This window comes from Quercus lobata, chromosome 11 (genome assembly GCF_001633185.2).
Source record: "Quercus lobata isolate SW786 chromosome 11, ValleyOak3.0 Primary Assembly, whole genome shotgun sequence".
Classification (NCBI taxonomy): domain Eukaryota; kingdom Viridiplantae; phylum Streptophyta; class Magnoliopsida; order Fagales; family Fagaceae; genus Quercus; species Quercus lobata.
Genome location: NC_044914.1, coordinates 38,560,097 through 38,631,130, shown reverse-complemented (window position 1 = coordinate 38,631,130; position 71,034 = coordinate 38,560,097). Strand labels below are relative to the sequence as shown.

General features: G+C 33.6%; 5 protein-coding genes and 1 long non-coding RNA gene across 8 annotated transcripts in view; 5 read left to right on the top strand and 1 right to left on the bottom strand.

Annotated features, from left to right (window-relative positions):
* LOC115969111 (kinesin-like protein KIN-12D) overlaps positions 1–7,506 on the top strand; it is a 16,255-nt gene extending 8,749 nt beyond the window's left edge. The window contains exons 22-37 of the mRNA XM_031088680.1: positions 1–292; positions 1,116–3,878; positions 3,961–4,068; positions 4,157–4,278; positions 4,354–4,441; positions 4,605–4,679; positions 4,860–5,102; positions 5,227–5,325; positions 5,532–5,606; positions 5,712–5,770; positions 5,868–5,979; positions 6,121–6,231; positions 6,397–6,567; positions 6,654–6,719; positions 6,824–6,943; positions 7,152–7,506. The exon at positions 1–292 is cut by the window's left edge and continues 161 nt beyond it. Of these exons, the coding sequence (XP_030944540.1) occupies positions 1–292; positions 1,116–3,878; positions 3,961–4,068; positions 4,157–4,278; positions 4,354–4,441; positions 4,605–4,679; positions 4,860–5,102; positions 5,227–5,325; positions 5,532–5,606; positions 5,712–5,770; positions 5,868–5,979; positions 6,121–6,231; positions 6,397–6,567; positions 6,654–6,719; positions 6,824–6,943; positions 7,152–7,289 (4,642 nt within the window). The 3' untranslated portion in view covers positions 7,290–7,506. The remainder of the gene's footprint in view (positions 293–1,115; positions 3,879–3,960; positions 4,069–4,156; positions 4,279–4,353; positions 4,442–4,604; positions 4,680–4,859; positions 5,103–5,226; positions 5,326–5,531; positions 5,607–5,711; positions 5,771–5,867; positions 5,980–6,120; positions 6,232–6,396; positions 6,568–6,653; positions 6,720–6,823; positions 6,944–7,151) is intronic.
* Positions 7,507–9,224: 1,718 nt separating this feature from the next.
* Positions 9,225–15,667, top strand: LOC115969110 (probable N-acetyl-gamma-glutamyl-phosphate reductase, chloroplastic). The gene is made up of 15 exons (XM_031088679.1): positions 9,225–9,586; positions 9,693–9,750; positions 10,143–10,283; positions 10,865–10,972; positions 11,147–11,233; positions 11,373–11,423; positions 11,551–11,622; positions 12,466–12,585; positions 13,194–13,254; positions 13,351–13,431; positions 14,359–14,438; positions 14,533–14,622; positions 14,942–15,070; positions 15,175–15,321; positions 15,453–15,667. The coding sequence occupies exons 2-14, from the start codon at positions 9,697–9,699 to the stop codon at positions 15,280–15,282; spliced, it is 1,182 nt and encodes a 393-aa protein (XP_030944539.1). The 5' UTR covers positions 9,225–9,586; positions 9,693–9,696; the 3' UTR covers positions 15,283–15,321; positions 15,453–15,667.
* A 4,126-nt stretch (positions 15,668–19,793) lies between these two features.
* Positions 19,794–24,244, top strand: LOC115967266. 2 transcript variants are annotated; one of them, XM_031086342.1, is made up of 4 exons: positions 19,794–20,088; positions 21,847–22,278; positions 22,917–23,175; positions 23,891–24,244. In XM_031086342.1, the coding sequence occupies exons 1-3, from the start codon at positions 19,987–19,989 to the stop codon at positions 23,142–23,144; spliced, it is 762 nt and encodes a 253-aa protein (XP_030942202.1). In that variant the 5' UTR covers positions 19,794–19,986; the 3' UTR covers positions 23,145–23,175; positions 23,891–24,244. The 2 variants fall into 2 exon arrangements, with proteins under 2 accessions (XP_030942202.1, XP_030942203.1); XM_031086343.1 differs by having other exon boundaries at positions 19,795–20,088; positions 21,850–22,278.
* A 1,702-nt stretch (positions 24,245–25,946) lies between these two features.
* On the top strand, positions 25,947–32,319 carry LOC115968355 (far upstream element-binding protein 2-like). The gene is made up of 7 exons (XM_031087736.1): positions 25,947–26,461; positions 28,809–28,885; positions 28,968–29,153; positions 29,249–29,344; positions 29,422–29,493; positions 30,360–30,476; positions 31,217–32,319. The coding sequence occupies exons 1-7, from the start codon at positions 26,245–26,247 to the stop codon at positions 32,105–32,107; spliced, it is 1,656 nt and encodes a 551-aa protein (XP_030943596.1). The 5' UTR covers positions 25,947–26,244; the 3' UTR covers positions 32,108–32,319.
* Positions 32,320–51,175: 18,856 nt separating this feature from the next.
* Positions 51,176–55,845, top strand: LOC115967652. Its single transcript, XR_004086503.1, has 2 exons — positions 51,176–52,722; positions 55,397–55,845. It is a non-coding gene; the product is annotated as an uncharacterized LOC115967652 (long non-coding RNA).
* A 7,830-nt stretch (positions 55,846–63,675) lies between these two features.
* On the bottom strand, positions 63,676–69,924 carry LOC115968284 (serine/threonine-protein kinase SRK2E). Of its 2 annotated transcripts, none has more exons than XM_031087630.1 (9): positions 69,183–69,924; positions 67,784–67,858; positions 67,598–67,699; positions 67,465–67,518; positions 67,282–67,374; positions 66,880–66,972; positions 65,427–65,531; positions 65,248–65,346; positions 63,676–64,316 (listed from the first exon to the last, which is right to left on the bottom strand). In XM_031087630.1, exons 1-9 carry the CDS (start codon positions 69,357–69,359, stop codon positions 64,023–64,025), a joined length of 1,092 nt encoding a protein of 363 aa, XP_030943490.1. In that variant the 5' UTR covers positions 69,360–69,924; the 3' UTR covers positions 63,676–64,022. The 2 variants fall into 2 exon arrangements, with proteins under 2 accessions (XP_030943490.1, XP_030943491.1); XM_031087631.1 differs by having other exon boundaries at positions 69,191–69,317.
* Positions 69,925–71,034: the final 1,110 nt, after the last annotated feature.

The window sequence follows — 71,034 nt, the reverse complement described above, 5'->3', positions numbered from 1 at the left end:
AGATGTTACCATTATACTTCTGAAAAAGGAAATCGAATCTGCCCTTTTAAGCTTGAAGGAGGTGCAAGCTGAGATGGTAAAACTCCATGACGAGAAAAAACAGATGTGGATGTCTGAGAAACAAAGTCAGGAAAGCATGAAAAGTCTTACGACTCAGGTACTGACACTGGAAGCAGCTATGAGTAACTATGAAAAGCAATCTCGACTCAAGATGGAAGCTTTCAGTCATAGGCTAAATGGATTTGAAAAAACTGTGGAAGAAGCTGGTTCTCAATGGTGTCAGACTAAAGAGGTAATCTGTTATGTCTTTCTAAATCTATTGTCTCACATTCTCTTGACACAGGACGTTTTTGCAAAAATAAGAGAAATAAAAGAAAAGAAAAAAAGATCGGGACAAATCCTAGTTTTCACCACCTAGAATGTACCTGAAATCCCCAGCTTCACTACCTAAGGGTTCTTGGAATCTCCACCAAACTTAGATAAACATCTCAATTCATAATTTTTTTTTTTTTCAAATTGCATTGCTTCAAAGCTATTCATAGAGCCTCTTCTTAATAGTTTCAAGTAGTACATCAAGCCCCAATTACATTCCATAAATATTTAACAACATTAAAGCCTAAATTCAAAATTCAAAAATAAAATCTGAATTCAAAGTGAAAATCTGGGATTTCAAATAAGAAAAATTACGAAATAATTCTGGTTGTGCTCCCTGCATCATCTTTTGTATAATTGTGCTCGGTTCTGTTTTCATTCATGGGTTTGGATACATTGAAACAAATGTAACTTTTTACACACCTCTATCAACTTGTTCTTTTGATCTTTCTTTTTATTTTTATTTTGTTGGGGAGGGGGTGGTTCTCTAGATAAAAATAAACCTTTTTTGATATGGATAATAAACCGTATATAATCTGGATTCACATGATTTCATAAATCTGCTCCTGTCTCTCTATCTCTCTCAAACTTCATGCTTTTGAACATAGTAAACAAATCGTCCATTAATTCCCCTCTCTTTTCGAAATTTCATGCCATTGGGGGGACATATTTAATGTCCATTAATCTCTGTATTTATCAGCATTCAACACATTAATCGACTTTATTCTAATATCTTGTTACAGTTGCTTGAGCTTGAAGTTGGTGATGCAATGATAATTGCAGTTCAAAAAGCCTCAGAGGCTTCTTGTATCATTGCCAAATTTGAAGAGGCCCAAGATACTATGAAAGATGCAGATATTATTATCAATAAACTGGTGGTAGCAAATGAAGAAATGAAGTTGGATGTAGAAAGAATGAAGGAAAGGGAAATCGAATTAGTCAATGACAAGAGTCTATTAATGGATGAGGTCCAGAGCTTGCAGGCCATCAATGATGTGAAGCACCAGCAGTTTGAAAGCCTTGAAAAGCAGCTTTGCACCCATTTGACAGAAACAAGGGATCTGGTAATGGAATTTGAGGGGATCATCAAAGAGGTTCACACTACATGTTACCAAAACTTCATGTCTTTAGGCTGTGACTTCCACTGCATGAAGTCTCTGCTTTTAAACTCTACAAAGTTGGTGCACTCATGGCTTGAGGATGTCTGGTCCCAAATAATTGTGAAGGACTGTGCTGTGTCAGTGCTTCACCTCTGTCACATGGGAATTTTGTTGGAAACAGTCACTGGGCTGAATGCAGAAAATGGTTTGCTTCAGAATGGTGTGTGTGTATCAAACTCTGTTATAGCTGATTTGAGAGAACATAATATTAAGTCAAGAAAAGAACTTGAGATGTGTAGAATCCTCAAGGGGAAACTACTGGCTGACATCAAGAATAGTTTTGATAGAATCTCACAGAAGGAAGAGGAAACTGGGGAGCTCAGTGTCCAGCTAAACACTTTCGAGAAAAAAATATCAGACCTGCAGCTCCAAGAGGAGTTGATGTTGCAAAGGTCTAATTATATGGGATCTCAGCTTGCAATTTTAATAAAGGAGTTGGACCTGAGTAAAACAGATGTCTTGTCATACCTTCTGGATCAGGAGAAAACGCTCAAATATAAAGAGGAGGTTCTTGAATCTCAAGCTGATCTTTTTGTGGTAGACTGGTGCTCCAAAGACCTTGAGTCACTTATCTTGGCTTCAGCATTAGAAGAGATGGCTCTCCAGAAAGCTGAAGCAGAAAGAGAGCAAATCAAATGTTGTTCAGTCCTTGAGAATTTGAAGAAAGAATTAATTCTTTTCAAGGTTGACTCAGAGTTGAAAGAAAAAATTTTACTGGACCAGGAATTTGAGGTCTTACTTCTACAAAAAGAAATTCAAGAAACAAAAATGGAGAGGAAGGACCTGTTGTTAGAGCTGAACCTCAGCAGTTCAAGAATTTCTCAGATGGAGGAAGTGAACAAGACTCTTGAAGAAGATATTCAGTTGCTGAAGGATGTTAATTGTTCAAATGATGCATTGAAAGGTGAACTTGGTGAAGTCAATGAGACAAAGGTGAGGCTGTTGAATGAAGTTCAATCACTAGAAACTGAATATGGAAAACTACAAAAAGATCTCAAAACAAAGGAAACTGCATTAGAATTTTCCTCCAGTCAAATTTCTGCCCTTGATCAAGAAAACCAAGAGTTGCAGAAGAATATTTGTGTGCTGGAAAACTTGTCAGACAAGCTTCAAATTGAGCTGGACATGAAAAATGCAGAGCTAATCAAAATGAGTGACTTTGTGGATGAGAATGAATCATTGAAAAATGAGATAATGAAGTTGAAGGCTGAAAACACCTTGGTTCTTCAAGACTTAGAGAAGAGAAGTTCTGATTTTGAATCATCTTTGAGCCGCATAGATGTCTTTGATAAGGACAAACACAGGTTGCAAAATGAAATATTCTCATTAGAGAGTGACATTGTCAGTCTACAGACTAATCTCGAAATGAAAAATGCTGAACTGAAAGATCTTCAACATTCTCAATCTGTCATTGTTGAGGAGTTATGTTTGAAAAGCAAGGATTTGGAAAACTATATTAACAATGTAAATTCACTGAAGGAAGAGAATGCTTTCTTAAGAAATGAACTTTGCTCTCACAAGAAAATTGAGCATGAATTCCTCTCCATTTCAAGCTTAAACATTATGAAATGTGTTGATACAGTGGGAACTGTTGATTTGATAGATAGCAGATTACTGACCATACTGAATGAAAAAAGCTCTTTTATTTCAGATAAATTGTTCCAAGAGATATCTGAAAACACAGAGAGGATATCGAAGTTCATGGCAGAGTTTGACTGCTTGGAGTGCCATGCTAAGGCACTTGTAGAAGAAAATTCAACTCTTCATGCTGAGTTATTAAGAAAGGAAGACATTTTAAAAGGACTGTTATTTGATCTGAGCATGTTGCAAGAATCTGCATCTAATACGAAAGATCAAAAAGATGAAATTGAGGAAATAATGGTTTCTTTGGAGGCATTAGAAGATGAGCTTGCGGTAAAAACAGGCGAGCTTGATCAGGCTCTTTCTAATAGTCAAATGCTTGAAGCTCAGTTGCAGGATAAAATACACATAATATCTGTGCTTGAGTTGGATCTCTCAAAAGAACGCGAATCTTTAAAGTTGCTTTCCAGTGAAAATCTTGAGATGGGAGCTTGCTTTAAAGAATCCTTGGTAGAAAAAAGTTCTCTAGAGGAGGAATTAACAGAGAAAAGCAAGATAAATGAGTGTTTAGAGATAGAGCTGTCAGAAATGAGTAATGCACTTGGCCAAATGAATGATTCAATTGAATCCCTTATGAGCAATTTGAATGAACTTGGTAGTGAGAGGGATCTTCTCCAGGTTGAGGTGCATAATTGGAAGGGAAAACTTGAAAGGGCACAGGCACTGGCTGATGAAAATGAAGCAATTGCTATGGAAGCTCAACAGGTACAAGCTAGTTTAACTATCAAACTTTGTGAAATATTTGATTGTTTTCATCTCTAATTTTAATTTATTACATCAACATCAGATAGCTGAATCAAGAAAGATATATGCTGAAGAGAAGGAGGCAGAGGTTAAACTATTAGAGAGATCTGTTGAAGAGCTAGAATGTACTATAAATGTATTGGAAAGCAAGGTAAGCTTTGAAAGAGAACTGAGTCATATTATGCACATTCCACCTGTACTTGTATTGTTATCATGCCTCACTGATTCCCACTTGCTAGGTTGACATGCTTAAAGACGAAGCTGAACGGCAACAGTTGCAAAGAGAAGAGCTAGAAACAGAGCTTCATGCTGTAAAAGATCAGATGCTGAATGTTAAAAATGCTGATGCTGACATGAAAAGGTTAGAAATTATTTTGGATCTGTAAATAAGAATGTTTAGGTTATGCATGGTTGCTGAATTATTGATTAACTATAGGTATTTGGATGAGAAAGAAAAAAACCTTCAAGAAGCCTTAAAGCATTCACAAGTTCTTGAAAGGGATATAGCAGAAAAGGACGCAGAGGTGAATTTTTTTTTTTTTTGGTTGTTGCACCTTCCGTAAAATTATCTAACTTTGTTTTAAGCCTGTGTTGGTCAAACCAAATTTTCTAAACTGACTTTGAACTCAATTGTTTTTAATGTGTTTTTTTGCATTAGAAGTTTATACTTTTGTTATTATCTAACAGATTGCTCAACTCAAGGCACATATCTCTGAACTTAATTTGCATGCTGAGGCACAGGCTAGTGAATATAAGCAAAAGGTAAGCCAGAAATTTTAAGATTGGTTAGATTTTGTTGTTTGCTGTAAAGGGGTTGGTTGGCATGTATAGAACTAGATTTGTTCTGCTATAAAGAGGTGTGGCATCCATAGGACTAGACCCTAGTAATTTATCTCTCTCATTTTTTTGTTCACAATAATGTAAATTTGAAAATTTTAACAGTTCAAGACATTGGAAGCCATGGCTGAACAAGTTAGGCCTGAAGGACATTCCACCCAAGTCACGAATTCTTCATCAATCAAGTCAGAGAAGTACGCCACAAAGTCTAGGGGTTCTGGTTCCCCTTTTAAATGCATTGGATTGGGCTTGGCACAGCAAGTAAAATCTGAGAGGGATGAGGAGCTTAGTGCTGCAAAATTGCATATTGAGGAGCTTGAATATTTGGCAGTAAGCCGACAGAAAGAGGTAGCCTTTGACTTACCAATGTGGATTTTACAAATTCTAACAGTTTGGAGATATGTATTAGTCTTTTGCCCGTATATTTTATGTTCCTTTTCTGGATAGTCACCTTTTGTTCTGGGCAATGCAGATATTTGCATTGAATGCCAGATTAGCTGCTGCTGAGAGCATGACCCATGATGTAATCAGAGACCTACTGGGAGTAAAGTTGGATATGACCAATTATGCGGTAAATTTGTGAATCCTTTGTTTTCTTTACTCTGTTGTGTCTTTTGTTACATACTGCCACTCAGAATATATGTGGTATCAGAATTTATATATTACCATCCTTTTCAGGAATTCCTTCTTGTGGATGATGAGATCAACTTCCAAATAGATTTTATTCTTAGTTTTCATAATTATGCTTATCTCAAATTTCGAATTTTGTATTGCTAGTCACTGTTGGATAATCAGCAAGTGCATAAGATAACAGAGAAGGCTCGACTTCATAGTTTGGAATCTCAAGAGAAGGTATTCTCATCTTTAGAACTACCAAAACTAGGTTCAATTGCTACTAGTTTTTGTGTGTGTGTGTGTGTTTTTTTTTTTTTTCCTGAAATTGCATCCTTCATTCAGGAGCAGGAAGTAGTTAACCTACAGAAGAAGCTTAATGAATTTATTGAGGAGAGGCGAGGGTGGGCAACTGTTACTTCAAAAATACTGAATGTATAATTATTTATCAGTTCTTTTGTTATCTTTACTTGTCTAACTTTGTTGAGCCTTATCTTCCAGATGGCTTGAGGAAATTGATCGAAAGCAAGCTGAATTGGTATCTGCACAAATTGCCTTGGAAAAGCTTAGGCAGCGAGATCAGTTATTTAAGACAGAAAACGAAATGTTGAAGGTTGAGAAGTTTGTATTTATTATTTTTTATTATTATTTCTTTTGGGGGGAGGGGGGATGGTCCTTGTACAAAGTGGTATTACATTTTCTTTTTCTTTATTTTTCATCAGGTTTTTGGCCTTACTTCCTTTCATTTGTGTAGATGGAGAATGTAAATCATAAGCAGAAGGTAATGGAACTTGAAGAGGAAGTAAGAAAGCTGTCTGGTCAGCAAAACATTCATCAGCGCATTCATCACCATGCAAAAATCAAGGTAAGATATTGTCAATATCATTACTTTGATTTAGTTTTATCAACTCTCATTTTCAGAACCTTCTGTGCCAAGTCTTTTATTGAACATCTTGGAAATATTTGTGGTTCAAAATGTTCCCCTTTCGCTCCAAATTAATGTTATAATGGGATTTCAATAACGCAACAGGAAGAAAACAACATCCTAAAAATTCAGAACGAAGATCTTAGCACTAAGCTGAGGCGAACGGAGGTTATGCTTTCACGTGTCAAGGAGGAGCTTGCTCGCTTGCGTGCTTCCATTGGAAGGAATCCCTATATTGATTATGATGAGGAGCAACGTTTGAGTATGAAACTGAAGGTTAGTAAACACACATAGCACACAGGTGGGTATGCCCAATCAATAATTAGAGTTGAAGGCTAAACAGCCAACCAAATTTGTTACAGGAAACTGAGGAGGAGAAGGTGCAGTTAGCACAGCAATTATTGGGCTTATGTACTAGTATCCTAAAGGTATGTGAAAATTAATTGCTAATTCCTTCTCAATGCAAACCTCAACTAAATATTTTTGCCAGCACATATGGAAAATTATCTTTTAATTTGATCTAAACTCTCAGGCAGCTGGAATAACAAAGCCAGTATCCAATATAAGTCCCTCTGATGCCGAAGAGGCCCTGGAGCAGCTCAAGAATAGTGTTACTACACTGGAAAGAGAATTGCAAGATTTGAAGTATAAGGTAATCAGAGCATAAACATCCCATTCCCTAGTGCAAGTGGTTTCTTGTTAAAAAAAACATATATATCTTATGCTCTACCTGAGTGGTTAAGCAGCCTGTTCTGTTTTGTATGTGTGTAACTTACCAATAAAGTTAAAAAAACAAAAATTGACATGATACGGAAACTAGTAAAAATGGCTAATCATCACATATGTTTTTCTTTCAACAGAACAAAATTGCCAATGAAAGACTTCGATTGAGTGATCTTATTCCACAATCTTCACCAATAAACTCAAGGATAGATGAGACTTGTCAAAATCCAAGAAGGGTATCCCAAGCTACATTTCTTTCTGCCTTGGATCGATAAAGCACGCATGGGGTGATAGGGGATAGGGGTGATAGGGGATCTTTGCTTAGCATTTTGCTAACAATTGTATTTTTTAGTTCTGCGTGTATATAATTAATCTTCATTTGATTGGCCTAGTTGAGCTGTATATCAATTCTTTTTGTTTTTTGTGTAAATATTCCCATATGATCATAATTCAATGAAAATCAGTATTAATTTGGTCGGTTGAACTGTTTAATGAAATGATTTCAAATTCTTTTGTACTTGTGCAGGTCTGTGTCCCACATGTTAACATAATTATCTATACCAGGAAATTAAGAAGATAAATCTAGTAGTCCAAACAAGATGTCCAAATTGAACATCCACACCCAAACTGATAAACTATTCATACCAAATTGATGTTTGCATAATGTAGTTGCGAACATGAGTTCAACAAACTATACTCTAGATTGGTCTTTAACTTGCAAATATCTATTGCCTCCATGGAAAAAGTTGATAAGTTCTGCAGGAAAGAGAATTGAGTTGTGGGTCATCACTCAACATATTATCATAGTATAGATAGTCTATAATGGTATACTCCTTGGAATATGGATCTCCCATGTTGAGCAGTGAGTCTAGAGATAATGAGAGTGAAGGTCTAAAGTAGCTAAAACTTGTTAAATTGGTTGACACTTGTTAGTGTTTTTAACAAAAACATTTAAGGTTCAAATTCTCTACCCTAACTAAGGATGGCCATGGACCGGGTTTGGTTTGGGAATACCCAAACCTAACCTAAACTATTTACCTATGGATACCCAGATCTTAATATCTAATTATTATCCGGATTTTTTGATATCCAAACCCGATTTGAACTCAAAATTTTTTCTTAATAAATTTTTAAATAAATAAGATAAAGATGTGATTTTGCATCCAAATTTCTTTAAACTAAAAACTAATTCTTCTCAAATTTTGATAAACCATATACTACGCTTACTATATGATTTTTTTGAGAGATACGCTTACTATATGATATGACAATGAATTAAAGTCCCAATAGTATACTATCTTTTTTTTTTGATAAACTAGTAGTATACTATCTTATCTGACATTCTTACTAGTACATAAACAAACAGCTTTTGCTTCCTTTTATGATCCAAATTTGTAATCTCACACACACACAGAAACAGAGATGGGTTCGGTGCATGAGAGATTGCTCTTGGAAGATGGCTTATAATACAGGTCTTTTCTCTTTCTCTCTCTTTGATTGCTTCTCCTGTATATTAAAAAATTTATCAACTTTGACGAATTTATGTATAAATGACATCATATGTTCATTGACTATCCACTTTCAATTCTGCGTCTTTACCCACGATACCAACTTTTGCGTTGGATTGGGTACCCGTTACCCCAAATGGGCATGACCATCCCAAAACCAAGAGGGTAAACAAAATGCTTATTATTGGACATCAGCTTTTATACGTTTTTATGTTGGCAAATAAGGTAGGCGCAGAGTGCCAAACGGAGACAAAATTCAACAAAAAAGTGCAATACAACACAAGCACAACAAATATAATTTGGTCTGAGTCAGATATCTGAACTGATTACACAATTCATCCAATGGCGGCACAGATTTCTCTTTTTGAACCCACATGGGTCCTGTGACTGTCCTGTTCTGTCCACCAACTCAAACAATTCTTTGGTGGTATTTTTTTGAGAAACAAACATACACGGGAGAGCGCTGAGCACTATTTCGAAACTAAAGTTTTACTTTCGTTTTTTCCAACTATTTTCCAACTTTAAGACCGTACAACCATCTTACGTGATAGATGGAGACTTTGAGGGTGATAAAGAAAAAACAATGGGTTTAATTAATATATTGATTGACAGTCGATTACATTTAGCAACATAAGACAATTATGGAATGCATTTGTTGTATTTTTATTTTATTTTATTAGAAGACAATATGGTAACTGCAACTAAAGAAAGAAAGAAAGAGACTTTCTTAGAAAGAAAAAAAAGAGAAGAAAGAGAAAAAGAAAAAGCCTCTTTCCACAACTCTTCAAAGCTCACTGCTCGCCCTCTGTTTTCTCTCTGTGTTTCGTATTTTGACCACATTCTCACAGTTTTACCTTAAACCCCTTTTACCACTTTCAGGTTTTCTCTTCAAGGATTTTGCCATTTATATTCTCTTCTCTGCCTCTGCTTAGACACCCAAAACCAAAAGAAAAGCCTTTTTCCATTGTCACTATTACAAAAGCATATAGTTTCTTATTCTTTCCCAGAGCAAAAGCTACCTCCTTCAAATTATTAAGCATCAATTTCCAAGAACACCCATAAAGTTAAAAATCTCTTTATACCCACATATTTATAATTATTACATATATGCACGTGTGAGAGCTTATTCTCTGATTTTAAAACTCTCTTGCATATTTTTTTCTCTGACAGAAAAATGAGCACTGCAAGCTTCACTTCGAACTTCTTTGGTACTGGGTGCTTTTGGAAGGTTTGTATTTGTATAGCTTTCTGTATGCTTCTTGAGAAAATGTATTAAAAAAGAAACAAAACTTAAATTTCTGAGTTTTGAACATTGAAGTACAATGAAGTCAGCCTGATACAAGTATATGGCTTAATTGAGTTGATTTTTATTTTCAGAGCCCAGAAAAGAGAAAAAGAAACTGGGAATTTTCGTTCTTTTTCTTTTGTCAATTTTCTTAGCCACCAAACTGGGAGGAAAAAAAAAAAACGTAGTTATGTTTTTTACTTTCTGGGTTTTTGCATGGTATTTGGAAAGCTCATATGTTTGACCAAGTATGGAGTTTGAACGTTGGGAATTACTGGGGGTTTTGACTTTGCTTGAATTTGTGTTCTTTTTAAAGTTATGTAACTAAAATGCAGGACGAATCAAGGATTTCAACGGTTAAGAAGCAAAATGAAGGCAAGGTGTTTGTTAAATGTGCTGTGAATACCAAAACCCAGAAGACAGAAAAGGCAGTTCGGATTGGTGTTCTTGGAGCTAGTGGTTACACTGGTTCTGAGGTATAGTTCCTCACTTACAACCTCTTTCTAAACAAGTATATGCTGTTTCTTTTGGTCTGTTTCGGGTGTGTGTATATGTGTGGGTTGGCAGGTAGAAGCTATTTGAAGCTAAAACAGTTAACTTTGAAATTTTGCTATTGGAGTAGGTGAGAACATCACCTGAGAACTAGCTCTTACTTTTTATTTTTTATTTCAATTGGTCTTGAATATTTTTTACTAATGTATGCTAGGCAAGTACATAGTAGCTCTAGGAAGAAGACATTCATTTATGCCGAAATAAATTAATAAACCACAATCTTTTGTGCTAACACAAAAAGTTGCCATGAACGCACTTTTGAGTTTTTTAAGAAAGATCTTACATAAGTTTGAGAGGATTTTGGTTTTTTTTTTTCCCAAAGTTCTCAACTTCACCCAATCATTTGGATGTCTGTGTTTGGGATGGGTTAAACAATTTAATGCTGTAAATTTAGCCATCTCCTTTATTTTGTTTTCTGATAAGTTACTGTAAATTTATCCATATTCAATTTTTTTTTTTTTTTTTTTCCCACTTGACAAAAGTATTGGATGATCTTTTTTGGCAGATTGTCCGTTTACTGGCAAACCATCCCCACTTTGGCATTACTCTGATGACTGCTGATAGAAAAGCTGGCCAATCAATTGGATCAGTGTTTCCTCATTTGGTCACTCAAGTATGATAAATTTCTCTTAAATATCTCCTATGGTATCATTGCACTTGGTAGTTTTGAAGGCCTCGATTTAACAATTGAGGTTCAACATAATTTGATGATAGTGTGTGCTTTTACAGCATGGTTTTCAATACTTCGTTACGAAGGTATAATGCTTGACTTCCTCCATATATGCAGGATTTGCCAGATATGGTTGCAATCAAGGATGCAAACTTTTCTGATGTGGATGCTGTATTTTGTTGTTTGCCGCATGGAACCACTCAGGTTTTTATTATTCCCTTCTTCATAGGTTGATCTGTGACCTGCATTTTCAAGGCCTGCTGAATGTTTTTTGTATTGAGATGCAATTTTAGTTTCCCTCTCTTTTTACTAACAACTTGTATGATTATCTGTTAAATCACAGGAAATCATCAAAGCCCTTCCCAGGAGTTTGAAGATTGTTGATCTTTCTGCAGTAAGCTTTTGCATAAGCACTATTTTGTTCAGTGTTTGTTTGTTAGGGTTGTGTTTAGATGCATCTTGTGGTAATTTCAAAACTTTCTGTTTTGCTTATGTCAAAGTTTTATGTTATGTTGCCACAGGATTTCCGGCTGCGAGATATATCTGAATATGAAGAATGGTATGGTCAGGCACACAGAGCACCAGATTTGCAGGTAGGTAACAGTGTTCTTCTGGGTACCTAAACCTGTCTTTCACATCAAGTGTTGAGAATTTTCTTATCCCAAGATATATTTCCTTCTCATTGAATGGGGTGCAAATGAAGCTATTTGGTAATGGGAGAATGTGAATTTATTCTGTCTTTATCTCTGTCTCTGTCTCTCTCAGTTCTCTCACTATCTATCTTCAATTGTACATGGAAGCCCAAATCTTAGGGGTCAAAATTAAACTCGTGACCATATGAAATTTTTTTTCTTAAATTCAGAGGTACTTGCCTGTGAATTTCTTGTTTTTTATGTTTGATATTGAATTTTGGTCAAAAAGTTTGGCTGGTGGTTCAGATCCTCAAGCTTTATATAAATTGCATTACAGCCACTAGTGTTTCAATCTCAGTTTTTGTGTATGTACTTGATTCTGAGGTGTTGTTTGCAATTAAAAAGGACATATTCATGAAAATAATTTTTTGATTACCCTCAATTGGAACTGTTTTCTTGAGACGAAGTTTGCACTTCCTTGTCCTCAATCTTTTTAGATAGAAGTTGAGCATGCTTAGAGTTCCACTTGACAGGAAGGCATCCATTTTCTACTGGCACAATTAGTATTTTGTCATTAAGTCCATTCTGTTGTGGGGCAAGGATACTAAAGCATGAAACTCTGGCATCCTATTCTTGAACTTTTTATTTTTATTTTTTATGGGTAACTTACTTCATAGATTTCATGTGTACTAGGGTTGCACCCTTTTTCTTGCTTGATTTTAATTACACTTATTTGCAAATTATTTTGTAAACTCATGGTTTTTTTTCTTTCATGTAAATGAGTATTTCATTACCTGGATGCAGAAAGAAGTTGTATATGGTTTGACAGAGGTTTTGAGAGAGGAAATTAAAAGTGCACGCCTAGTTGCTAATCCTGGTTGTTATCCAACATCCATTCAACTTCCTCTTGTTCCTTTGATAAAGGTGTGCATACACTATCCTGTGTTTACTCTATATTGCATGTTGGATGGGTCATTAAGTCCTTAGAGGCAGCTGGGTAAATTACTTGGCAGTGTCTTCGAAAGTTTATGCTGAGGTCATTTTAAATTGCTAAATACATCTATGAAAGCAATGTATGAGAGTTGTGCTTGTGATTAGTTGACTGAAAATTTAATGATTTAACTATTTAAGAATGAATCTCGGAGACAAACTCAATAAATACACAGGATAACAAGCAGAGAGGAAATATGTATACTTAGGAGGTCCTCCCTGAAGCTCTATAATCCAAAAAAAGAAAAAGAAAAAGGAAGAAATAAATCAACAAGTAATGTAAAAAGACCAAGTGAATTTGTTGGAACCTTAGCTGCCCTAACTACTTTTTTATTCTAATGTAAAATAAATCTTCAGAGTTTAACTTGTTTGACTGGCCTTCGACTTATCAAAAGAAAAGAGAGACTGGACTTCCAGGATATGGCGATATGCAGGCTTGAAATATTTGAAACGTGCGTGGCCTCTAGATTTAGGACTCCCATTGATCACTTCTATGCCTTACAGTTTTGATGATGTTTTTCTGCTTGCTATTTGGCTTGCAGGCTAATCTCATTGAATATAGAAATATCATTATCGATGCAAAATCTGGTGTGAGTGGTGCAGGTTAGCATTTTCTCACCTCCTTTTTTTTTTTAAAATCTTAGGTCAATATTCTTGGTGCATTGTTTCATGGCTTTTGATTCCTGGTTCACCATGCAGGGCGTGGTGCCAAAGAGGCAAATTTGTACACTGAAATAGCTGAAGGAATTTATTCTTATGGAATTACCAAGCATCGCCATGGTAAGATTTTATTCTTTTAAAAATTGAAATATGTGTTGATGCTTCATGGAAGGACTAGCCACGGATTGTAAATAATAATGTTATTAATAAGCTTAGTGAAATATGTTAAACATATGTAGCTAAAAAAAAAATTTAAAGAAATGTTACCTAGGCAATGACAAAAGACATCCCCGATGGAGAAAATGGCCAGCCTTTTGACCATTATGTTCAAGGATGAACTGACGATTAGGGGCATTATGTTAAATGACTAGGAAAATGCCACTCATGGGTCTAAGCAGTCTGCAGTGTGCAAGAACTATCCACTGATAAACTGCACTGATTTATGTTTCAGTCATGAATACCAGTTCTTTTGCAAAGTTGAATACTGCATTATTTCCCTTATTGCAGGGGAGTCTAATTTGAGGCTAACTTTTGACATACACTATTGGAAGAGGATATATAGGGTGGGGGAAAATTTTGGTATGACATGCTGTTTTAATTGGTAGATTCTATATAGAAATTCCCCAATCAGAGAAAAATTAGGATTACTTTAATGGAAAAGAGACTAGCGTGTTCTTGATTGGCACTGTAGATAGAAGTTTTTTTTTTTTAGGTAAACTGTAGATAGAAGTTACTTATCATGTCTTCTTGTTTCTGGAGCAAGTTTATGTTGCTTGAATAAAACAAATCCTCATGTATGACTGGGTTTAGGTGGCCAGACATGATAGGTGGAATTTGCTGATGAATTTCAGTCTTCAGTTGGGTGCTTTATGGTTTTGAATTGGCTGTCTTGGTCTTCCCTTTTTATTTCTTTTGTCTAATTTAGAACTATTTAATTGGTCAATAGTTTTTGTGCTTATTTGAGGAGGTAATTAGTGACTTTGAGCACTATATTTGTATTCATTAGATGACATGAAACACTAACTTGGTTATATGTGTTAAATGCAGTTCCAGAAATTGAACAGGGACTCTCTGATGCTGCAAATTCAAAAATAACTGTCAGTTTTACTCCACACCTAATGCCAATGGTAATAATTAATATCCTGTTAAATTCTTATGTTTCTTTATCTTCAGTAACTCTTTCAAAGTACTAAAGTATTTTATTCGTTTTCTGTCTTCTAGATCCGTGGTATGCAATCAACGATATATTTGGAAATGGCTCCAGGTGTAACAATTGAGGACTTATATCAACAATTGAAGATCTCTTATGAGGTATACCATTTCATTGTAGTTCAGTGGGTGAGCTACTTGTCAGATCCATCATTGATCATCATAAGGAGTTAAAGTGATTGAATTGAGCATAAAATAGAATGATTATGGTGTATGCACACAACAGGCACACATAAATTTTAAGACATCAATTATAGATAACTTGCATCTCCTTGGGCATACCTTTGGTCTCAGTTTCAACCTTCACCTGATAATAGCATGCACATGGATTGATGTATATACTGCGTCTTGGCTTTTATTTTCTAGTCTGCTTTCTTAGGTAATGAGTGGGATTTCCATATTTATTTATTTTTTGTTGCAGGATGAAGAATTTGTAGTTCTGTTGGAGAGAGGAGTTGTCCCTCGCACTCATAATGTTCGAGGATCTAATTACTGTTTTATAAATGTCTTTCCTGATCGAATTCCAGGAAGGGCAATAATTACTTCAGTTGTATGTATATGTTCATCCACTTCTATGTTCAAATTTATCCATTTCTATTATAAAATGTTATCTTCAGGATCATCATTGGCTAAGCTCTTAGAAACTTTCTGCAGATTGATAATCTTGTGAAGGGAGCTTCAGGTCAAGCTTTACAGAATCTCAATGTGATGATGGGATATCCAGAAAATACAGGGCTTCTGTACCAGCCCTTGTTTCCTTAATAAACTCATTATTTCCATTTTCAGGAAGAGTTAAAGCATGTAAGTCTACATTCAACTGTGCAGTCTCTTTGGTTAAGCAATCTCTTTTTAACTGTTGTCAAGGATTGACACTTTGTTCTGATTAAACTCTATCAAGGTTGTTGCAAGTGACATTTCATTGTTTGTTGCAGGAAATGATGTCGCGGAATCTCTCTTGGCGTAAGTTTAATAATGTTTTGTTCTGTAATACTCATTAGTGAAAGAGTATTGTTAGAATAGTGTCTTCTATTAGAAATTATGTATGACTGATTTGATAGTGTTTGATCATGAATAATAGTCACATTTGGGAATTAATGCTTATTTAAATGTAGCACCCTGATTCAGTGCACAGAAATTTGCAAAATAATCACAATTCTGCTTTCCATAATTTCTTTTCAGTTCCTCATCAGATTAATAACATTGATTGGATGCAAATTTTATCCATGAGATTGATGAGTGAGAATCAAAGGAAAATCTCAGTAGATTGTGAGAATAACTTGTGGGCAAGCGGAGGGAAATAAGTTTGTAACTATTTATGTTGTCATATAAAACAACTAGATGGAAATTACTACAATAATAGGATGGTAAAATGAATGATGCTTGAAAAATCAAACAGATTGATGGCAGGATTTATTCATAAATATGGGTTTAAGCATATATGTAAATGGTGGAAAAGAATCTGCGCCCACGTTAACTTGATGTCAATCTCCCTTCCATCCCCAAGAAGAATATTTACTTACAGGCAGAAAAATGTACTTTTCATTTAGCCATGTTATATATAATTTTAAATGACGTGATACTTTGTACACCTTTAAGTTGTTTGATTTGTTTTAAGTTGTTTGATTTGTTTCAAATGGAGACGATCTTTTTCCAACTAGAAATGAGTATGCACAATTCTTTTGATTATGATCTCAACTGTATGTATAATTTACTGCCCATTAGAATCTAAGTCATTGAGGTCCGATCATAAGTCAGGGAATGTTTTTGGACTTTGGTAGTATTTGAAGGGGAAAAAATCACTTTCCAGTGAATTTTTAAAAATGGTTGAACTCCTAAGCATTGTCCTATAATGCAAAACATGAGTCCAAAAACAATTTTGTATTTTGGGTTCCTTTTCTCCTAAATTTTTTTCAAGAGACCCTCTTTAACGGTTTGTTTCAGCATTAATTTTTCAAGAATCAAGATGCTAGTTGAGCTTTAAGCTGAAAAATAATATAAAAAAAATCATAGGTTAAAAAATGAGGGTGTCTGGCTTCTCATTAAAAAGGTGCTTTAAGGAGTACTTAAAGTTACTATAAAATTGAAAATTGGAGATTTTAGTGAGGCAAAAAGAAAAAAGTAAAAAAAAAAAAAAAAAAACACAATTCACTGTTCAAGCTTTGTAAATCCAGAAATTTAAAGCACTGTTCACTATATTTGCCAAATACTCAAAAACACTAAATAACTATATGGTTAAAACTCTATATTGTAAAAGCTCTCATACTAAAACTCTATAATTAAAACTCTACCTCCTATAGCAATGCGAAACGCACATTGCTAATTGATAACTCTTATACCGATATATCCAATAAAAAAAAACTCTTATACCAATATATATATATATATATATGTGTGTGTGTGTGTATATATATATATATATATATATATATGTATGTGTGTGTATATATATGTGTGTGTCATATGTATTGACTATTTAAAAAATAACAATAATTGGGGGCCAGCCCGCTCAACTTCAACTTGGTTCCGTCACTGATTTGCTGATCAATGATAAAAAGTTTTTAAATGTGAGAAATGACAATAGAAGACAGATAAAAGTGCTTTGTAATTTATAACTCTTTGGTATAAAAAAATGCTACCAATCGTTGCTATTTAGTTCATAAATACTGATTTTTATTTTAAATTGCATCAAAATAATTCAATAAAGGCCAATATATATTTAATTATTATTGAGTGAAATGACATAAAACTCCAAACATTTGACCTAGGTAATTAAACCACAAATTTCTATTTTAATTCATCAAAATTTTATTAATTGAAAAGGCCAACTCTTAAAAAAAAAAAAAAAAAACCTTTCCACACCATATTTTATGTATTTATTTAAGATAGATAGATAGCGGGGCAGGGGAGGTAGGGTTTGAACTAGGGATGGTAATTTTTCTCTGCCCCACTTAACCCGCCCCTCCCTACTTTGCCGCGCGCGGGTTTTTCCCACCCCACAAAGGCAGTGGGGTGGGGATGGGGCAAGATTTTAGCCTCGCACCACGGGGCGGGGCGGGGATGAGTTTAGACTTTTTAGACCCGTCTCGTCCCGCCCCTCCCCGTCCTCGCCACGCCCCGCATTATTAAATAAAGGCCAATATATATTTAATTATTATTGAGTGAAATGACATAAAACTCCAAACATTTGACCCAGGTAATTAAACCACAAATTTCTATTTTAATTCATCAAAATTTTATTAATTGAAAAGGCCAACTCTTTAAAAAAAAATTAAAAAAAAAAAAAACCTTTCCACACCATATTTTATGTATTTATTTAAGATAGATAGATAGTGGGGCAGGGGAGGTAGGGTTTGAATTAGGGATGACAATTTTTCCCTGCCCCGCTTAACCCGCCCCTCCCTACTTCGCCCCGCGCGGGTTTTCCCCGCCCCACAAAGGCAGTGGGGTGGGGATGTGGCAAGATTTTAGCCCCGCACCATGGGGCGGGGCGGAGATGGGTTTAGACTTTTTAGACCCGCCTTGTCCTGCCCCTCCTTGTCCTCGCCCCGCCCCGCATTATTAAGGGTTATAATTATAAATTTTTTATACTCTAAAACCCTACTATTTAAACAAACATATTAATATTATCATATTTTATTCTACCCAATGTGATTTTCTGTCTTTATTTTGTTATGTGTTATAATATGAGATTTTTATTTTATTTTTATGATTGTCTTGTTAAACACCTGGATATATTATTCAATTTTTTCTAAAAATTTGATTTGATTTGATGGGATAAATTTGTAATTTCAAGTATATTTTTATTAATGAAATAAGTTTCATTAAACAAATTGTACTAGTTGTAGGGCAAATTAACAAAAAGTAGAGTTTTATGTGGCGGGGCGGGGCAGGGCGGGGCTTCGCGGGACCCCAAGGGGCTGGATGGGGTGAGAAAGTATTCCCCGTCATGCGGGGCGGGGCAGGGACGGGGACGGGGACGGGGCAAGACAAATCATGCAGGGCGGGGACGAAGACCCCATCCTTCGGCTCTGCCCCATTGCCATCCCTAGTTTGAACTTTGAAATAGGGTTTTACAAATGATGTTATTGCTTATTAGTTATTACAGTAGGCTATCACTTAAAGGTCCAACTTCTTACTTTGTTGGTGGATTTTTTTTGAGAAAATTGTTGGTGGAGTTAATTACTTAATTATGCAACATTTTATAATTTTTTTTAAATCCTTATATTAAACTAGCATTCAAAATTCAAGTATGTTTGTACATAAGCAATTTTTCTAAGTATGGATGCTGTATTTGTTAATTGCGAGTGATTTGAGACCTTTTTTCAAGTTTCAAAAGGGTGATTCAATGGATGATCTGATTTCGTGGATTAGGGATGAAGTTTGGAAATGTATCGTTCAATGGGACTTTTTGTAAAGGAAAAGTGAAAGTAAGTAAATGAAATTCTAAGTTATTCAGTATTAAGATTGAATTCAAAGTCATCTTTAATGCCATTGGATTCCAAGGAAATATGTTGGATTGCAAACAGATTAATTCAGAGTCTAATTTATCTAACAGTTACTAATTTGAAGGTTCACAATAAAGATATCAAAGTCTAGATTATCACACTAACATCAAGTAGATTCGAAGTAAACATATTTAAGATAAAATGAATAACAACTAAGTACTTGAATTAAAATAAATTCAATATAATTTAAACTAAATTACAAAGTTACAAAGAAACACTCAAAAGCATATATTCTTCCCTAAGGCCTATGAAGTATGAACTATGAGATATTCTCTTAAGAAACTAGATTACAATAATATCAATTTTTTTTGGATTGTTTGTAATATCTATTTCGGAACAGAATATTTATTTTGCAATTTGTCTTCATCGCAAACGATACTTTTATTTTAAAAACTATTACAAGAATTGCCACATAAACTTAATTTTTACAACGGTACACTTCCTATTGCACCACTTGTCATGTTCTTAATAAACCATGAAAATTTTTAATTAATATCAATCAGCTATGTTAATATGTTATACATTCCATGCTTTTGTTATAGGGACAACAACATTCCTTCAACTAGCCCCAAAGTGTCACTCCTTTCCATCATTGATTTTCTACTAATCTATATACAATAATTTTATAAATATATAAAAATTTACTATATCAATAAATAAGTGACGTAGTTACAAGTTAAGATGAGAACCAATCAAGACTTGTCTAGCTCGTTAAAATGATGTGAAAATTAAGATAAAATGCGGCTACACAAGTGTTTACACTATGCCTTACTAGTACCCAATTATGTCTCCTCCCACCTTAAACCCTCCAACTCCAACACCTCCACAGTTATTCCACTTTGAACTCTTCAGTCTTCACTCAGAAATCCAAGGGCTTCAAGATCTTATCCTCCAACACAGAACTATTGCGCTTTAGAAATAACACAATTTCTAAACAAAAAGTGTTTTCACAATTTCAGAAATGACAACCCCATATCCCTCTCATTTGTTATCTGCTCCCACCTTCCACGCTTCCAACAAAATGGCTCTCAGAATTCATTCGCCTCCGTTTCAGAGGTTCAAGGTGAGCTTTTTCGATCACTTTCAATAAGTGTTGAGAATTTTTGTATCCATAGAAGTGTTCCCTTATTGAATGTGGTGCATTTGGGGCTCTAATTGGTAATGGGAAAATGTGAAATTTTTCTGTGTCTTTTTGTGCGGATTTTTTTCTCCCTATTTTATATGTAGTAATTGGATTACTGTGTACAATTCTTACCTGGGTGTTTTAGCTTATTGGTTTTTAATATGTTTAGAGGTCTATTTCTTTATGTTTCTTCCAGTTTATATGCTTGTCTGCTTGGAGAAGTGAGTTTAGGAAATAGATCTTAAGAAATTCTGGTAAATAGAAGTTTTATGCTCATGAAAGTGTGTATTTTTGGGGGAAAAATATGGTGACTTTTTTTTGTTGTTGTGTATTATTTGGAATTTATGGAAATGGGTTTTTTCTAGAATAGAATTTTGTTAAATAAATTGATGCATTGATTTTCATTTTTCTGTTTGTTGCTTTTGGTTTTTAGACTATTATAAAGGTTTAAATGGTAATACACTATCGGCACCTAAGCTTTAGGCCATGAGTGATTTTAGTCCATAAAATTATATGGCTAAACTAAAAACTATCACGTCATCACTCTGTTGAGCGCATTGAGGACTAAAAGCAATCACTTTTAACTATGTTAGTGACTAAAGCAATCATTTTGGTTTTAAGGGTCTGTTTGTGGATAAGTTTGGTCAACGGATTATGGAAGCGGTTCCTATCATGTGGAACATGATGGAGCCAAGTTGACCTTCAATGGACCAAGAAAGAGTAAAATACGGTTTAAAATTAGCGGCCTGTTTGTTTGAAAAGCTTGCTGTTTGGTTCAATATTGCCTTATACCCTGTAACAAAATGCATTCAATTTCTGAGTGTCAATTTCTATGCGATATCGATTAAAAATTTAAAATTGTCTTCCATGGATATGTCTCATTCCTGATGACCATACTTTTGAGTAGAATTTATAGAACTCTTTAGCTAAGATCACTTGGAGAAACAGGTCACACATGCAACTTCATATACACCTCTCTCCTTCTTTTATCATGTAAGGTCTAACAAATATGCATCTAGAGAGTAAAATATGTTTTTATGATGAACGATTAATTTAGAGTGATGAGCCAATATGTTTTTTTTTTTGGCTGGGTTAGTGACTTTTGGTTTTGTAAACACAACTAACTATTTAGGACACTGCTTTAGTGTCACACCAATGCAAAATCTTTTGTATCATCAATCATCACTGCTGACATATTAAATTATTGTTTCTGGAGAGAGAGAGAGAGGTTATGAATTATGATACTATTAGGTAACACTCTGGCATCCATAAAGTAAGGATTTTGTTGAAGATGAATTTGCCACTTTAGATCGAATAAGCATGAGCTCAAATGGCATTTCCTCTTCCTATCAGAATGGGGTGGAGGGTGAGGTTGTGGGTTTAAGACCTACTGGGTGTGTAAATTTCGAATCCACACCCCCCCCCCCCCCCCAACCCCAAGAAAAGAAAAAATGAAGCCAGTGTAGGGTTTAACTTTCAATAGATTAGTTGCATTTGTGATTTATGTCTTTTCAGCAGAGGAGATCAATCTATATTCCCCATGTATTTCATTTAAATTTCATGCCTTTTGGCAGTATTATTCTCTGCCTTGTAGCTATCTCAATTAACAGCTGAACTAGTTTAGCCTTAAATGCTTTACTGGGTTGGGTGTGGTTGGGTTGCATGCTTTCATTGATTAATGGGTTTATTTTGCTGTAGCAGGGGTCACCACAGTATGTCAAAGAGCAGAACTGTAGTATGAGTTTTAGACAATTTAGGGCATTTCAGAATACTAGGCCCAAAGTATTGTGTGCAATAAATATGTCTGCAGGCCAGTCTGATGATCATGGGAAATTCAAATTGGACCATCTAATGAATAAGGCAAGAAAATTGTGGGACAATTGTCCTCAATCAGTCAAGATCTTTCCGTGGAAAAAAGCACTGGGGAACTTTGGTCAACTCATACTTGACCTCACCCTGGCAGTTGTCAAATACTTATGTGTACCTTTACTGGCAGTTTCCTCCCTTAGTGAGATGTCATACTGTGCACATGAAAGGAAGCTTTTTCTTGTCCCTGTTCCACTTGTCATCGGGATTACTGTTGCTGGTGTCTTGAGGGAGACAGCACTGGATATATCTCCACATCTCAAGGTAAGGTTTTTAGCATTAATCAACTATATAGATTATCTAAGACATTAGTTGGGTAGAACATGAGAATTGTCAATTGAAACATCTTGTGCTGTGTATCCACATATGGTGAGAAATGGCATCATTTGATGCCTTAGCACTTATGTTTAATTCACTTCATGTAGAAAAAGTTGTGGATGATGGTGTTGAAGCTATATTTTCCATATTTTGCAATCTTAATTGAAGGTGTTTCTTTAGGAGCATTTTGTTCAGCTCCATCTATTGAAAATAGGCTAGTGAGTTCTAGGTCAAGTGACACTTCCTTTCCCCTGCAAGAATAGGATCAAAGATTTTGGGTGTATTTGTTACATATTAGTGAAAGATTTTATTTTATTTTTAAATCATTAAAAGTAAATTAATGAAATTGACTATAACATGCTTTCTCTTTTTAATATTTTTGCTTCCAATATAAACTCCTCATATTTGTCATGCATCATTGAAAGGCCTATTACTTTGTGATTCAAGAGTTAGCCCATTTCTTAGTAGTATGTTTGGTTAGTGCTTCATTTTACAGGACTGTTTTTCTATGGATTAAAGTGGAGGGATATTATAGTTAATTGATTTTTGTTTTTGTTATAGTTTATGTTTTATTTGATTGTCAGGATGCAGAAGTTCCCTGGCATCTGATTGCTATGGCAATTTTCTTCACATTGATCAAATTGCCAGGACCATATTACCCATATTGGGGGCGAATATTTATTCCACACTTTGCAAATGGGGGTTTATGGAGGACACTGTGGTTTGCATTTTTGTGGAATAGAAGACCCCAAAAGGAGACATTGCAGCAGAAATCCGTAAATGGTGGTCACTCTGAACTGGATAAGCTTTAATTCTAGCAGGCATAATATTTTATTGAATCAGGTACCTTTTTTTTCTTTTTTCTCTTTTTACTGAATATTTGAATCAGGTACTTGTTGCTTGAGCGAGAGAGAGAGAGAGAGCAGCTGTAGTGTTTGGACATTTTGTGTCCCACTCCATATAGTGCTGCTCATCTCATCTGAGACAGGGATATATACCAATTGTCTAATGGAAATGGTTTAAATATTGGTGATGTTAATTTGTGACAATTCTAAGTTATATTCTTTCATCAATCTGTTACTTGTCTATGCTAGCAGATGTTGGACAAAATATATGTTTTAAGCTCTGAATAGAGCTGAGATAGAATGTTATGTGATAAACACTGGGGATTGATTCATGCTTTTATTTGTGCTGATGTAAGCTCATTCTACTTTATTTAGAAGTTTTCTCAATCTCATTTTGTGAAATACTAAACTATAGTTCTTGTAATTGTGGATTCTTAGATTTCAATGATTTGTGAAGTTAATACTAGGCTAGTACTAGGCCACTGTATTTGTGGCTTCTTAGATTTCAGTTCTCTTTTCTTTTTCCGTTCTCCTACATGTGCACATCACTCAACTCTGCTTCCGTTAGGCTGCTGGATTAAGGCTTCATTAACACTAGTGTTTTGGGTAGTGTACTGTAAGCTACCCAAAAAAGGCCAATACCAATTTTTTTTTCTTGCTCTTTTCAAGTTTCAGGCTCTGAGGAATAATATTTCCCTTTTGATTTGATACAGGTGATTTTTATTTTCACCAATGAAGATATAAGAGATCAGATGATAAAAGCCATTCTCAAAAAGTTTTGAAGTAGGAATCAGCTCCTGCTAGAAGATTGACTTGTTGCTTATGGTGGTCTTGATGATTGCTAGAAATGTTTGACAAACAAACAGGGTTCCTGAGTGTGTTCCTGTACGGGTGAATGTATGCTTGCAGGAGTTTTTGTTGCAATGGTGAAAATTTCTTATTCTTCATAGTCTAGCATTTTAAAGCATCATGAGTTCAAAGAAATAACTAGATATTCATAAATCATGTAATCATATTATTTGAGTATACGTAAAATTTTGAAGCTATGTTATTCCTGTTCTCTCCTATCTTTGCACTACCCCATATTTGGCTTAATGCTAAAAGGAATTTCTTGGAGAGCAATGGAACATTGATCATTCCTCCGTCCTTGTTTCTCATAGAGATTTGTGCATGAATGTTCAATGTTCCAAACCTGAATTTTGATAGCCAAAGTCTTGTATCCAATCCAGTTCATCTACTTCGACTCAATTGCCTTCTAGATGTGTTCATGGCTCTTTGCAATGTTTGGAGGGCAATGACACAAGTTTCTTGTCTACTTAGGTCTTTACCAGGGAAATCCTAGAGATATGGGGTGAAGATTTTCTAATCAACACCCTACTTCGAGATTGAGTTATGGTGTACACAATAACTATTAGTATAACTATCTATTCCAAAGTACAGGGACGCTTGCATTATGCACTACACTGAAAAAATTTGCAATGAATATCCTAGTTAGAGATTAATGTATCTACTAATTTATTAATTTGTAATAATATGTATGTATGTCGTAAATTAATCTGAAATTTAGCTGTTAGTTAGAAAATTTTATATACAGTATATATTGCAAATTCCTCCGTAATTTAGAATGAATATTTGATCAGTTGTTAGTATCCCTATTTCAAGCACATGTAAAGACTTTGGGCTACCTCGTCAAGCTTTGCTAGCTTTGATGCCTGTGACGATCGGTGGCAAGTTATACTCTTTGAAAAATGACTTTTTCCTCTCGTGAATCTGACATACTCAAACCATTCAACAATGAACTCACAGGGCCATGTATTTCGAGCAAAAGAGAATGGACTAATGGAGATCTCTTCATCTCCTCTAATTGCCATAACACAGTCATTCTACTTCTCATCATTGCCCAATGATGTACACCAAAATTTTATTGAGCGGTTAGGCATGGTTTTTCAGTTCATTATCAGCTCTTTACTCAACACCACCTTTCACTACCACCCCTACTTCTCATCATTGTACTTCAGCCACGAAAACACCAAAAAATCAATCTTATTCGACTGCTTAATAGAGGCATTGGTGATTGAAGTTTGAACACCCAAAATGTTGATGATTGACAATAGGTTAGCTCTTTCTAAACTCATATCCTTTGGATCGAATGGTAAGTAAAATAAAATCCCTCATAAACATGACACTTGAATACCAAACAAAAGGTGATAAGAGTGCATTTGGCCTAAGGTCAAGCAAACCTCTCTCTCTTTTTATAACAAAACTACCAATCTTTTTTTTCCCTTGAAAACTCTAGGGGCACATAAATGAGAAATTCTAGAGACAACCATTCTTACACCCAATTTGATAACTCGTTGACTTATGCAATTGTAAGTGATGGACATTTTCTACCTTGTGTAATCCATCACTTTACATTGACCACTCACAATCGCACAAATCAACAAGTTGTGAAATTGGGTATGAGAATATGTTCGTAGGCGAACTATATATAAATATTGATTAAAAAAAAGCACAGTAGTCTTGAGTTATGGTGAAATAATTATTGGAACATATTCAATCTTATATTTAATTTCATAACATGTTGATTTATGCAACTGTGAGTGATGGACACTTTCTACCCGCTCTTATATACATAAAATTACAGAATTTATCAATTTGTAAAATTGGGTACAGATGTTCATACTCCATAGTATTGTTGGTTGTGGTGGGATTGCAAAGGGGGGTGAATTTTTCATTGCCTAAGAAGGTTGTTATTTTCATTTTTGGGGAGAGGTTGAACCCTTAAGCCAACGTTGGGAGCTCTTGAATTTGCAAAAAGTAGAACGACATCGTTTAGATATTTCATATCGTTTACGTATATGTGGTAATAGTTATGGTATATTCGCTGACTCACTAATAAGTCAGTCTTCTCTTCTCTTCTCTCTCTCTCTCTCTCTCTCTCTCTCTCTCCTCATAAAAACAAACAAACAAAACCATTTCCCTCCGATCGCTTCCCTTCCCTCCACGGTTCCTCTTCCTCTACCCAACTCATTCCGTGACTCACTGAGTCACGCCGATTCCCTCCGTCATGAGCGACGAGCACGAGGACCCCAACCTGAACGCGCATTCCGAAAGCGTCGACGGCACCAAGCGGAAGATGGAAGAGGACATCCAACTCGCCAAGCAGAAAGCTCAAGAAATCGCCGCCCGACTCGTCGGCAGCGCCGAGTCCAAGCGCCCCCGACTCGACGACTCGTCCGAACTCGCCCCACTCTCTAGCTCCGCCTCTATCCCTTCCTTCCCTGGTATACAAAAAAGAAAATCTCTCTCTCTCTTTCTCTCTCTATTCAAATTCCTAAGGTTTCTAGGGTTTTAAAACTTGTACTGATATTTAAATATTTCCAAAAAAAATTTAAATCTTAGCTCAATTAAATTCTGCAATTGCTCAAAAAGCGTTCTCATTTTGCTGATTTGGTGTTAAAATGTGGTAATTGAATGTTATCAAATACTATAATGAGCTTTCTTTTTGGTAATTAAGTTTAGGATTATTGTGTATTTGGTTATGACTGAAGCTGAGTGTCATGGATTGTTTCTATGAATTTTGGTTCAAAAATCAAATGTGAGTTGCGAAACTCGCTGTTTGGATTTGGGAAATTATGCCTTTGGTTTGTGAATTCTGATTCTGGAATTCAATGGGTGCCTTGTATTGTAAGTTATATAAAAATATTCATGCATTTCATAAGTCTATGAGCAGAATTGGTGGCTTGGATTACTGTGTAGTTAAGGAAGGATGTAAATCAGTATTGTTAAAAAGTAAAAACACAAGCACGACCGACTCATTGAAGTAAAGCTCATTTTTTAACTTGCAAGGGAAATATTCATAACTTCTGATACCACTACAACAACCAAAACTTAGTCCCAAAATTAGTCAGGGAGTTAGGGTGAGTCGTATGAATTCTTTTAAGCGATTCTATTCTATCCAAAGTCATATTCTATGTGACTTCCTTAATTGACAACTTAATTGAAATGTGATTTTTTACTATTTCTATCGATGTTAATTTTGGTTTTCCTCTATCTTTTTTTGGTCCTCTCAACATGAATCATCTCACTCTTTTTCACTGGTATATTAGTTATCCTCCTTTGAATATGGTTAAACCATCTCAAGCGACTCTATCATCATTTGATTAATAGATGTCACTCCTATTTTTAAACAAATTTCCATATTTTGAATCTTACCTTTCATTCTAATTTCATTTATTCATCTTAACATCTTATTTCAACTACATTCATTTTATGAATATGTTGCTTATTAATAGTCCAGCATTTAGTACCATAGAGCATAGCTAGTCTCATAGCAGCCTTATATAAATTTTCCTTTAGCTTAATTAGTATTTTACGATTGCACATTACTCATGATGTGCTTCTCCACTTCATCCACCCTACAGGTGCTTTATGATTCACATTCTCTTGAATCTCTCCATCTTTATGAATTATTGATTGAAATATCTAAAGTTCTTGATCTTTTTATCTCTTGACCATTAAGTTTTAATGGCCCTTCCATCTTTGTTTCTACATTTACTAAACTTAGTAAAATTACATCCATGACATCGAATGTAGTAATAATTTTTATTTTATTTTAAAAAGGTCCAAAACTCCAAATCTAAATATCCAATGAGCTCTAGCTCAACTGGCCTCCTTCCTATGAGATGAAGGGTGAGGTTGGGAATTCGAGAGACTGACTGAGAGCATGTGTAACTTACCAATAAAAGATATTTATATGGGAAGGAAAAATAAAGAATACTAAAAGAAGTTTTTCCTTGAAGAGAAGAAGCCAAAAAAGGTGTGCAAGCAAAGGAACAACCAAATAAGCAAGAAGAGAGAGTTTTGAAGCAGTATGATGTCTTTGTGTTGGTTTTAGAAAGAAGTGTAGCTTTGAAGCAGTATGATGTCTTTGTTTTCAATTACATTTGTAGTTTGTCGATAAGTTTGTGTATTTGGTAGAATTATGAAACTTAGAAGGGAAAAAAAAAGTTGAATTATGAAACTACCAACCAACGTATCATGTCTTCTCTTTACAACTTTTTCACATTTTTTTTCCTTTTTACTTCTCTGATAAACATTAATTAGCTTATTCGAGTTCATATTAGAGGTTTTATGTTGTGTAGACAATTTAACTATTGATTTCATGTGGTCATCCACCTCTAATCAGAATTTTGACCTTTTTTTATCTGCATTTTGTTGCCTTTTTATATTTGCACATATGAGCTTGTGGTAGCATACGTGGGTGATCTACTGACCATTGATGTTTATTGTGCATATGTCTCCAGAGCCGTTTGTAGGCTGTGTGACTTCTTTTCTGGGGATGGGGGTCCTCATCGTCGTAGTAATTGCTAATCAGTGGTAACTGTCTGGGGTTGATATCATGCATCTAAGATCTCTTTTCATGGATAATTTTCCCAACTTGTATAACTTTATTTTCTACTTTTGGAACATTTTTTCGTTTCATAATTCTTTATAGTGTTATGAATATCCTGAATTGGGACCTCCTCTACTGTTTAAAATTTTCCCATTTTACTGTCTCCTTGCTCCACATTTTAGAACTTGCACAAAAGTTTCCTTGTCTGCTGTTTGCTGACTCACTGGCTGTTTCAGTTTCTTTTGCTTCTCAAACAGCTCAATATCATGGTTTACAAGGCACAAGTAAGAGAATTAGTATTCCAAATGGCAAGGTACTTGGTCATTGACTTACCTCTCCTGAAATGCTCTTTGCATGCTGCTGGTGAAATTTATATTCCCATATTTCGTTTATAGGTTGGTGTTATTATTGGGAAAGGAGGAGAAACGATAAAATATCTTCAACTTCAATCAGGGGCAAAAATCCAGATAACCAAGGATGCTGAGGCAGATCCTTATTCTCTGACGAGGGATGTGGAATTGACGGGTACGTCAGAACAAATTAGTAGAGCAGAACAGCTTATCAAAGATGTAATTGCAGAGGTACTGTTATGGTTAGATTTTTTTGTGTATTGATGGCACTAGCATTTGAAGATCCAGTTCTCTGTATGGATGCATCTAATAATTTTGTTGAACAGACGGACACTGGGGCCTCTGCTCCATCTCCAAATCAGGGATTGAATATCATGCAACCTGGAGCTGAACAGTTTTCAATGAAAGTTCCTAACACTAAGGTAAATCTTTTTTATTTTTCTTCTCTTCAGTTGATACTGAGAGTAATGCTTCGCATTTGCACTGATGTTGTCTGTAGGTTGCTTTGCTCATTGGCAAGGGTGGTGAGACTATTAGAACCATGCAAAGCAAGTCAGGAGCTCGTATTCAGGTTTGTAATTCAAGGGAATAAACTTTGAATTTAGAGGGGTATTTATTCGTTCTCAGGCATTATATATACTCATAAATTCTGCAGCTTCAAGGTCGTATGTCATTTTAACCTGATATTATGTCCATTCGTCTTATTTTCATGTTTTTGTAATTCTAATTTGTTGTGGGATAGGCTAGAATCGCTAGATGGTAAATGAGAATTTGAATTAAATCACTGAGGAGTAATTTATGAATAAAATATCTGAGAGTAGGGTGTTTTTTCAGAAGAAGACAAGTAAGGACTGGCTAAAAACTTATGATTTGAAGAAGACAATTGACAATTAGGGTTTATGGATTGAATGTGTTTTAATTTGACTACATTGATTTTTTGAACTTTCTGGAACAAAGTAAACCATGCTGGAAATTAAAAAGGGATGAGAAGGCAAATGGGCATAACACGGTATTGTTCATGATCAAAGATTTTGAGTTGCACCTTATAGAGAGACAATCAGACAACACTTATTAGTAATCCAGTTAGTTAAGTTTAGTTAGGACTCTCATTACATTTTAAAGAGAAATTTTATATAAACAATGTGTTGAATCAGAGAGGTATCGTGTCCTGTTTGGGGTGTACTCAAACATCTTAGAGGTATCTAGCTTACAAAAACTTGCAACTTCTTGGCTGTAATGCACTAATACTTTCACACTCTTCTGTTTATATATATTGTTTTGGGAGGGGGGGGGGGGTGGGGGTTTACTTAGGAAAAAAAAAGTATATATTTGCTTGTCTTAATTAGAAAAAGTCAGAATTGTTAGATATGGCATGAATAATCTTGCATTATATATGACTTCTCAAGTTTGAATGTCATTTATATGTTTCTTTCTCAGATTATTCCATTGCACCTGCCTCCTGGCGATACATCAACAGAGAGGACAGTTTATATAAATGGATTGACAGAGCAAATTGATTCAGCAAAGGAATTGATTAATGATGTAATCAATGGGGTGAGTCATTGGCTGGTCCATTGGATTGATATTTTTAAATTTGGTGATTTATTTCATAGCTAAAATTGCAATTATAGTTGACAAGGTTATGAAGAACTGGCATTCCTTTGTACTATTGAATTCTTCCAAGTCTTTTCCATGATCAATAATTTCTTCATAAGAATGTGATTAATTTTCTACTTTCAGTTGATGTGTTCATATACATTTGTGGCACTGTTTTGCTGGGTGAAACCCCAAACTGAAGTTCTGAAATTCATTTGAAAGCAGTTTATGTTTTTGTTACCATTTTGCCTCTGGTAAGAGGTGAAAAAGAAAAAAGGAAAAGAAAAAGGAAGAATAATTATTTTTTGATGAGGTCATCTTTTATGTATTTACTTCAAAGTTAATGGAATTAGAGCTATTTGTATCCTGGCTATGTCAAAACTGTTCTCCTGATTAAATCCTACTTGCACGTGAATTTGTTCAGAAGCAGGCTTGGGACCAGTACATGACAATTAAACTTTGGATGACTGTGCTGGAACCAAGATAACAACTGCCATCCCTGCTAATGTTCCAATTCTTATTATAACTTAGTTGTTAAGATGTTTTGTTCGAGTCATTGGAGCATTCATCTAGACCTTTCTAAAGAAATGCTAAAACATCCATCTTCATGTTTGAGTCCTCAACATGTAATTTACTGGACTGTTGCTTCTTGGTTAGTTCTGTGTGTTTATTTTTTGTACCTGGTTTGCTTTCTTCAGAAACGTATAGTAAATCCATCTGGAGCCAATAGCTATATGCAGCCAGCTTACCCTCCTCCTAGTTGGGCTCCCCCAGTACAACCTCTGATGCAGCAGCAGCAGCAGCAGCAGCAGCCAGCTCAGTATGGGTACCCTTATAATACAACTTCGGCTTACTATGGTAACTATCCTACTGCCCAGGTAGCAGGTTGGGATCATTCAAATCAATCCATGTCTCAACCATCTCAGCAAAGCACTGGATATGGTTATTATGCACAACAAGGTCACGTGGGTTCAGCTCCACCAAACCCTAGCTACAGCTATGGTCAGACACCCCAAGCCACCAACTATGGTTATGACCAGGGATACTCTCAGCAGCCACCACAGTACGGACAAAACCTCTCAAGTCAGCCTCTGCCTATTGAGCAGCAGAAACAATCAGGATATGGACCACCTGCTGTGTCACCACAACCGAATGGAACTCCCTCCCAAACTACTCATCCATCATCTACTTATCCACCTGCTTACAGTCAGCCAGTGGCTGACCCTCAAGCTGGGTATTGGGCATATCCAAGCAGCACAGGCCAAGCACCAGCTCAAACAGGTTATGATCAATCTGTTTACTCTCAAACAGGTTTTGAAGCGCAACAAGGAGTCCAAGCCCCTACACTTTCAACTCAGCCAGTGTATGGACAAGGTGGGTATCCTCAACCAGCAGCTGCACCAGTCAATTATGATCATGGGACAAATCCTCCTGCTTACTACGGACAGCCACAAACCCAGTCACAGCTACCAACCAATGGGTTTGTACAACCATCAGTTTCTGGAGCTGAAAGAAATGTCGATGGGAATTCAGACGCAGGTAATGGCTCGAATCTTGATGTACAAGAAACCATTGGCTCTCAAAGCTGAAGTTTCTTCTGATTAAGGACATTCTCTTCACATTTTTCCAGTCTTTTTGTCTATTTACCTGGACAAGAATTCTTGTTGCTCTTTTATAACATCTGCTAAGTGGCGGATGCTACAATCTAGGCTTAAAATGTAGTCATGAACCCTTTTTATTCATGTTTGTTATTATTGAAAACCTGTGTCAGCAGTTCTAGCAGATTGCAATTTCTTATTCTTGCCTCTTCTTGATTTGACCACTGCAAATTGTTAAAATTATGGCTTCCCCAAAATGTGGTGCCTGGTGGCTCTGGTATTTTGTGCATTTGCAAGGAGACAATTTTTGACCCGCATGCATATACATTTGGTGAGTTTGGATACATTTTAATCCAAACTTTGGTTGTCAAAATTTAATATCGAAAATTTTGTGGGAGTTATATTGTGATGACTAAACCACAAGAGGGTGAAGTATAATATATCCTAATTGATGGATAAATTTGTGTCCCAAAATGCAAAATTCTTAAATTTGGGTGGAACTATAATAATTTCATTTTTAATCTAAAATATTTAGAATTCAAAATATCAGTACTGAAAATCTATTGACTAAATTGTGATGGGACAAAAAAAAAAAAAAAAGAGGATAAACTGTAACTTTCCCAAAAAGTAAAATGGTCTCAAATTGCTAAGGTCTTGGACTCGCTGTGTACTTGATCAAGTTGATCCCCAGTCAAATGTTGACATTTTCATCTTATTCTGAAGTTGGAATCCAAAATAAATTATTACAAGCCTTAATCGTTCTAACAAAGGTTAAAATAAAACAAAAGTGTTCAAAATTTATTGTGGAGTGTGTAGAAATCAAAATTTTACAAAAATTGTGTACAGGATGATCTGTAATACCATTAAAATGTACATGAACTTATTGGTTAAGTAGAAACATTAGCCCTCCCATAAACCAAAATGCAACTTGTGGTCTCATTTGGAAGTCAAAAATCCATGAAAGGCTCAAAATGCACTTGTGGTGTATTGCGGCAAATTGCTTACCTACTAAAGATCGTTTAGCCAGACTCTATGATTTAGATGATGTCCTTTGCCCTCTTTGCAAGGATGCTGAAGAATCTAGCCTTCATCTCTCTATCTCTTGCCCCTTTACGAGAGCTGTGTGGTTTAATTCCCAATGGGGACTAAGGTTAGAAAATCTGAACTTAAACTCTCCTTCTCATCTTATTGGGCTCTTCCTTAATCCTCCCGCTGAAGGTAATATTGTGGGAGTTAAAAGGGATGAATTCTTATTGTTTGGGGCTGTCATTTGCGAAGCCATTTGGAGGGCTAGAAACCAAGTTATCTTTGAAGGCAAAGAAACTAATCCAATTGAGCTATGCCAGAAAGTTGATAAGTCCATAGGTGAGCACAAAATGCCCATAGCAACTCATTCGGGCTTCCAATTGCCGAAACAATTTCAAAGGTGGAACAAACCACCCTGAGATTCAATCAAAATAAATGTTGATGCTGCTTTCAAAGATGATAAATCCTCCATTGCAGCGGTTGCTAGAGATTGGAGAGGTGAAGTGGTTTTTGCTTGTGCTAAGAGAGTATATTCCAACCTCCCTCTTCAGGAAGAAGCAGAAGCCATTAAATGGGCTTTAAGTTTAGCTAAAAGTATTGATGTAGCTGCTATAATTGTGGAAAGTGACTCCAAAGCCTGTGTAAACGCTCTAGCTCTTTCTGGTAATCAGGTTCCCTGGAGAATTAGAGGTTTATGCAATGAAATTCTCAACTTGTTGTCACTTATTCCTGGCGGTCATGTCGCCTGGATCCCTAGGGGGGCAAATAAAGCAGCTCATTCTCTAGCTAAGTGGTCATTTGTGAATAATGTTTTTGGTTCTTTCGATGTAGGTTTCAGCCCTTCCTGTTTTGAGCTTATCATTACGGATGAGGCTCTTTTTTCCTCTTTGTAGTTCCTTTGTCTTGTGAATAAAATTTCTTGTTCATCAAAAAAAAAAAAAAAAAAAAAAAGATAACAAGAGACAAGTAGCCACATATTCAATTTTGATGTCTCTTCGTTCTACCACAAAGCAATGCTCCTTGTAATTCTCTTGCACAAATTGAGGCAGAAGCTACTCTTCTCGCATTCTCTTCAGTTGCTCTCCATGGCTGCAAGTTTTTCCATTTTGAAGGTGATGCAAAAATTATTCTTGACCCCATGATTGATCCAAACCTGAGATTAGGAGAAAGAAACATTGAATTACATTAAGGAGCATAGAGTATCGGAGTTTGTTGTAAGTGTATTGGGAAAAAGTGACTACCTTTAAATTAAAAAAAAAAAACACACACACACACACACTCACATGCCTTTTAACTAAAAGTTGAATAAATTATACATTTCTGGGCAGGGATAATAATTAAACTAGAGGGCGTTGTTATCAATCCCAAAATCATTATATATATATATATATATATATATTAAAACATGAATCATTGAATCTCAAGTGAGAGAATATGAGGTTCTACCATATATATGATGCATTTTTCGAAGAAAATTCTTTTATTTAGCCTTCCTCTCATATTTTATTCCAAGCGCAATGGCTTAAGGTTTTGTCATGTAGCGCATTTCTTAAGAATAAAATAGAATATTCTTTATTTAGCCTTCTACTTCAGCAAAATATTTAATAATTTGTTTAATAATTTTTATATTTAGCAAAAAACAATAGCGTTTTTCTTTTATAACAAAATTTTGAATTATTATCATGTGTTTAATGCAAAACATGCATTCATTTTGAGTATGGATTTTTTTTACAGGTGGTACACTATTTAATTAGTAATATATAAAAAAGGAGTCTATATGGTCCCTTTTTTTCTCTCTTAAAATAAGTTGGGAGAGAGGATTTAAATTTGGGTTCTTCAAGACCCTCAGTCAGTTGCAGTGAAGAAGCAGAGGTGTTGGCTTGTCGAAAAACTCTTGAATTCGCCATGGAGTTAGGTTTTACTAAGATGATAATAGAGGGTGACAATGTTGTTGTCATGAAAGTAGTGGCAAGCACTTCAGGCGATCTTTCGTTGCTGGGACATGTGTATGAGGACATCAAATGCAGCATTTATGGTTTGCATTTTGCTGATATAAGTTGTATTAGAAGAGGGGGAAACAAGGTTGCCCATATTTTGGCCAAATACACTAGAAATATTGATCATGAACTGCGTTGGATGGAGGATTTTCCTCCCCCAGTTATAGAAGCCTTGTATTAGGATTGTTTAAACATGAATGAATGAATATTTGCTTTGCTTTCAAAAAAAAAAAAAAAATTGGGTTCTTCAAGCAATACCAATAAGACACAAGAGTTTTTGTGATTTATAATTTTATATGGTTATTTTATAAAAAATATTTTAAAAGATAGTTCATTTTGAATATGATATTTCCACTCAAGTTTAGTTGCCTTAGTAATAATTGAAACAAAATATATATATAAAATAAAATTTTTTTGATGACACAATAAAAAAAATATATAGAAAAGAAGTATACATTTGTAAGTCAAAGAAGTTTTTGTTTCTTTAATAGAGAAATTTTATTTATTAAGAACTTCATACGGGAAAAGAGAAGGTTACCACTTATCCTTATTTTATAGTCATGATAATATGAAAAATTCTCTTTTAGCTTTGTCAAAAATGGCATACCAAAACAAAGTTTGTAAAATAATCCATGCTATTTGTACGGAGGAAATAACAAAAAAGTAAAATTAAAATGAAACTAGTAAGAAGGATATTTGCATTTTTATTTTATTAAAACGATGTTTGCATTATTGAGTAGTATGATCAAATCACAAGAAGCAATATATGCCTATTTATATGAGTTATTATATCAGGCAAACTTTTAAAATTTGTAAATGCATATAATATGATCAAATAACAATACTGCTTTTATTGTTTTTTTTTTTTTTTTTTTTTTGGTTATAAAATTTAACACTAAAAATTACAAATTTTTTACAAGGAAAATTATTGAGATATTGGAGACAACAAATACTAAATTTGTGAAGAAGAGAGAAGTGCGCATGTTCAAGAAGCTGGCTACTGTATCTAGCTAAGCAGAGATTAGAGAAATGTGTGCTAAACATATTTTTCAAGAAGCATGCTATTGTGTACAGATCTTCTACAGAATATAAGGCTTTGGTTACAATTGCTGCAGAATTATGTTGGATTTGGATGGGGCTTTGAAATTTTGGAATTGAGATGCTACTTCATAGGATGGGATGTCATATTCAATTGAATGGATATATTATAGCAAAATACTTTAAATTCTTAAATAATTTTGGCAAGCAACATGTTCATGCAAAACCTATAAAAAATTTTTAAAAAAATTATTATGTTTGTGAACACAGTGTTCATAAGCCAAAATTTTTTATGAACACATTATAAAAATATAATATTATATTTTTAAATCAAATCTACATGTTAACAAACTTTTTTATGAATACATAACTATATTTGCTAAACAGTTCTTTACAAGAGAATGATCTCTTTATTAGCAAATTTGTCAAGGAAGAGTGATATTATTTTCCTAAGTCCTTTTATAATACTTAAAACTTTCAACTATTTGTGACAATTTTTCCATGTTTCTCTCTTTTTGGAATAACAGTATGGTTGGTGTTAAATGTTTTAAAACTAAATTGGAATATTTGGCACATCTGCTTCCACAATCCCACTTCATTTAAATGCTAATGGGTTTGTTTAAATAATTTGGTGGAGCAGAAAATGTACTTTGAAAGTTACTGTTATGCGTAGATTTATAAATTGTATTAAATTTTTTGTTTCAATTTTTTATTATCATCAAAGATTGAAAGTTGTAAAAGATCCTAAGAGTGTAAAGGCTCTCTCGTAATTAATTACGTGAGGTACAAGCGAAAATATCATCCATAGGATCACATGACATAGGATTAAATATGGCAAAGAGGAATTAATGGTTAATTGTCTACACGGCTACATGTAAGGCGGGAAATTCTTACCTAGTCCCGAATTACAAGGTCACCAAGCTGACCTTGTAGTCCCAACCAATAAAAACAACATAGGCCAGATAAAAATGCTAACATCATTTAAATTATCCAACTTAGCAACCATAGCAAAATGATGAGTGTGCCGGTCTTCTGTTAACATTAGGCATTAGCCAGATGTTTTCAAAAATTTTCGGGACCCGCCTCAATTTCAAATTTCAAATTTCAATCCATCACTTGTTTCTCATATTTCATTTCTCCTCTGAAACATAAAAATGAAAATCACTTTCTTGTAGCTCTCTCCTAATCCGACATAGCCACACTCCCGCTGAAAAGCCTCTGCTCCCCTGCCTTGCCATTATGAAAGGAGATGAGCTCGACAGTGAAAACGGGGATAGAGAAGATGTATCTAGAGAACTGCCTCGATTTTGTTCTCTCTAACAAGCAAACCGATCTCACTGCCAAGGTTTGTGTGTGTGTGTTTTTCCAGTCTTTCACCTTGTTTCTAAATTACTGAACATGTATATTAGTATTAGCCTTTATTTGATTGTCTAGAAATTGAAGGTGGAATCAATTGTAAATGTCTTAATTAACCATTGTTTGGCTGTCGAGAGAATGTAGAAAAGAATAGGAGATGTTATTTATTTCTTTTTTCTAATAATTTTTGTTTTGCTGTTTCCATTGTTGTACAATTTTTGTCTCCTTTCAAAAGCTCAGTAAGTGTGTTACACTCTTACTCAATTAAGTGTTGTTTTACGTTTCTGTCTATATTGCTCTGAATCATCAATGAAGCTCTTGTTGGGACCCAAATAATATTATCAACAATATTAGCAATCCAAAATAACAATCACACACAATAACACAAATATTTACGTGGAAAACCCTTTCTCTTTGAAGGGAAAAAATCACAGGACAAACTTCGAATAATTTCACTATTATCAAATCAATTATAATAATTCTTGTGTAAGTCTCACGGCTAAAGAAAAATCTCTCTTATTTTTCTTTACTCTCACACACACACACTAATTATCTCTTTCAGAGGCGGCACACACTTTGCTCTCTCCTTTTTATTTTCTTCTCCATGCACAACTCTCTCTTGGCTGTCTTCTTTTTCTCTAAGCGGCTCCCTCTTGGTTGCTCTTTCTTCTTTTTCTTTCTTGTGCGGCTTCCTCTTTCTTTGCTCTTGCACATACTCTCTTTGTGTCTTCTCGAAGGCGGCAGTACCTTACTCTCTCCTTCCTTTTGCGTTCCTCCCAAGTGAAAATCCATTTTCTCTCTCTTGGTTTCACACTCTATTTTCCCTCTCTCCATAGGGAAGCCTTTGGGCCAAAGCCATCAAATTCTTTGTAGCATTGTCTATTTATAAGACTTTTTTGCTATTCTTTCTTGGACTAGGAATACATTACCTCTTTAACAAGGAGTCTGTTTCCTCTTGGACTAGGAATATATTACCTCTTTAATAAGGAACAAATTTTCTTCCACACCAAGGAATAGTCTTTCCTTCTATAACAAGGAAATCCAAATATTTTTCCTTCTTCAACTAGGAAACCTAATTGACTTTCCAAGTCACAATTGGAATTTAAGGCAATTTCCAAACAATTTCCACCTTGACTCAAATTCTATCAATTGCCCTCAACTATCTTCTTTCCTCTTGGGATAGCTCCTACCTTAATCAAGTAGTCCTCTTTTCCTCTTGGAATAGCTCCACCTTAATCAAAGCAATCTCTTCTCTTCCATCTTAAAAGAGTCATCCACTAAATCAACCAAGCTCTAATACTACTGTTGGTCTTTTCTTTCACAACATTATGCGCAACTGATCTTGCTAGAGTTAATTGAATAACTTCCAATACCTGTCTATCAAGAAGATTCCATTCTTCATCCTTCATTGTTTCATGTTTTGTCCCCAAACGAGACAAATGCAATTTCTTCCCATAGAGATAATCTTCAATCTACATCCTCCAATATGCGAAGTCTGTTCTATCAAATTTCTCAATTCCTGAACCCTTGCCTTCTCCTCTGACCATCGCTTCCACTCTAACCTTAGCTCTGATATCACTTGTTGGGATCCAAATAATATTATCAACAATATTAGCAATCCAAAATAACAATCACACACAATAACACAAATATTTACGTGGAAAATCCTTTCTCTTGGAAGGGAAAAAACCACGGGATAAATCCCGAATAATTTCACTATTATCAAATCAATTACAATAATTCTTGTGTATGTCTCACGACTAAAGAAAAATCTATTTTGTTTTTCTTTGCTCTCACACACACACACATTATCTCTTTTAGAGGCGGCACACACTTTACTCTCTCCTTTTTATTTTCTTCTCCACGCATGGCTCTCTCTTGGCTGTCTTCTTTTTCTCTAAGTGGCTCCCTCTTGGTTGCTCTCTCTTCTTTTTCTTTCTTGTGCGCCTTCCTCTTTCTTTGCTCTTGCACATACTCTCTTTGTGTCTTCTCGAAGGCGGCAGTACCTTACACTTTTCTTCCTCTTACGTTCCTCCCAAACGAAAATCCCTTTTATCTCTCTTAGTTTCACACTTTATTTTCCCTCTCCCTATAGGGAAGCCTCTGGGCCAAAGCCATCAAATTCTTTGTAGCATTGTCTATTTATAAGACTCTTTTGCTATTCCCTCTTGGACTAGGAATACACCTCTTTAACAAGGAGTCTATTCCCTCTTGGACTGGGAATACATTACCTCTGTAATAAGGAATAAATTTCCTTCCACACCAAGGAATAGTCTTTCCTTCTATAACAAGGAAACGCAAATTAATTTTTCCTTCTTCAATTAGGAAACCTAATTGACTTTCCAAGTCACAATTGGAATTTGAGACAATTTCCCAACAACTCTTAGCTTTTATTTAGTTCCAGAGAAAATGGAAGAAAAAAAAGATCGGATGAACTAAAATCAAGGTTATCTTTTTCCATTTCCATTCCCACAACCTTTCAGCAACCAAAGCAAAACAATAGTCACCAATCTAACATGTCAATCAAAGCGCATCTCAAGAATTAGAGGTCAATGCTAAACGACGCCTTTATGAACAAAGATCAAATTCAAAATTCCAATTTTAATTTCTATCAAATAGCTCAGTCAATTTCCATAAGGAGCAACTAAATCCTTCATAAGACTATATCTAAATGGAAAAGATAAACTTGATTTTAGTTCATCTAGTCTTTTTTTTCTTCCATTTTCTCTGGAACCAAACAGAAGCTAAAAGCTTCATTGCTGATTCAGAGCAGTATATACAGAAATGTAAAACAACGCTTAATTGAGTAAGAGTGTAACACACTTATTGAGCTTTTGAAAGGAGACAAAAATTGTACAACAATGGAAACAACAGAACAAAAATTATTAGAAAAAACAAATAAATAGCATCTTCTATTCTTTGCTACATTCTCTAGGCAGCCAAACAATGGTTAATTAAGACATTTAAAGTTGTTCCACCTCCAATTTCTGGGCAATCAAACAGAGGCTAATACTAATATACATGTTCAATAATTTAGAAACAAGGTGAAAGACTAGAAAAACACACACACAAACCTTGACGGTGAGATCGGTTTGCTTGTTAGAGAGAACGAAATCGAGGTAGTTCTCCAGGGACATCTTCTCTTTCCCCGTTTTCACTTTCGAGCTAATCCCCTTTCATAATGGCAAGGCTGGGGAGCAGAGAATTTTCGGCAGGAGTGTGGTTGTGTTGGACTGGGAGAGAGCTACAAGAAAGTGATTTTCATTTTTATGATTCAGAGGAGAAATGAAATATGAGAAACAAGTGGTGGATTGAAATTTGAAATTTGAAATTGAGGCGGGTCCCAAATTTTTTTGAAAATAGCTGGCTAACGCCTAATGTTAACGGAAGACCAGCACACTAACGTCATTTAGCTATGGCTGCTGAGTTGGATAACTTAAATGATGTCAGCATTTTTACCTGATCTGTGTTGTTCTTATTGGTTGGGACTACAAGGTCAACTTGAGTTGGATAATTTAAATGATGTTAGCATTTTTATCTGATATGTGTTGTTCTTACTGGTTGGGACAACAAGGTAAGCTTGGTGACCTTGTAGTCTGGGACTAGGTAAGAATTTCCCCATGTAAGGCATGTTTCTTTGAGAGATTGCTTAATGGTTAACAAAGTTGATGTTTATTGCGCACTAATAGTAATTCTACAAGGGGTTAGAGTTTAAGTTTTCAAGATAGAATTTCATATACTTGTATACTTTGGCTAAAATAAGATTTTTATTTAAAAAAAAAAAAATTTGATGTTTGAAACTTTGAATTGACTTCTTCCTCACCTTTTGAGTTTATATATTATATTGAGGGATACCTGTTGTCCTATGAATTAGCATATTTAGAGTCTATTTGGAATCCATTTATTTTGCTGAAATTGAAATTTTTTTGCTGAAAGTAATATAGATAAAGGTAAAAGTTAGCTGAAATCATACAATGGGATTCATGCATAGTATCAAAAAGTACAGTGGGCCCATAAATAGTAGCAAAATAAGTTGAATAGTAAAATAAGCTGACTTTTTAATTTGGAGCCAAACACACACTTATTTTTTACCTTTTAACAGATAAACTAATAGTTTACCCATGTGGACCTTTGTATGTTACTGTTTTATGATAGTTTTGAGTTTGTATGACGAGAGATTTGAGATTCACTTATTTTGTTGAAACTGAAATTTTTTTACTGAAAGTACTGCAGACAAAGGTAAAAGTTAGCTGAAATAGTACAATAAGATTCATGAATAATACTAAAAAGTGCAGTGAGGCTTATGAATAGTAGCAAAAATAAACTGAATAATAAAATAATCTGACTTTTTAATTTGGAGCCAAACACACGCTAGTATATTTCCATTTCTACAACCAATTTTTTTTAATAATTGATACCCATCAATTGGTTGCTCCAACTCTTCTATATCTAATTTAAAAAAAAAAAAAAAAAATCTTCTATATCTATTTTGTAGCACTTTTTAAATATGCTAAAAATTGTTATTTTTATGGAACTTTGGCTTGTATTTATAATTTTATACTACTTTTACGAGGATTCTACATTTTGATGTCCAGTTTTGAGATGTTTCAAGATAAGCCCACATATATCCTAAGTCAAAGTAACTTAAAATTTTAAATTAATAAGGTTTTTTTTTTTTTTTTTTTTTGAGAATAGTAAATATTTTTAACACACACACAGGGATATACACCACTATAAGTTTCTTTAAAAATCTTCTCCCCTCTCCCCGTGTGTGTGTTAAATTAATAAGGTTAAATAAGGGGGAAACAATTTTTTTTTTCAAATTTTTTTTAAAATTCAAGCCATTTTTGAAATCTTTATCTATTATTGTATTATTGAACTAATAGAGAAAATCAACACATTAATCATTCCATTAATAACAATAACAATCCCATTAAAAAATAACAATAATAGAATATTCCAAATTAAAAAAAAAAAAAAAAACACCCTTGACTAATTCCTAACCATGTTAGTGCAGTTTATTTTTTGGGGTAAATATTGTTTATTATAACCAAACTGTGGTTAGGGTTAGGTTAGAGAAAGCTTTTCATAATTTAAACTATTTTGTTATTGTTATGAGTGGAAGAATTAATGTGATGATTTCTTCAAACATTAGGAGGGAAGTGTCCACATATATATATATATATATATATATTTAAGGACCTGACTTGAAAAAGCTGGGTATCGAAAATTAGAAAGAAAAAACACTGTAGCAATCCATAATCAAACTTGTAACACTTTCTAAGAACATTATATTAGAACTATTGTCCTCGGACTTCGCCGAGGATGTTCATTTTTCATTTCATAATAGTCCATTTTCATCTTTTTGTCATGAAATCTATCCATGTCGTTGTCTGATTAACTAAAACCCAATTTTTCAATCCATTCCTCTACAAATTCATTGTTTTGGGCCTTTTGGGCCAAAGTCTATCCACGTGCTGGGCTAGCTTTTTCAAGTCGGGTCCTTACAATATATATATATATATATATATATATATTTGGGGTGGAGAGTCTCTCAAATCTCATGAAAGGTAATTTAAAGTTCTTTTTTTTTTTTTTTTTGATGAAAAAGAATTAGAGTTTTAAGATTTAGAACTTTTATTTAAAACATAATTTTTGGTGAACGTGCTAGTTTGGTTATTATTAATTTTAAAAAGCATTCAATTGACCGATGCACGAAAACTCTATTCTTATAGAAGGTGCATGCAGAGATGCATGCTTTTCTAAAAGCAAAAGATGCTTTCCCAAAAACAGAGATTAATAAAGTGAGAGCTGTGTTGTTGTGCTTGTGTTTCTAGCTACTGAATTATGAGAGGGAGAGAAAAATAAAGATGACTCTTCAATGCAAGTTAATGCAACTGACCCAGAAGAGCAAATATTGATATCATAAAAAATCAGTTAACAGAGATGCTTTGCCAAAACATGAAAGTTGAGAGTACCTTGTAAATCTTTTTTCACAAGTCATCAAGTCATACATTATTAGGAATGTCATAGAGATCAGAAATTTTGACAAACAATAAATACAAAATATTAAATCTGAATACAATACAGATACGAATGGATCCATTATCCCAATTACATAAAGGGTTGGATTAATGGGCACCGCACCGTTAACCACAAATTTTTTTTCTTTTTTTTCTGACATAAATTGTCTTTTTTTGGTAATTCATATCATTTTTTCAGTTTTGTAGGTTCTATCCAAAAAAAATTTAGCTTTTTCTGACAATTTTTGTTTTTTGTTTTTTCTGCACTTAACCAGCACCAGACGGTGCTGGTTAACATTCCTGGTGCTGGTTAACATTCTCTACATAAATATCATCCTACACCTTTCACACAAATTTAAACACAAAAACCTTTATCCTGCTACATGTTTGACGGAACTTCACCCTCCTATACTCAAGATATTTTCATCAATCCACGTGAAAACTGAAAAGCCAAACCTATTCACAATTTAATGAATTTATTTTGCTTTTTGTCATCTCATTTCTCACCTTCCCACTGCGTCTTTGTGCTCTGGTGATCCTGACATAGCCGTATTTGATGCTCATTAAAGTTGTCTTTCTCAAGAATAAAGCTGTTGGAGCAGAAGAGACAAAATTCATTTAACAACACAAACACCAACACCAACACCAACACCAATGAGCTCCACACAGCAACCAATCTTTGGTGAACATGCTTGTTTGGTTATATTAATTTTGAAAAGCATTCAATTGACCGGTGCATGAAAACTCTATTCTTATAGAAGGTGCATGCAGAGATGCATGCTTTTCTAAAAGCAAAAGATGCTTTGCCAAAAACAGAGGTTAATAAAGTGAGAGCTGTGTTGTTGTGCTTGTGTTTCTAGCTACTGAATTATGAGAGGGAGAGAAAAATAAAGATGACTCTTCAATGCAAGTTAATGCAACTGACCCAGAAGAACAAATATTGATATCATAAAAAATCAGTAAACAGAGATGCTTTGTAAAAACATGAAAGCTGGGAGCATCATATCGTACCTTGTAAATCTTTTTTCAGATCAGAAATTTTGACAAACAATAAATACAAAATATTAAATCTGAATACGGTACAGATACGAATGGATCCATTATCCCAATTAAATAAAGGGTTGTGTTAATAGACAGTGCACAGTATCCATTAACCACAAAATTTTTTTACTTTTCTTTCCTTCCATAATTTTTGTTTTTTTTTACGATTCATGTTATTTTTTCAGTTTTGTCAGTACTATTAAATTTTTTTTTGAGTTTTGCTCTTTTGTGAACCTTGTGGTTGGGTGCATTTGTCCAATCCAACGAGAAGGGAATTATTTTTTCAAAAAATAAAAATAAAAACAAAAAAATAAAAAGGAAAATAGAGTCATAATCAATAAACCAAAGGCATTAATAAGTAACTTTTATTTTTATTGGTTAAACACAGTACCCCATTATTCCTATTATTAAGAACCCATCTCTCAGTTTGAAGCATTTGGTTTCAGCGTTTTACGTAGTAAGTTTTTGTATACATGTCCGTTGTGTCAAGTCAGTTTATTTTTTTTCACACTGAAAAAGTGATGCGTAAATAAGTGGGGTAATAAAGTAATTGCAGGGACCGGAGGGAGTAGTAGTAAAATTTTCTGCAGCTTGCTCTTATCCCCATTATTCTTCTTTAAAAATATTTCTTCCAGCTTTCTCTTCTTCTCGTTTGGACTCAACTCTTCCCAGCTTTTTCTCTCTATCACAAACGGCTCTCTCTCATTTGGACTCTTCCTCTTAAATTTTCATTAAAACTCTTCAGCAACTCTCTCTCTCAACTACCAGCCTACAGCTCATTTACTCCACACATACCAATCTTTAGACAAAGAGACCTCCTATTGTATAGTTTTTTAAGGGTAAAGAACGTAAATACACTATACCCAAGCTCCTAAAAAAACCATAGCAACTGTCCCCAAGCACTTCATAGTTTTTTCTCAACAGTTCTTCATTTCCTAACATTCTAGAAGTGTTTCTCTTTTAATAGCTCTGTTCTTTTGAGAAAGAACTTGTGTAGGCAACAGACTTGCCACCTATCATCACCACTTCGCTTGACACAACAGATCTCAAAGATTCTAAACTGAGGTGGTATCCCTTCAATCTTATCTTTTGCTGCCGAATTATGATGGTTTTGTTTTTATTTCCAAGTTCTATATATTGTTTTTAACTAGAATTTTGTATGGTTTTAGTTAGATGAGTGTTTTGATCTTTGGAGCGGTGAGGCCAAACAGATCATTTGTGTAAAATGAAGTCATGGGACTCTGTTTTCTGTAGATGCTGGATATTTAAGCTATTTGGAAATTTGAAATGCCTGCTTTTATGAAAGTGGAATATGATAGTGCTAATGAGAATAAATAGTTCTGTCTGTGTAAACTTTTTGGCGTGTGCATATTCCCTACATTTTGTTGGTTCTCAAGAATTGAATTATTAAAATGATTTTTGAACGCTGAATTACTTCCTGTTAGGTTTCTCAAAAAAAAAACTTCTTGTTAGAAATTAGAAACACACATCTGTAACTGGAAAATGGAAACAATTAAAAATAGGCATATTTTAACGATATTTTTTTGCTGTAAGATACAGTGTGTTGTTCTATGATGGGATTAATACTACAGAGGCCTTTATTCTTAAAAGAATTATGTTTCTTCAAAAGAGTCCCAGTTGTGAGATAATACTTATATTAAATTGCATTCAAAAAGTGAGATAATACTTTTTGAATGAAAGATGACATTGTAAACAGGAGTATACCATAGGTGCAAATCAAAATATTGAAACTATAATATTACAGACATTAGATATTATTTCCCAAGTACTGAATTGCCATTTGATCAAAATAGTAAACAAGTAGAATTTATATAATTAATGGTGGCTGAGAGTCATAATGATGTGCATCCCCAATTACCATCAAATGCTCTTGAACAGTTGAAGAGCCTTTAAACCGTTTTTCTCTCAGATATATGTTGAAGAACCGTGAGTATATTTTTTTCATTTTTCATAAAAATTATCTCAAAATTTTCTTAAAATAGATACTATTATTCTAAAGGCACCCGTTAACATTATCCATATTTTTTTTATCTCACAGTTTATACTTTTTTCACCTAGCCTCTTGTGATTTCAGGTTTTACTTTTCAGCGCCGGTGGCGGATGTATTTTTTTATCTGGTATGTTTTTATTTCTTCTATTTATATCTATTATTTCCATTACAATGGTATTTTATAATTGACAATTAATTATTATTCATTTATTTTCTACATTTTCCCATTTGCTTTTGTAATTTTCATATGTTCCAATAATTTTTTTTTTTTTGAGAAGAAGTTCCAATAATAATTTTGTTCCGTATCTTGGAATTTTTTCATGACTTATTCTCTAACTATGGTTTTTATAGAATATTTCTTATCTTTAAAATAAAAAACTAATTTTGTTTAAAAATTTGTGACAAAAAGCAAAAACTTTTTGTCATAGTCATGTAAAATTTACACATCAATTAATATACTCAAATTTTATTTATTATAACTCTGCTTTGTATAATCTCATGCATAAAGAGATTTTGATAGATGGAATTTTTTAAGTATATGTGAGTTAATAATGGATGGCCAAATTCGAATTCTCACCATATGTGAATTTGAATTTTTTTGGTCTACAATTTGCTCGCAAATACCAAAGAAAAATTTTATGTATCAACTCATCAATTTCTTTATGGGATGCTATTAAACAAACGAGAGTTAAGTATAAAAATATATAAACTTTTTTGTATATATTGATATGCAAATTACATGTTTCAATTTTTAATAACAAAATTAGCTTCTTGAAAGTAGGAAAAGTTCTACTGAAAACTAAATAATTCTCTAATTGGAACATTTGGAAAATAAAGAAAGGAAATAATTGCTAACTGCTAACTTAATACAATTTCTAATAGATATAAATATGCTCATTAATGATTACTTCACATACTCTGGCTTCACAGAACCTGGAGTTTGTGAGGTCATCTTAGAGGTTCAGATTTGCTCTACCCAAGCTCCGTTCTTATCTTGTCACTTAGAGCACTAGTTGGGCCTAAGTTGCTATTTTACAACTCAACACAGCAAAAATTCACTCAATTCAAACTTGTATATTTACAAAAAAATTGCAACTTTATAGTAAGGTTGCAACCTTACTATTCATAAGTTGTAAAAAAAAAAAAAAAAAAAATTTAATATAGTGGTTATGTGTGAAGAAATGGAAACTGAATATTATGGAAATGATTATAACAAGCGATATCTAGTTTTCTTTTCCATATTCTTTGTGTAGTTGAAAAAATGACATTCTTTGGTTTGAATTGTAGAAAATAGATGCATTAATTGCAAGTATGGGACATGAAGTATGCATACTTGCAACTAATACAGCTTATTTTCTATAATTTAACCAAAAAGTGACATTTTTTCAACTTAACAAAGAATGCAAGGAAGAAAACTAGATAGTTATTGTTTCTTATAATTATGTTAGAGATGACATTTTGTCACCTCATTCTTTAACCCTCTAGGCAGAGATGCTTTTTGCCAAAACATGAAAGTTGAGACATTGTATCGTACCTTGCAAATCTTTTTTATATGTCATGCAATATTTAAAGCGTCATAGAGATCAGATATCTTGACAAACACTAAATACAAAATATTGAATACATATACAGATACTCCTCCACAAAGGAATGAGAAATGGTAGGAACACCAATCTTGGCACAACTTTGTGTCACAACTCGTCATATAGCGAGTTGTAATTGGTAAGAATGTGTTAGTGGGTCATGTGGGGACACACTCTTACCAATTACAACTTGTCATGTGGCGAGTTATGACACAAAGTTGTGCCAAAATTGGTCCCTAGCATTTCAAATGAATAAGTATTTGTATATGTATTCAATATTTTGTATTTATTATTTGTCAAGATCTTTAATCTCTAGCATTTCAAATGAATAAGTATTTGTATATGTATTCAATATTTTGTATTTATTATTTGTCAAGATCTTTAATCTCTAAAATGCTTCAAATATTGCACGGCATATGAAAAAAGATTTGTAAGGTACAATACAATACTCTCAACTTTCATGTTTTGACAGAGTATTTCTATTTAGAGGGTTAAGGAAGGAGGTGAATGAGCTTCTTGATAAAGAGACAAGGATGTGGTTTTAGAGATCACGTGCAATATGGACTATTCATGGGGACAAAAATTCTAAATACTTTCATAGTAGGCCACCCAAAGGTTTAGGAAAAATAAAATTGATGGGATCAGGAATGCATCGGGTGAATGGTGTTCGGATCCAAGGCAGGTAGCAACGGAGATGTAGTGCACCTTTTTGTTATATATTTGAGATAGAAATTTCTGGGACAAAACCAAAAAGTTTTGGTGGTTTTTTTAGAAAAATAAGTTATTATTATTGTCTTCATCTAAGTAAATAAATTCTGTATTATTTTAGTATGTAGTTTGTAAAGCCCAAGAGCATTCACAATAATTTTAAAAACCTTTTATATAAAAAGAAGAAATAATTAATATTTTTGACATTTTTTTACATCTTTTATAAAAATAATATTAATTTTTAAAAAATAATTTATTAACAAATATCTTAAAAATAATCATTAAACACGCACTCGTGATATATTCACTTATTTGTCAGAAAAAATAATTTATGAAGAGTGGGGGCAATGAAAATAATGTGGCAAAGGACATTTTTTATTTTATTTTTATGAATAATGATTGAGATTTCATTAAACAACAAAGAAACAGTACAACCACCCAAAGCACCAAAAAGAACCAAAACACAAGGAAAAAACCGGCAACAAACTAGACCACTAGCTAGCAAGACCCTATAGTAAAGATCCCTCAGATCTTAACAAATCTGCAATTATGTCTGGCTCTCTTCCTAAAAGAAACTGAAAAGCCATTCACAAAAGCCGTATTTGATGCTCAATAAAGTTGTTGTCTTTTTCATGAATAAAGCTGTTGCGCAAAAGAGACCAAATTCATCAAACAACACCAACACCAACACCAACACCAATGAGCTCCAAACAGCAACCAATCTTAATTCTTGTGGTCCAAGCAACAAATCTCACGGGTAAAAAGGACACCTTGGAAAAGACTGACATGGTTTCCATTGGTGCATCCTCCTACAAAATTAGAGTTTAAAGGTTGTATTTAGAAAGGTTAATTGTTGAAAGGATTTTATTAATGTGTGCCCATTAATGTGTGTCTTTAAGGCACACATTAAGCTTTCTGTTTTTGGAAACATTTTCTCGAGAATTGAAAAAGTAATGACAGCTTTTTCAATTCCCGAGAAAATGTTTCCAAAAACAGAAAGCTTAATGTGTATCCTAAGGGCACACATTAACCGGACCCTTGTTGAAAATGTAATAAAATAATTTTTAAAGGTGTGAATAGTATTATGGGACATAGTTTTAAAGTTAGATTTGTATTTTTCTATACTTGTGGGTCCCATGAACTGTGCCATGAACCCACTAAAAAAAATGCAGTCGCATTGAAACGTGCAAAACGCGCTATCCAAATTTATGCTAAAGGTCTGTTTGGATATTGCTTATTACTGAAAACTAAAAACACTGTAACAAAATAATTTTTAAATATGTAAATAATATCATGGGACCCAGTTTTAAAATTAAATTTGTATTTTTTCCAAGTTGCGGATCCCATGAACAGTGTTCATGGGGCCACAGAAATGAAACACAGGCGTATTGGATAGCGCATCTAACACTAAGTGTGTTTGGATTGAAATGAAAAATTAAAATTATTTCACTATTCAGCTTATTTTTGTTACTATTCATAGGTTTCACTGGATTTTTTGGCACTATTCATAGGCCCCACTGTACTATTTCAACTAACTTTTACCTTTATTTACAGTACTTTCAGCAATAATTTTTCAGTTTCAGCAAAATAAGCGATATCCAAACACACTGTGGTTATGGTTGAATCACTAGTCTCTCTCTCTCTCTCTCTCTTAGCAATAATTTTTCAGTTTCAGCAAAATAAACGATATCCAAACACACTGTGGTTATAGTTGAATCACTACTCTCTCTCTCTCTCTCTCTCTCTCTCTCTCTCTCTCTCTCTCTCTCTCTCTCTCTCTCTCTCATATATTAGCACAAGCTACTCTCTCTCATATATTAGCACAAGCTAGACTTGAGTTTTGCTCTGTTGTAGACCAGAGGAATGGGCAACCATTTCAATTACCTACAGTAGAAACAAAGTGGTATCAGGCATCAGCATATATAAAATAAAATGAAAATTCGGAGAACGGAATTATTTTCTCAAAAAAAAGAAAAGAAAAAAAAAAAAAGAATCATAATCTATAAACCAAAGGCATTAATAATTAATTAACTTTGTTTTTCTTTTATTGGTTAATCTCAGTACCCCATTATTCCTATTGTTAAGAGCCATCTCTCAGTTTGAAGCATTCGGTTTCATGAGTCATTATAATAAAAACTAAAATAGCTAATCACAATTTATCGTAAAATAGTTTTTTTTTTAATTTATACGTGTCCGCTGTGTCGTTAATACTCCTCCAGCTTTCTCTTCTTCTCGTTTGGACTCTACCTCTTCAATTTTTATTAATAAACTCTTTCAGCTTTTCCTCTCTATCACAAACGGCTCTCTCATATATGGACTCTTCCTCCTAAATTTTCACTAAAATATAATTCTACAACAGCTCTCAACTACTAGTCTACAGCTCATTAACTCCACACATACCAAGCTTTAGACCAAAGAGACCCTCTAAAGTACAGTTTTTAAGGGTAAAGAACGTAAATACACCATACCCAAGCTCCTATAAAAACCATAGCAACCGCCCCAAGCACTCCACAGTTTTTTCTCGGTACTCCATTTCCTAACATTATATAAGTTTTTCTCTTTTAATAGTCATTTTGAGAAAGAACTTGTGTAGGCAACAGCCTTTCTGATGTTAGCAAAGTTGAGTTAACTTCATCAGAGAGGAGAATTTGTTGGTACTCTTTGGGTAGGGTTAGAATATTAACCTGTTTAAAATCTCCATAAAACTTTTATTTTCTATCCAAGAGATTACCAGCAAATACTCGCCTCTTATGATTGCCAACTAGTAACTTTGCTAATGAAAGGAAGACATGTCGTCTTCACCACCATTGTCGACTTGCCACCTATTATCACCACTGTTTTCACTGCACCACCACCTCTTCGCTTGACACGATAGATCTCAAAGCTGCTAAACTGAGGTGGTATCCCTTCAATCTTATCTTTTGCTGGTTTTGTTTTTATTTTCAAGTTCTATATGTTGTTTTTAACTATGATTTTGTATGGTTTTAGTTTATTTGAGTAAAATGAAGTCATGGGACTCTGTTTTTTGTGAATGCTGGATAGTTAAGCTATTTTGAAATTCCTGCTTTTATGAAAGTGGAATATGATAGTGCTAACGAGAAAAATGATTGCGTCTCAAAATAGATTCAAATGTGTGAAGTTTTTGGCGTGTGCATTTTCCCAACATTTTGTTGGTTCTCAAGAATTGAATTCTTACATAATTTTTGAACTTTATCTTGAATTTATTCTTAGTTTGGGAGATGAGAATTTGGCTTTAGCTGAATTGCTTCATGTAAACAATTAAAAATAGGCATATTGTAACGATATCTTTTTGCTGTAAGGACGTACAGTGTGTTGTTCTATGATGTGGTTAATATTACAGAGGACTTTATTCTTAAAAGAATTATGTTTCTTCAAAAAGAGTATTAATTGTAAGATAATACTTTTATTAAACTGCATTCAAATATACCTATAAATGACAATTGGTTAGATGAAAAGATGACATTGTTAACAGGAGTATACCATAGATCATAGATGAAAATCAAATTATTGAAACTATAATATTACAGACATTAGATATTAGTCAAAAAGTACTTAATTGCCATTTGATCAAAATAGTAAACAAGAAGTGGAATTTATATAATTAATGGTAGCTGAGAGTCATAATGAATCAATGATGTGCATCCTCAATTACCATCAAATGCTCTTGAACAGTTGAAGAGCCTTTAAACTGTTTTTCTCTCAGATTTATATTTTTTATCTTACAGTTTATACTTTATTCACTTAGTTTCTTATGATTTCAGGTTTTACTTTTCAGAGCTGGTAGCGGTTGTATTTTTATCTGGTATGTTTTTTTTTTCTTCTATTTATATTTTACTTCCATTACAAATTGTATTTTAAAATTAGCAATTATTATTTTTCATTTATTTTCCACATTTTCCCCATTTACTTTTGTAATTTTCATTTTTTCCATGAGAAGAAGTTCCAATAATAATTTTGTTCCGTATCTAGGAATTTTTTCAGGAGTTATTCTCTAACTATGGTACATATAGAACTTTTCTTATATTTTCAAGAAAAACTAGTTTTATTTAAAAATTTATGACAAAAAGCATAAACTTGTTTAAAAATTTATACAAAAAGCATAAATTTGTGACAATTTGTTTAAAAACTAGTTTTTAAAAAATATATAATAAAAAAACATATATAAAAATCTTAGTTAGAGAATGTTATAGTCGTCTAAAATACACATCAATTAATATACTCAAATTTTATATATTATAACTCTGCTTTGCTTAATCTCATGCATGAAGAGATTTTGATAGATAGAAATTTTTTAGTATATGTGAATTAATAGTGAATGACCAAATTCAAATTCACAACATAAATGGTGAGAATTCTTATTCTCACAATTTATTATGTGAATTTGAATTTTTCGGTCTACAATTTGCTCGCAAATACAAAGGAAAATTTTATGTATCAACTCGTCAATTTCCTTATGGGATGCTATTAAACAAAACAATTTAAGTATATAAATAAATAAACTCCTTTGTATATTATATTGATATGTAAATTACATGTTTCAATTTTTAATAACAAAATTAGCTTCTTGAAAATAGGAAAATACAATTTTTAAATAATTCTCTAATTGGAACATTTAGAAAATAAAGAAATAAATCAAAAATGAAAAATTCGGTGATTCTAATTTATAAGATACCAATGGAATGGCTAGCACAATTTACCTCTACATCTGATTCTTATTCTCTGTTTGAAATATATCCATTGATCATTCCCAATAAAACCACCTATTGATATCACGCCTAAATCTATCTTAGAGATTCTTTTTTGTTTTTTTTATCAATGAATATATTTCAAGCAGAGAATAAGAATCAAATGAAGAGGTGAGGTGATTGATTGATTGACTCTTCACTTACAATACAAGGAAGGAACATGACATACACACAAAACATGTCAAAAAAACTACTGAAGAATAAAAATATGTGTACTATATTTTTTTTATTCAAACCGCTCTCTCTCTCTCTCCTCCAATTTCCTAGTTCGACAATGCCATTGCCAAAAATCAAACAATTTTTTTTTTCTTTTTCCTTCTATTTCGGCAATGTCATTGCCACAAACCAATTGCAACAATTTTTTTTTCCCTCCTATTTCGACAATGTCATTGCCACAAATTCATTCCCACAATTTTCCTCCCTCCATTTTGGCAATGCCATTGCCACAAACCAATTGCAACAATTTTTTTTCCCTCTTATTTAGGCAATGCCATTGACACAAATTCATTCCTACAATTTTTTTCCCCTTCTATTTCGGCAATGCCATTGCCACAAATCCATTCTCACAATTTTTTTTCCCCTTCTATTTCAGCAATGCCATTGCCACAAATTCATTCTCACAATTATTTTTTCCCTCTATTTCGGCAATGCCATTGCCACAAATCAATTGCCACCCTTTTTTTTTTTTTTTTGAGAAATGATATGTGCATACCATTTTTACAAAAAATCTTAAGTGACATATTGTTACTGGTTATTATTGTTGGATTAAAAAAGTAATCTCAGTGTTAAATTCAAATTTGAACTAATAACAACTAATCACTTGTGATTTGTTGTGAAAATGTTGTAAAAACATTGTGGACGTAGTATTTTTTTTTTAATTCCTTCCCAGATTTTGGCAATCACTATTTTTTTCCTCCCATTTTCGGCAACTTGGTTGCCACAATTCATATTTTCTCTCTCCTCAATTCCCTACAATTTCAACAACTTGGTTGCCACAATTGGTAAACCATTCGGGCACTCCCCCCAGCATGCACTGGGGCACTTCACAGGCAAAGCTTGGGCAGGACAAGGATTTCGGTAATCTCATTACCGAAATTCATTTGTTTCTCCCTCCCAATCACATCACTCAACTTTCTCCTCTCTCATACTTTTTCTTACAATTTCGGCAACATTCAGTCTTTCTCCTCATTTTGCTAAATAACTTTGAACAGTGCCTATAACAACAATAAACTCTATTTTTTGCAATATTTAGCCAAAAGACTCATAAATGTTGGCATATATTGACATATTAGAGAACTAGCAATAGTGAAGCTAGTTTCACCAAAACACAAAAAATGCTCTCACAGCAGTGTATGTAAGCTAAAAAATTTTAAGGGGTGTTTGGTATATGTGCTTGAAAACATGTGTTTTATTATTTGAAAACATGTGTGGAAATACGTGTGGGTGAAAAAGTCTATGAAAATGCATGTAATGTTGTTTAAAAGCTGAAAATGTGTGTTTGAATAGGTGTACCAAACACCCCTTTAGTTTCAAGCTTCCGTACGAAGCTACTTTTGGCTTTGTATAGAAGGTGAAGCTAAAAGTTAAAATATTATTTTAATTCCTACCTTTATTAAAATAATACTTTTTCTTATTACCTTTATTAAAATAATACTTTTTCTTATTCTTTTTATTCTTTCTCTTTTTGCTCATTTTGCCTGTTGTGCACTCATTCTTACCCTCTCTCCTCAGATCATCAAACTCTCAAACTATCGGTTCTGTATCGGTCCAACTCGACCATTCCAGAACCTGAAACTGACACAGATGAATCGGAAGACGAAATTTCGGACCCGGGTCATGACCGTCTGGTGAGGAGGAGCAAGTCCGACAAGGTTGGTGGTGTCGTGGTTTGTCGCCGATCTTCATCTTCACACGGATCTTCATCTTCATCACTGATCTATTTTGGGTTTGATTTGATTTGATTTTTTTTTTTTCTTTTCTTGCTATGGGTTGTGGTTGTCACATAGAGGTTGTTGTTGGTGGAGTGGGGGTGGAGGTGGATGTGGTTGGCTAAAAGGTTTTTGTGGGTGGTTGTTCTTGGTTGGCAGTGGTTGTGGATTGTGCATAGATGTGGTGTTTTTTTAGTTGTATGTATTATTTTATTGTAGTAGATATATTATTTTATTGTGATGTTTATATTATTTTATTACGTTGAAAACTAAAATAGATCCACTGCTACTGGATATTTGGTAAAAGGATTTTACTAATGTGTGCCCTAAGGGCACACATTAATTTCCATTTTTGGAAAAAAATTTCTCGAGAATTGAAAAAGTAATGGCAGCCTTTTCAATTTCCGAGAAAATGTTTCCAAAAATAGAAAACTTAATGTGTGCCCTTAGGGCACACATTAACCGAACTCTTGGTAAAATGAGTAGGTAAAATAGATAAAATAGCTTTTGTAGTGTCAAATAGCTAAAAAAAATAGCTCCACACTGTGGATGCTCTTACTTTCTTAAGAGTGTTACATGGTGCCATGCACATTCCACTTGGAAAGTGAAAAAGCATAAAATTACAAATTTGAGGTACATATACATCACTAGAAAAGGTGATACACAGAACAGAAACAAGAGGAACGGTTGCACATTGACATGTACAAATTTCAATCCATAGAATCCTCCATTATCATCATAATTTTCATATGAATAACAAATTTCCATGTAAATGTTGGTTAGAAGAAGAACATATGAATAACAAAACTCTAATTCATGTGTTCATGTGATAAAGATGATTATCATCATAATTTTCAGAAATCACATATGAACATCTTAAAATAATGCACTGCTTATTGATTTATCCCTTCTAGTTTTACTAATCCTAAAATCTCATGTGTGCAAGCCAAGCCCTATCGCTACTCTTTGGCTTTTAATCAAGCTTCTCGTGCATGGTTCAACCGTTTTTCAATTTTTTTTTTTTTTTAATTCACAAAGGCTTTTATGTCTCTTGCTCTAATGTATCAATGTTCATTTATTCTCGCAAGATTGTTTGAATCTTTATTCTTGTTATGCTTACATATTAATAAATTATTAATAAGTGTATTTACTTTGAAAAATATACATTACAATTTATAAATAAATACTCGTGAAGTTGTGGAAGGCAAGAGGGAGCTTTACATACGTACACTTTGATTAGACTATAATAAAATTTTTATCTTGTATAAAAAAATATTTATTAAATTTTAACTTAATATTGTTCTTAATAATATCAACTCAATTACGAGTATTTATCACTCATGTTTAAGTACTTCTACTTTCTCAAAAAAAAAAAAAAAAAAAAAGGTACTTCTAGAGAATATTCTACCTATCTAAAAAAAGAAAATAAAATGACATGCTCAAAGATAATATGGGACAAAAGATGGAAATGCCTCTGACCCATGCAAGAATCCGTACAAGATTCTGGCTCAAAAATTAAATGCCTCTTATCCAAAGAGCTATATTGGGTATGTTTTTAGAGTGCTTCTAGCGCCACTTAAAGTGGCATAACAAATGCCATAATTTGTCTATATGATGAGTTATGGTTGATGGAGGAACGTACCCACATAGGCCTATCACCACCTCTTTACCAACCACAACTCACCATATGAACGAGTTGCGGTATTTGTTCCACGAGACTTATTCCTGTTTTTAATTTTTTTAATTAGATTCTTTTCTCAAAATTTAATATTTTTTCCTACATAAACTAATTCGAAATTAATGAAATAAACTTGTATAAAAAATATTTATTAAATTTTAACTTAATATTGTTCTGAATAATATCAACTCAATTATGGGTATTTAGCACTCATGTTTAAGTACTTCTACTTTCTTAAAAAAAAAAAAAAAAAAGTACTTCTAGAGAATATTCTATCTATCTAAAAAAGAAAATAAAATGACATGCTCAAAGATAATATGGGACAAAAGATGGAAATGGGGCAAGTTTTCGGGCCACTAGACACGTTGGATACGTGACATGTGTCCAGTCTTGGACATGTGTCGCGTATCCAACGTGTCCAGTGACCATTGGTCACTGGACAGAAGCTAAGTCCGTGGAAATGCCTCTGACCCATACAAGAATTTCCGTACAAGATTTTGGCTCAAAAATTAAATGCCTCTAATCCAAAGAGCTATATTGGGTATGTTTTTAGAGTACTTCTAGTGCCACTTAAATGGCACAACAAATATCACAATTCGCTTATGTGGTGAGTTATGGTTAGTGGAGGAATATCTCCACATAGGTCCACTACCACTCCTTTACCAACCACAACTCACCACATGGGTGAGTTATGATATTTCTTGTGCCACTTTATATGACACAAGACTTATTCATGTTTTAAATTGTTTTAATTAGATTCTTTTCCCAAGATTTAATATTTTTTCCTGCATAAACTAATTCGAAATTAATGAAACTTGGGCTGGTGAGAGTATTAAAATTTGTGCAACTGATTATTATTATTATTATTTTGAGTAACAACTAATTGATTAAGTTGGCTGTTGAACTTGCACAGTTGCACATATTCGTAGTTATTTCGAATGTTAAATTAGATGCAAGAGTCATTTTCACCATTTATGACCACATCACAACTATTTTACTCCAGCGGCTTGGCTTGTTAAAATGATTTCGACTGTACACTGTAATAACACTTGCAACAATCAATGTAAAATGTAAAATTTTGATCAATCAACCAAAAATAATTACCCATATCAGTTATTTTATTTTATTTTTAATTATGAATATCCATATAAATTTACATAACTATTGTTTATGGGTAGAGTATATTTTACTGACTTCTTAATTCACTTGGTTGGTGTGTATGCATGTGTGAGTGATGTAGAAGTTTAAAAAAAGTGATTATGAGAATGAAAAATAAATATTTTATTAAAATAACTTTTAGAATAAATAATTAGGCATTTTTGAAAAGTGGTTATGTAAATAGAAAATTTAAGTTTTTATGCTAAAAATAAATAAGAATTTATGCATGAATTGATTCGAATGTTTTTAAAACCACAAATTTATAGGGGTAATATTTTAAAACCATGCATAGATTTACAAAAGAGTTCCTATCAAGAAATGAGTAAAGACATGCATCATTCATAACTCATAAGCTTGTGGTATTGTGATACTCCCTCCGTCCCACTTTGTTTGTCATCTATTCTATTTTGGGATGTCCCAAAAGAGTTCCTATCAAGAAATGAGTAAAGACATGCATCATTCATAACTCATAAGCTTGTGGTATTGTGATACTCCCTCCGTCCCACTTTGTTTGTCATCTATTCTATTTTGGGATGTCCCAAAATATTGTCCTGTTTCTAGAAATAAAAGTAATTAATTTACTAATGTTCCTATTATACCCCTATTAATTTACTAATTCAAATTTTTGATAAATTTATTTAACGGTAGCTTTGGAAACTAATACATTTTTAAAAGGTAGACAAAACAATAAATGATATTTCCTTAAAAAGTTTGACTTTTCAAATAGGACGAACAAAGTGGGACAGAGGGAGTATTTATCTTGTGATATTTATCATAAATTATTATGGTTTTTTAACAAAATCATAGTAAATTATTATTAATTAGTGAGTTTCTGATTTAGATGTACTATACTATTATTGGTTATAATTCTCTTTCCAAGTTAGTATAATTTAGTTTTTCTAACTTATTTGAATATAAAAAATAAAGAGCTGGTGACAAACCACCACATGTTTATAGTGTTAAATTGTTTGTTCAAACAAAGATGATATATTGATCATTGAACTTGATGCGAAGTTGGTTGTGGATCTTCTAAAGAAGCATGAAGGCCACTCACACGGTATATTAGTGATTGCAAGATCGGCCTAAGGAAAATACCAATGGTTCAAAACTTCAAATCAAGCATTGCTACTGGGAGCTTTGCTTCCCCAGGATTTTGTTGTTTCCTTAGAACCCCGGGGAGATGTTTCGTTATTACTTAGTTTAAACTCTACCAGAGTATCCTCAGATCGCTTACACTTTCTTTTGCTCTTTAGTTTTTAATGAAAGTCTTGTTCATCTTACCCAAAAAAGAAAAGAAAAAGAAAAAAAATGATATATCATGTTTGAAGTGTATACACTCATGACACATCCTTGAAATTGAAAAAACGTGGACTAAGTTGTGAAAAATTAGTGTATTATATTATTATCAAGGTTATTCTAGTGAATGATGACTTTTTTTAAGAATAGTGAATAGTGACTTGAAGTAAGATTTTCACCACTTTCCCTTTACTATATAGCCCCCTGCTTCATCTGAACCCAGCAAAACCCCCCAAAGGATCACAACCACTTATTCCAATCTTCATCCGCATCTCCACTTCTATAAATTCTAACATAACATCCTCTCCCATCTTCTTACTATAACATTTCTTCTTCACCATTCTCTCAAATACGAATCTAACCCATCTTACAAGCAGGGTCTTAATTTAAATGTCCTGGTTGTAATATCATAGCACTTATTTTTTGTTACATTACATACTAAATTATTACATTAGTTCACACTATTACTAATTACCGTCTAATTGTTCTATCATCATTGAACCACTCTACTCAAACATGAAGGCACTTGGAACCTTATTCTGTAAGTTTAGAAGGTAGCGTTGGTTGATGGTGACACAGATACAGATAATTCTAGATTAAAGCAAATAAAATTTCATTAATATGTGATTTTTCTTTTTTGATTCATTGATAATTAGGCGGTGGAGGGATGTGAATCCTAAATGCCTTTTTATAAATAGCAAGAGTTGCTAGCAAGTGGAGCTACTAGCCTACAAGGGTCTTGGCTTGATATGTGATACTGTTGGGTAGTTGGGTTTGGAGTTATTTAAAATTTGTTAAACAATGTTTTGTGCCATTCTTTCCTCAAAAAAAAAAAAAAATTTGTGCCATTAAAAGATTTAAAAATGGATTTAGATTAATTAGCAATAGAAAAAGGGAACATGTTTAATTTTATTTGTTAAAAATGAAAGGCAAGTAGTAAGCTAAGACAGAATACTTCCTTTTTTTATTAATTGTTTACTGCTTTTATTTGCTTTTCTCATGAGTTTCATCCCAACATGTTTAATGTCCACAAATTTTTTTTTTTTTTTTTTTCACTTTCCTATTTGTTTTATTTTTCAAATTGAATTTTGCTTTCTAAATGTCTATTTGCTTAATATTTCATGAGGCTTTCATTATATTCTTCTACTTTGCCGAGAAATGATACCCAAAAATTTCTGTTTGGGTGCTAAAAGAACATTATGAAAGGGGATAAGGCTTTTGTTTATGTTGTCTGTGTGTATATGTGCATTCATATACTGGCATGTGTGATTTGGATTTCCTATAATATTCCGTATTTTTTAATATGTTTTTGCAAATATATATATATATATATATATATATATATATATATATTTGGAGATTTTTTGAATCACCCTTGGACGTGTAAAAAATACAAATGCTATTCGCCGGTAATCTCTTGGATGGTATTTTTTTTTTTTTTTTTAATTTATTACTTGCTATATATTTAAAAATTTTAAATTAGTGACAAATACTTGTTTTGTGTTCGTTCTTTTACTCTTTAAATATTTTACATTTGCAATTTTTTTTTTTAATGTTGATGTTTTTATTTGATAATTTCATGTCATGAATAAGGAGTTCCTACAACTGGTTGAATCCTAAATTTAATAATGGGAGAAAGGTATTTCTTAATATTGGTAAATTGATTTGTGGGATACATATTAAAATATGGCCGTGTGTGGGGATATTTTGACAACTTTTTCAATTTTTTATAAAAATTTTCTAAATTGAATGATTAATGTATGCCCTGAGGACATATATTAATCAGACCCTTGTATATATTATTTTGTACTGTATATATATATATTACAATTTGCAACTCCTTTTCTTGTTAAAACTTGTGCAGCATTTCTTAAAATATATTATTTAAAGATATATTTAAAAATAGCCAATTTAATGAAATTGGTATATACTTTTCAGAAATTACAGCTCTTGTATGCGGAAGATTAGGATTGAGTTTCTGTCATTTTGATGCAAAGTCTATTAAGTTTGGAAAAATTAGATATTAGTTATGGTGAAGGATTGCAATAAGTGTTTTAATCTCAAAGGGCTATTTAATAGAGTACAACAAAATGTGTTGCTATCAAGTTTGAGTAAGATCAACTTGTACAGTCAACTTGAACTAAAGTGCATATGGAAGGGTACAGCGGAACATCTAAATCTTAAGAATCTTGAGAGTTAAGGAGTTTTTGGGCGTATGAAATTGATAACTCTTTTGACAGCCACATTTTTTTTTGGAGCTTATACAATTTGAAATTTATTAGAATAGAAGACTGCAATGAATTGGAGCATTTGATTGTTAAAGATGAAAAAGATTGGAATGTCCAATCTCCATGCTTTGCTAAATTGGAAACAGTAATAGTTAAGAGGCTGCAAGAAATTACAACCTCTCTTTCCCATGGCCATTTATTGTTTTTTAAGACTACATTCTCTCACCGTAACAGGAGCCTCTGAACTAGTAGAAATATTTGCATATGATGAATTATTTATAGTTGTTTTGTATTTTATTTTATTTTATTACAGTGATCAAACAATGCCTATAGAGATATAATAGTAAACTCTCTTAGAAGATACAAATTTTAAACTCTAAATTTTGCTTTTAGAATCTAGCTGATTAAATAGTTTTGTTACTAATATATTTTGTTTCTCATTTAAAGTGATAAAGAGAGAATTAGGGTTTGTTCAATCCGAAAGTTAAAATAATGTTACAAAAAAAAAAGTTTGGTAAGAAAGTTTAACAAAGAGTCTTTGAGTTATTGTTCTCAATTTAGAGTGTTTAGACATTGTGTTTTGGAAACACTTCAAGAACAATTTTCAGTAACAGTTTTGAGTGGCATTATTGTAATTGTCTTGAAATTTGTGGGACCTATATGATGTTGACAAGACCCAAAATACTTTTTTTTTTTTTTTTTTGAAAACACATAATACTACTAAATACTCAACTCAATTGTATTTTTTCACTTTTGAAAATATGCTATTAGAAACATAATACGGAAAACACAGGCAAATTTTTCAAAAAATACATGATCTTACAAAAGCTCAAAAGACAAAAGTAAAATTTTCATGTAAAGAAAATATATAATCGAAGTAAAAATATCATACACAGCTCAGCTGAAACACAAACAGCCACCTAGCTTGGACAAACAAAATACTTCTAAGGACCTAGTAACCATAGTAAATGGAGAAAGATATCAAAGTCATCTCGGTCATTAAATCACACAATGCTCACAAAGTCATTTCATCAAACACATTATTTGCATTTTCAATTAGTCCAACATTGAACTCTAAAAACATTTTAAAAAATCCAACAATTCTTTAACAATACTAGTCCAACTCAGTTCACTAACCTCTAATATAATTCCAAAAAAATTAAAAATCTCAACAGCATTGCCATTCCCAAGTCCCAGCTTTACCAATAGATACAGACCCAGGTAGACAAATCCAAATGAAACCCACACAGCCCAAAAAAAAAAAAAAAAAAAGTTGGAGACTAAGCCACAAACTTAAAAGAGACAAACTTCAATGCCAATGTGGTTTCGGCTTAAGCGTTATTGCAGCTTGAGGAAGGATGGAGAAGAAGTGATTTGTGGGAAGATTTGCCAAAATTTTCAAATCAACGGATTTGTAGGTCTCAAACAAAGTCCAAATCCAAATCCATAGCCAAATTCGGGCATCTAAACAGACCACAAGAGTTTTTACATATGGGGGTGTTGGCTTTTTAGTTGGGGGTTAAATGCAACTGCAAGTATGACCCATTTCCTTGCCAAGTATTTTTGCTAATCTAGTTGATCTTGAATCAATAGAGGTGGTGTTAGACACGCATGCATTTCTCACTTGAGCTCGACTCCTCGAGAAATATATTAAACCAATCTCCTACTGCTTACAGATTATAGCGCTTATTTTCCAGACAAAATAAACCAAACAAAAACAAATTCGTCTAACAAATCCTAAGAACTGGCATATATTGACATATTACTTTTAAGTGTTACACAGTGCCATACACATTCCACTTGGAAAGTGGAAAAGCATAAAATTACAAATTTGAGGTACATATACATCACTAGAAAAGGTGATACACAGAACAGAAACAAGAGGAACAGTTTCACATTGACATGTACAAATTTCAATCCATAGAATCCTCCATTGCAAAGTTGTAAAAGTTTTTCCTCTAATCTTTCACACCCGCATAAAACAAAACCCAGTAGATGAATATTAACTTCATTAAGGAAATGGGCCTTCCCAGCTCACCCACCTCAACCGCGGCAGAAAATCGAACCCATTACATTGCATAGACTATCTCTCCACTGCTATCAACGTCAAGGTCAGGATCAGTCTCCAGATCCTCCTCCATGTCATCATCAATGTCCAAGCTGCCAGTCAGATACTGGTTGAGACTGGGGGTCCCAGCAGCAGGAATGGTAGCCTCAGCGATTATCTGCATGATTTCATCAATGCTTTGCATGGGTTGATCAGGCTCTTCAAACTGATTATTCATTGTCTTTTCATCCATGAGATCTGTTGGAAGGTTCTTTAAAAACCACTCATGGTTCCTTATCTCAGGAATACTTATCCTCTGTTCCCAAGTGAATTCATGGGAACTCAAATTAGAAAGTCAATCAGGGACAGCATGGTACAGAATATAAAGCACAAAGATTAACAAAGCTGAAAGAAATATAGTTACTATATAGAAAAGCAGCATATACTTGAAATATGATAATATGGATAAGTATTGCAATTAAATAAAGAATCAGAAGCATAACTACAGTTAGTTACTCTAGAATTAAGAGCATCTGTGATGGCCCAACTCCCACAATCATGCATGATGTAACTTCATCAATGATTGATGATCCCATGTCAGGCGGGTAGTGAACATTTAGAATTACCACAATTTTTTCTACCCTATAACAATAATAAATTCTTTTTTGTTAAATAATAAACTTATTAGTAATTGAAGCATGGGGAGAAAAATGAAGAAGAAGCAAGAGAGGAAAGGGTCAAAAATCCTAGTGGGTGGAGATAAATGCATCCTTTAAAAGTGAGAAATAATATCACTTTTGAATAAAAAAATCAACTTTTATAAATGCTTAAAACATTGTGGTAACGCTGCTAACTTCACATTGTATTATTTACTGCATTAACTCTACACAAACAGGTGGGAGAACCAGTTGGGCCTATGGCCTATGAAATGATTGGTAGCCACTCTGCATCTTTTAAATTCTTCAGTGTGAAGGCAGAATTAGGTGTGTGTTTTGTATACATGCTTATGCATGCTAATTTTATTGAAGATCTTCACTTTGAACCTATTTAATGTTCAACAAACATACCAAGGGAGAGGACAAGCAAGAAATAAACACACTATAACTTTTCTTGAATTATATACTAACAACTAAATCTAATATCAAATGACATAAATGTGTAACAATGCCAGAAGGAAAGGACTAGTAGCAATTGTACCGCAGAAAGTAACATATATAATTTCTCATGTACTTAGAAAGTGCACAGACCTTTGCAGGGTCAGCTACAAATATCCTTGAGATCAAATGGCGGCACTCAGGAGAGATATGAACATAGTCGGGGATTGAGTACTGGACTTTCAAAATGCGCTGCAAAGACATCCAATTATTTTAGTAAAGCATTTCAGTGGACCTAATACAATCACTGATGAAAAGGCTCGATAAATTACATGAATAGTCTTTCGGAAGTTTTTAGGCTCCTCAGGGTCCTCGAAAGGGTATGCACCCACCAACATGACATATAAGGTTACCCCACAAGACCACACATCTGCAATCTGAATTTAATGAAGCAAGATATTAGTACAATATATTAAACTGTTATTTTGAATGCAAGAGAGAGCAAGGTAAAATAGATATACTTCATCCATTAATTATATGCTATTACATGATATTTATCCAGTTATTTTGTTAGGAAGACAATCACAACATCACATTAGTGTCCATTTGGGTATTGCTTAAATTTTTTTTTGCTTTTTTATTTATTGTCTCATATTTTTTGCAAATAATCTAACTTTTAGCTTTTTTGAAATAAATTAGCTTTCAATTTTTTGTATCACATTTAACACAAAAGTTACCAACAACCATATCTTTTGATAAAGTAAACACTGTACAAATAAGGTACTGGAAATAAGCAAAAGTCAAACACACTATTAAATTAATCAATTCATCACTGACATTTTCAGAAGAAAATATGCCAAAGGGTATTTCTACGGTTGAAGGTTCTTTGTCAGCAGCCCTATTGTCCACCTCCCCTGCTACATAAACTTTAAAACTTGTCTCAATTGTCAAATTTTAATAGATCAAATATAAAACTTCTCTCATGCATCAAATTTTGGTGACACATTACTTTACCAGTGTACTTCAACCAGTCCATTGGCCCCCCAACCCATGTCTTCTGGAGACAGCATATATTGAGTGCAAATGAAATGACAATGAATACAATTTTAAAGCAAAAATATTGGTTTCGTTTTTGTCCAGGTTTTTTGTTTATGAGTGTTTGTGCGTGTTTCTGCAATGATGATAGGTACTACCTCTTATGATGAGAATATAAACAATTTGGAATTACTTTCCCGTAGTCATATCTACATTGAGCAGTGTAAACAATTGAACTTTAGAAAGCCTGGTAAACTGCTGACTTAACAATCAAAAACCCTTTTTTTTTTCTTTTTCAAACAAAAAAAGTAGCCAATTGCCAAAACAAAGGCCACTTCATCTGACCATTGGAGCTAGTCACCCATAGTCATGGCTTTGAAATTTTCCAAGGTGAACCTAGTTGTAATTTTCATAATTGCAACTGCAGTTGTTAAGGCCTTCAGTGTTAAAGTTTGATCCTATCATTCATGAAAATTATTATAATGTGGTTAAAGTAACTCAAAACTTTGAATTTTATAGCACTGAAGACTAAGATACAAACAGATTAACCTTATGTTATCGTTGCAACATGATGCCAAGGCATATGGTTGCAGAATGACAATGCAAATTTGGATAAGCCGTGATAATCAAGTTATAAATGAGAACATTCAGAAAGAACTAGAATACGTGACAAACAATATAATGATGAAACATTGAATGAGATTCAATATTTTAAATAGAACAATTCATGTCAATGAGAAATAATATTACCTTGCCGTCATATTCTTTCTTAAGTAACACTTCAGGAGCAATATATGCAGGGGTGCCAACTGTTGATTTTGGTTGTGAATGCAGCACTGAGGACTAAGAAAAGAAGACAAAAATAAAAAAATGCATATTTGACAACCAATGATGCAACAAACAAAAAAAAAGGTATGGCACATTCAAAGAGAAACCAATTGCTATACATCAAACCACCATATTGTTCAAAGGTGGCAAATATATCTTAATGAAATCACTACTCACTAGCAGGAAAATACCACAGGAAATGTATCAATACCAGCCTATGGTGTGCTTCTGTAAGTTTCAAATGCAAAGACCAGAGATTCCAAATCACAAAAACACACCAGAGATGTACAAATAAAGGCAACAACAAGAAAAGAAAATTAGTACCTTGGAGTACCCAAAATCACAAATCTTTAAACGAGGAGCCGGACTTCCATCCAACAATGTATTCTCTAATTTCAAGTCACGATGGCATACTTGCTTTATAAGAGATGCAGAGAAAGGAATCCAAATTAGACACAGTAGTATTATTTAAGACTGCATTATAAATAGAAAACTTAATTCACATACCATGGCATGACAATAGCTAACTCCTGATATAAGTTGCTGGAAGAAGAAGCGTGCCTGCAACCCAGGACATAATACGTTTTAAAAAATAAACCCAGGTGCGTTCAGAAACAAAATCAACATGCCAGTTAAGAACCTCATCCTCACTAAATCGCCCAGCATTGCATATCCGTTCAAAGAGCTCTCCTCCGGACGCATATTCCATCACAATAGCAAGATGGGTTGGTGTTAATATGACCTATAATTGCACCATCATAATGTTACTAACTTTCAGAATACTCCCTGGGGAGAACAGATGATAATATAGTGGAATTGAACAGACCTCTTTGAATCTGACAATGTTGGGATGCCTTAATGACCTGTGGTTTATAATTTCCCTTTGTACATTCTCATCTATCTGTTAACACAATATAAAAGCTAGTTCATAAATATTATAAATTTATGTGAGGCTACACCAATGAGCTATAGCTCAACTGGCATTTCCTCCTCCTACAGTAATGGGATGAAGGGTGATGTCATGTGTTCAAAATCCACGGTGTATATGTAACTCACCAACCAAAAAAATAAAAACTTTATGCTAGGTGACTAGCATACAACTTGAACAACACTGTCTAAGGAGGTTTGCATAATTGATGAAACTCAAACAAAAAAATAATTTACTAATATTGTCTAAATTCCTTAATGTGCCATATTAATAACAGTTTCTAGTGTTCAGGTATTAAACAACCAATGCGAAAATATAGATGTTACCAACATATGCATATTTTTATTTAGTCCAACCCTTAAAAGTGTGAAAATTCAATCCCGAATTAGAGACCACAAAAGAACCAACATGCATGGATGTAGCAGGGAGACATGAAACTAAAATCTTAAAATTTAAATTTTACCAGTTCAGCTCTGAGAATACAGATAATATCCATAATCTAACACAATTACCATCTTGTTGATGTGCATTTCACTAAATTTGATTAGCAAATTAACAAGAACTATACATCACTCAACAACCAAATGGAGTGCAGATGTTATATCGTCTTTAACTTGTCAAAGTACCATATTTTCTTCCCCTTCCCACAAAATCTTATTAACCAAAGAGACAATCAATTTCAACAAATTTACACATCGACCCTACGACTAAACTTCATAAAGAAAAGACTGCAAAATCTTCTAAAAAAATTCTGTTGATCCTTAAAAATCAAATATGCATAAAACTCAGCACAAACACCCAACAAGGTGAAATTTAAATAAAAACACATATTTGGGCATAATCCCGGGCAAATTTAACCCCCATACACACACACACACACACAACAATCCTCAAACAGCTAGCAATAGCAATAATTTTGATCCTAACTCCGTTCAAAATCACACAAGAAAATTAAGAAACACATTAATCCTCAACAACCAACATACCATTTTTATTCCACAAGAATGCAAACGGAAACAAAATTGAAATAATTCCAAATAAATTTAAGCAATATGAAGAATCCAAAAATTCACACAATATCCTCTAAAAGAAACGTGCTCAACTTCAACTACCATGGACAATAAACCAACTAACCAAAAACCCAATAAAGCACTCTCAACTTCTTCAAAACTCAAAATGAAATACACCAAATAATAACAAAGGACTCAAGTTTCTCAATCCAATAATCAAACTGAGCTTAAATTCAAACACCCATTAACGAAAAAGTTAAAAAAGAAAGTGAAATTTAGAGACTAACCTTCTCACCTCTCTCGATGTACTTGACTGCAACAAGCTCATCAGTCTGCTTGTCTCTCATAAGCCTTGCCACTCCGAAATTTCCTGACCCAATATCTCTTACCAGCTCGTACCTGTCACTATCGTGCATGATCGGCAAGTCCATTCCTGGCCCCACTGTGACTGCTGTCCGATCCATGTCTCTCAAACTATGAAACAACAAGGACTTAAAAAGAAGCTGAAGCTGAAACTGAAGCTATAAAAATCTCTCACATTACTATCATTTTTGTCGTGACAATAACAAAGGTTGAGACTTGAGAGCAAAGTACAAAGAACCCAGAAATCTAAGATGAAAGAGAGAGAGAGATAGAGCGGTGGTGGAGGTGATGAGGTGGAGGGAAGTGGGTGGTGGGTGAAGAAGAAAGAGACTGCAAAAGATGGGTATTGAAGTGTTGGAGCTCGTGAAGATTTCAACCACTTCTCTTTCTCTCAACACTTGGCGTGAGAGTACTGATGAGAGAGTTTTCACTTCCTGAGATTTTTGTTGCAGAAAGACATATACACAGAGCTCATCAGCTCGTGAACTCATCCACCTTTTTTTCTGTGAGTGAGTGAGTGAGCGTGCGTGCGTGCTTTGTGTTTTGTGTCTGTCCCTCTAAGACACAAAAAAGCTATACTCTACTACACGCTTTCTCTATCTATTTCTTTCAGTGGATTTATCCAAAAGGAAAGCAAAGGAAGAAGGTAAAGAGATATTTTTTTTATCTCGGTGGACAATGATGTCGTAGGAGTAGGAGTAGGAGTAGGAGTAGGAGTATTCTTGTTTACTTAATTATTTCACTAAGCCATTGCCCAATGCTACTATTTTATTGTCTTAAAGGTTGATTCTAGTTAGCTTAGTGCGTAAAATTTCTTAGATTTGGCTTTCAATTTAGTTGATGTCTTAATCTAATCATTAGAAACAATCGTTATAGAACTGACGTTATAAAGTTTAAAAACTATTGTATTTTTTAAAATTGAAAGGTTTTTTTTCCTAGAGAAAATTAAATTTTCCTATACTAAACTATATTCTAAATTATACTTTGTACTCTAAACTTTTCGAATGCATATTTTGTACCCTAAACTATGACTTTTGTTACATTTTGCACTCCGACGTTAAGTTTACTGTTAACTTGGATGGAAATATAAAGTTTATGGTACAAAGTGTAATTAAGAGTATAGTTTAGGATGGTAAAATATAATTTATTCTCTGTTTTTAATGGATCGAGAAGATGAGCAATTATGTCATTTTACATAATGTCATACTTTTTCATTCAAGTTATCGACAAACTTAACATCGGGGTGTAAAGTGTAACAAGAGTTATAGTTTAAGGTGCAAAATATGCATTTGAAAAGTTTAGGATACAAAATGTAATCTAAGTTATAGTTTAAGGTGATAAAGTATAATTTTATTTTATTTTATTTTATTTTATTTTTTATTTTTAATGTAGTTGACTCGGATGCTCATGCTCTGTGCGCTAAATCTGATCTGACGGTAACATGTAACATGTAGCTAGAAGTAAACCCATGTTTAATGAATTAATTTTTTGTTTTTAATTTTTAATTTTTTAACAAGTGGAGGAAGAGGAATTTGAACTCATGTTCTTTTTTATTGGATGACTAGACAATATAATTGAATACAAGGTTCTAAAATTGTCTTAGTTTTTAAATCAAATAAATAACTATATTTTTATTCTATTAAAAAACGATTTTTTATGCAAAATTTTTAATTGAATAGACCAAAAAATATTAGATGTGCTTTTGTTGATTTTTTAAACTCAATCAAATACGGTGGATGGGAAAATTAGCATTGATTTTTGGGTACAAGTCATGAG

Coding starts and splice junctions, on each gene's coding strand:
- LOC115969110 (XM_031088679.1), top strand. CDS start 9,697: ATGAGCACTGCAAGCTTCACTTCGAACTTCTTTGGTACTGGGTGCTTT. Junction 11,234..11,372: donor TGCCGCATGGAACCACTCAG/GTTTTTATTATT, acceptor GTTAAATCACAG/GAAATCATCAAAGCCCTTCC. Junction 11,424..11,550: donor AGATTGTTGATCTTTCTGCA/GTAAGCTTTTGC, acceptor ATGTTGCCACAG/GATTTCCGGCTGCGAGATAT.
- LOC115967266 (XM_031086342.1), top strand. CDS start 19,987: ATGACAACCCCATATCCCTCTCATTTGTTATCTGCTCCCACCTTCCAC. Junction 20,089..21,846: donor CTCCGTTTCAGAGGTTCAAG/GTGAGCTTTTTC, acceptor ATTTTGCTGTAG/CAGGGGTCACCACAGTATGT. Junction 22,279..22,916: donor ATATATCTCCACATCTCAAG/GTAAGGTTTTTA, acceptor TTTGATTGTCAG/GATGCAGAAGTTCCCTGGCA.
- LOC115968355 (XM_031087736.1), top strand. CDS start 26,245: ATGAGCGACGAGCACGAGGACCCCAACCTGAACGCGCATTCCGAAAGC. Junction 29,154..29,248: donor TCAAAGATGTAATTGCAGAG/GTACTGTTATGG, acceptor TTTGTTGAACAG/ACGGACACTGGGGCCTCTGC. Junction 30,477..31,216: donor TTAATGATGTAATCAATGGG/GTGAGTCATTGG, acceptor TGCTTTCTTCAG/AAACGTATAGTAAATCCATC.
- LOC115968284 (XM_031087630.1), bottom strand. CDS start 69,359: ATGGATCGGACAGCAGTCACAGTGGGGCCAGGAATGGACTTGCCGATC. Junction 67,519..67,597: donor GGCGATTTAGTGAGGATGAG/GTTCTTAACTGG, acceptor CCTGGGTTGCAG/GCACGCTTCTTCTTCCAGCA. Junction 65,532..66,879: donor AGAAAGAATATGACGGCAAG/GTAATATTATTT, acceptor CATTAAATTCAG/ATTGCAGATGTGTGGTCTTG.